Raw genomic sequence first — 62816 nt, forward strand, 5'->3', positions numbered from 1 at the left:
AAACCAAAGTTGTAGGGAGGATAGTCCCTTGTTTTGTTTAACATAATTTGCACAAAAAAGCCCCAAAACCTTTACAATCATTTCTGCTTAACAGATTCTGTCTTACTACATTAAGCAGTGCCTTTTTTTACTTTTAACTTCTGAATTTCAGTGATTTAAAATTTGGAATCAAATAAGAAAACATTTTGAAGTAAATCTTTCTGAAAGGAAAGCCTAGGACCAGTCAAGTGCTACTAGTCTGTTCACATTAGGTAACCAATACCCTGATTTACCACAAGCTACTCACCAAAAACTGCCTTACTTCTTGACAACTCTAGGTCAACCAGTTTGGCCCCATGTATTCAATGTCACATTTGCCAAACCCTTTAAAAGCTTGGAGTACAACTGCATGAATGCCCCACCCAAGGTGTGTCCCAGCCAAAAACTAAGACTCGAGGAAAGCAAAGATAACTTTCAAAGTCAAACTAACATTTCACCTCCTGTCACTACATAAACAAGCAGTTAATTAATAAATTTGATTGGCGCTATGGGAATATTTGTTTCCTAAAACCACCTATATCCTACGGCTGTGCGATTACATAAATCTTTGGTTTAGTTGTGGCTTTCAAGGCAATTAAAACTGCAGTATTTGCAAAAATTTTAAAACATGCATTGTAATAGATGAAGACCTGGAAACAAGTTACAAAAAATATACCCAAGGTTCTTTTAGGATATTCCAATTGACTGTTCAGTATCAAACTTACAGAACCTATGCTTCCTAATACCACTAGGCTACACTCAGGAGCAGATTTATATTAAAATTACCTTTACAAAACCTGCTGCTGCCTACACACCCATCATCAAATTCAAAGCCAGTTCGATTCTATGCTCTCTGACAGTGCCCCTTTAAGAGCTGCCTGATCAAAAGCAGGAATCCCAGGCAAGGAGACAGAAGTCTGCTGCTCTGATAAGGCTTCAGATAGCTACATTTTGCAGTAGAAAACCTAATTCCACTTCCAAATTAAATAATTTTAACCAAAAGTTTAAAAAAAGTCACCGAAATCAATTTTAAAAAATAATTAAAATATTCCACTCGGGGGAGGACGTGAAATATTTTCAGGATAATATCAAAGAAATAAAATGCAATTTTGTGCAAAAGATAGCCAGTTTGCAAATTGAAGGCTGCTGAAAAGGGACAACTCGAGCTGCAGCTGGAGGTGAGTGCTCTCCCACCAGTGATGAAGTTCAGCACTGGAAGTGATCTGAGGGGCTGCAGTGGCTGCCAGGACTAATATGTGCACAAAGGGTGTGGCCTCAGCTTCATCACACACAACTGGCACTGAAGACACTGAAACAGCTCTGCACAGTCCTTCAGAGACTGGGCCAGCCTTGCAGAAATCTCTACAACAGTAAAGATACTTCAGGCCAACAAAAACATCACTGTACACACTTAAAACTCCAGAACACATTGGCTGCTTGGCCAAAGGCCATGAGCCAGTTGTTAAGAATGGAGGAAACTGTAGTTTAGTAAAATACCCAATTCAACTCTACAAAGTCAGTTGCAAATAACAGGATTTGGACCTTCACTTGTCTTCATGAACAGACATTTAGTGAAGGTTTTTGGGGAGTGCCTGTTCTTCCCCTTATTTTCTTTATTTCTGCAAATACATACCCATGGTATTTCCAATTCCATCCTATGACCTCAAGCAGTGCAGTGACAGTTAACTATTGCACATTTTCAAATCACAGATAGGGTGATTGCAAAATTACCTGGTTTTGGTTTTCTATAACACAGAAGAAAAGCATGTGCTTCTGAGGAGCTAGTAACACTTACTTAAAATATGTATTAGCTACCTCCCAAGCTGCAAATTCAATTCTGAGTGAGAAGAGAGGTCCCATGCAGCTCACTGAACTGATTTGTGCTTTAAGCTGCACCTAAAGGCACAGGCTTGTCTAAGCAGACACTCAAGTGAGTCTCATTCCTAGGATATCTGCAGCACTGGACATATGTTCCCATATAACAGCAATAGTTTTGATGAAGAGTGAGAGAGAAATTCTGAAATCAACCTGAAAAAACCCCTAAGATTATTACCATCACATGCTTATCCTTATCCTGCCATGGACTGGTTTTACAACAACCAAATTTCTTAATTTTTCATAAATTCAGGAAAATATTGCATTGAACACTACATAAAGAACTCAAAGCGTGCATCAAAAATGGCCAAGTATCACTAACGTGGTGGTCACTAAGATACCTAAGTGCATAGTCAAAATTCCTGTAATAAATCTGTAAATACAACACCTTGCACTTCCTACTATTAAATTCTTATCCATTTCTAATATTTCCAGGTTTCTGCTTATCAACAGAGTGAGGAATTTTCTTGTCCCATCATAAGAGGAGACTCACTGCAGCTTTTCTTGAACAACACATTACATTCAAATCTTTCAGGTTTTACATTTCTAATAATATTTAAAAAAAAACCCTCAAACAAACCTAGGCAGATTCTCGAAGAACCCTAACTGTGATTCTACCACACACATCGATCACAGATCACTGTGCTTTTCCTGAAAAATCTTTAGATCACACTCTAATCTCTGTTCAGTTCAAAACAAGTGGTCTTTGAAGCTAACCATTTCTTATCTCAACAAAAAGCAGAGATGAAAAACCTAAAATTTTGATCCAAATTTGAACCAGACCTTATTTGCAGTTCAACACTGTCGAGCAAATTACTGCCTTCAATTTCTGTTCCTGTATGTGGCTAATTCTATGAGAAACAGTATCAGGACAGACTACAGAAAATTCCCAAGTTATTCTGGAAGATCAAAGATATTGATGTCTTCATCAAATCCTTTCAAAGAGGAATCCCAAATGTTTGTTCTCATACCTTTATATCAGATATTCACCTATCATTAGAGAAAAAATCCCAGTAGATGAACACCTTGCAAAAGATGACTCCTTTAAGCAAAGCCAAACCCTAATCCACTCCATGAGTGGCTTTGCAGATACATTTGTGATCTCATCATGGCTATTTAAGCTGAACCTTCAAATTACCAAGTCCTTAAATTTCGGAAGGAAATCAAGGAACAATAAAAATTGATTTAGTCATATAAATACTGGAAGTAATAAAGGCTTCATGAGATGTTTGACCTTCTGATAAACTATGCTGCTAAGTGATTCCTAGTTCAGAGCAGTGATAGTGGTTTGGTAACTAAGAGATTACTTCCATAATGTTTCCATGGGTAAAATATTTCACTCACTGCTGTGCAAAGTCAAACTTTTGGGAGAGGAGTCAGTAGACTTAAAGGGATCAGTCCCACACATGTTCTTTCAAGCCTGCATCTATCCAAAGGATGCAGTGATTCCTCTGATGTGACTCAAGTATACTAACTGATGAATCCAGCTGACTTTACTCCTTTAAAATTTAACTTAAAATCCCTATGGCTACTAGATTTTTTACAATACTCCTCTCTTATGCATAGTGGTAAAGTTTAGAGGAGCTTGCAAGACTGGTTCTATTATCTATTAGAGGCCCTGCATCATCTTCTTAACAACAGCAAAAAGAAAAATGTTGGAATTTTCTTCAGAGAGGGAAGGGGTTAGTATAAGAAAAAGAGAATAAAACAGAAAGGAAAAGAAACACTATCAAATACAAGTAAAGAAGCAACAGGAAAGGAGAAATTGGGAGTTCTATAATACCTGCCCAGAAGAAATAGAGCATAGGACTTAAGGGTTTCTTTTCTTCATATTTACAGGAGCAGCAGTTAGTATTTCACAGGAGGTCCAGAGCATTCCTTTAATGTATAAAGCAGCCCTTCCAAAAGAGAAGAGTTTTAGAACAAAACGCAGTCCTACTATTGAACTATAGGAACTATAACATTGGAACACAATGTGTGACCTCTCAAACGAGCTGGACCCAAGCTAGTTCTCCCATGCCCACAAACCCTGTCAATAATCCTGCTGTGGAACACAACTACTATACATGCAACCTCCAGTTAGGATGAATTTCTGGAGAGAAAATCCCCCACCAGCCAGAAGAAGCAAGATTGAAGCCAAACTTCTTCTTTGTTCCCAAATTATTTTGTAATCTATCTATTTCAACATTTTCTGCACATAGCTCCATGCTGCCACTTTCTCCAGCTGTATTTGAGAGCCAAACTCTAGTGCATTTCAACAAGGACTCTGAAAAGAAAGTGTATTTATCCCCAACAGAAGCAGCAGAAGCATCCTTAAAAATATCCCTTAAAGATTTCAAAATATTTTATTCTCTTCTGTAGGTGAATAAAATAAAACTAGAGGCAATAGGATCTTCAACCTCTTCAAACTTCTAGAACTTGACCAGATCTGCCAGTTTGATACTTATTTGAGAGTTTGTTAAATACTTTGAAATGCATCATTAGTGAAAGCCCTGGAGGATGTGCAAAGAAGAAAATTAGTTAATAGAGGAAAAAATGAAACCTGCACAGTTAACCTTCAATCAAGCTGAAAAAACTCAGCTTCATGATGTCAGTTGAGGGATTATAGCATTGACATGTGCGCACATCAAATTTTATTCCCAAAGTTGAATGACTAATATTGAATTTTACCAGTGTTGTGAAGACAAAGTTATGCTATGCTTTGATGTCTCTCTTTGTTATAATAAATTCCCTGAATTCATTTAGATGACCTTGATTTCTTTCATCATAAAAAAAAGGGCAAAGTTGCAGCCTTCCCTTGTCTTTTAGCCCTGGCACATCACAGTTTAGCATGATGTCATTTCAGTTGAGAAATCTCGGAATACCAAAAAAAATCTCATTTACTAATTCAAGGGTGCCCTGACCAGTCACTTTTTTATAGTAGGATTCAATTAGACAATGATCCACAGGAAGACCAACTTAAGAAATATTTTACAGCAGAGTTTTCTTCCCTCTTGAAAATGCTTCTCCCATGTGGACCCACAATTTTGAGAATTGGCAGGAAGCCATCTCCTTCCTTTTCCCTTCCCCTCAGGATAAAGCTGACTTGTCAAGCTCTAATGAAGCCTTCAGCACAGGTAATTAAGAATAAAGGAAGAGCCTGACAAAGAGAGGAAGGGGAGCTCAGCATTGACATCCTCCCTGTGCGTGGGATCAGCAAGCAGAGATGTTTGCCACAGCAGGATAAACACACCAAGAGCTCCACCAGACCTGTTAAGGGTTATGAGCTTGGCCATGTGGAGCCAACTCAATGTGAAGGAACATCTCCTCGTGGCACTTCTGCCCAAATGCACGAGTGTGGCAATGCTCCTTGACTGTCACTCAGCTTTAAATGTCCCTCTCTCCCCCCTCCTCACAGATGGATCCTCCAGAGCCACATGTCCATACAGAACCTCACAGGGAGCTCACAGTGCCATTGACATGGGGGATTTTGCTTGGCTGTTTTTTTCCTCATTTGAAGAATGAGACATTCACACTGCAAATCCTGATCCTGGTGAGAAGTGAAATCCCACAAACTTCTTTAGGACATGCAAGTCTAAGTACTCTTTTACATCATACCATGATACCTGACCACCCTCATACTTGAGATCAAAAGCCTTCCCAAAACCCTGCTGTTTTTCTAGTCAGGCTGTTCACAGTAATTGATGAAGCCTGAAGATAAGAGTAGGAGAGAGAGCAAGCTACTCATAGAAGGGTTTCCCTGCCATTTTTGGGGCTGGGATTGTGCCCACCAGCAGGGCCCGTTCCATCCTGCTGCCCTCCCAGCTGTAGATGCACCAGTGCCACTGTCTCAGTGAGTCCAAGTCTTACAGCCACTTACTAATCACAGAAATTATCAACCACCACTTAAAATGCCATGTCCAAACCAGCACTTAGTTCAAGATCCATGAACACTTCCACTGTCTGTACCCAGATGACAATCTGAAAACTAGGAGAGCTGCTCATAGCAGAGTTAATCCAGCCCCCAAAGCAATACTGCATCACAGTTACCAGGAGTTACAACTAACTGGAGCTACTAAGGCACTTCAAAAATGAGCTTTTGGTTTTTCACACTCATTCTTTCATGTTTGTGAATCATTCTGGAGTTGTCTGCAGATAGCTGACCTTAGGAAGGGCACTTCAGAGCATTTATGACGTGTTAAATAACACTGTACAGACCTGCCAAGCCATAGACTTTCTGTGCTGCACTAGCAGGAAACTCCACAGCAAATAGCAAAGCCTAACACCATTTCTTCCTCTCATTCAGCACTTACCTGCCTGCCTGAATTTGGTATCAAGAGGCTTTTGGAACAGAAATCAACCACCACAAGAGCAAAGCAGAAACTGCTGCCTTGCAGGGTTTCAAGCACATTTTACTTAGATTTTATTTTTTCATTTTAATACAAGTTCACACAAAAGCTTTTAGAGAGAAAATAAATACACAGAAAGGTTGTTTGAAGGTCACAGGAAAATTCCCCACAGAAAACAACTGTGGACCATACATATTTACTCAAACAAGGCTGTAGCTATATGAGCCCTTTCAGCCTGGGATTTCCAAGTCCTGCTCCCCATGGTGAGCACTGCACTCTGCAGTGTTTGTTCAAGAGCATCCCCATCTGAGCTGGCCAGTTTATGCCATGAAATACCATAAACTTAAAATGTCTTCATGTCTGCTTTAATAGTTTTTTGAAACAGAGGCACACAAGCTGCATCTACTGCTGGAAGTAATAACATAACATTCCAGCACAGAGCCCTCTAAATTTTGACTTCCATTACAATCACTATGACAAATATTTTCCTCTGTGTTGTAGTAAAATATTTAAAGATGGCCTGTCTTTAAAATCAGGGATACATATAAAATAATTCTGCAGATAAACTCAATCCCTCTATCCCACACTAGTTTTACCCCAGAAAAAAAAATCGCCTCTGACTTAATTTGTCTGCTGGGCTGAAATAAACTCCAGAAGCCCAAGAACAGATCTAAATCACAAGATTTGGACATTAAGCTGAGCCAAAGTTTAGGGTGCCCATTACAGGACACCATACGATCATACCTAAACTTCAGAAAGCAAAAAAAAAAGAGAGGAAAAAAAAAAAAAAAAAAAGAAAAAAAGGAGAATTGTGGTTTTAGTAGCCAGTTACTGAAAATTCAAAGGTATTATAAAACATCTCAATTCCTCTATCCCCATGAACAGCCATGGCAATGTGTCATTTAACTTCCCTCTCCTTTTTAAATTTTTTTTTGCTGCTGTCAATAACAGAAACTTTTTACACTTCTCCACTTTGCAGGGCACCCTATACTGCTCTGCAGCTTTGGCAACGTGGCCAGTTTATTCCACCAGACATTTGTCACACATTGTCCAAAGGCTGCTCCCCACCAGGACATTCCTTCTGAATGAAGTCCTCTCTTATGCCTCCCACCACAAACTGCAGGGCAGAGATGCTGTCACCTCAGTTTGCAGGTGGTGCAAGGCCAGGAACTGCTCCACAGGGATAGCCTGGATTAACCAGAGCCTGGAGGACACCTCCACGTTATCAGCTCAAAAGGGTTTAAATTTCTCATGGATTGTTAGGGTCAAATTTAATTATGGCTTTCCCTTCCTCTGATTGTGTATGTGGGCAGCTATATCTAGAGCTTGCTAAGAAGTATTCAGACTTCCTTAATAGATTTGGTCATTTGAGAAATTAACCTTTTTTCCCCACTCCCTATTTTTCCTTTTTGCTTTAAAAAAAAAAAAAAAAAAAAAAAAAACCCAAAAAAAAACAAAAAAAAAAAAAAAAAAAAAAAAAAAAAAAAAAAAAAAAAAAAAAAAAAAAAAAAAAAACAAACCTAAAAGACATGTCAGGGCATGTCTTGGCCACTTTAACTGCTCTGACATGCAACCAGCAATAAAACTGCAGTATAATGCACAACAACAGTGTGATTTATGTGAAATCTAAAGGGATTCACATGGTAAAAGCAAAAACTACTAAGGTACCATAAAGATAATAGAAATTGCACAGACTACTAGGTAAAATATGAATAAACAACCATTAGTGGCTCAGCAACAGCAATAAAGAAGATCCAAAAAAATCCCAGAGGTCGTGTCATGTGCTCTGATGTACTAAAAGTGGGTTAACTTTCCCAAACTGGGAAAAGGCCGCAATTAACCTTCTAAACCACATTTTTAGAAGTCTAAATATAGAAAAGCATCACAGGAGAGTTGGTTGGGGATTTTTCTTGCTTTTTTTCTTTCACGAAGAATGATTTGAAGCATTATTTCTCATGTGATTTCAGTGTACTTTTGATTTATACTGTCAGAAAAATAATGCAGAAATACAGTACATTTATGTTTCCAAGCTTGATAATTTTGTTTGAAGAATTGTACTCTATTTTTGATTGGCAAAAGGACCAATATATCCCAGAGAACCTGCACTATTTTTTTACTGAAAATAAATGAATCTGTAAATTTAACACAGGAAAACAGCAGTTCTCCAGCAGTTACCGAGTTTCAGATGAAGAGATCTGTAACCCCTCTGTGCTGGTGCACACCAGGTGTGCTCAGGTATAAAATAGAGGTGAACCACATAAGCTGTTTCTACTTCCAGGTACACTTCCAGCCCTGAATGACCTTGTACTGTGGGGAGGGGGATGACGTGATAACAATAACACACAACGGAAAAAAGTCACCAAACCATCAAATCTACTCACTGACTCCACAGCTACAAGACTGGATCTTTTATTGCCTTGATATAAAAGAATTTTATTTAGACACAGAAAATTGTTTGCAGCTGTTTGTCAACTTTCACGCCCTGAAAAACTCCCACTCCTGAATTCTCTCCCTCTTCACCAACTGAGTTTCATAACTTCTGGATTCAGGCAAAACAATTTTAAATGAACAAACAGCACATCACATTCTAATCCTCTTATTGTGAATTGCATCTACTACGAAACCACACAGAGAACACCCCTGAAGTCACTGACAGCTGAACTAAGCAAGCTTAGCAGAGATAAATACTCATTCACTGTAAACTGCAAATGCAATAGTAACACAATTATTTTCAATACTAGTTTTAAGACAATGCCAGAAGTACTCTCAAGACCTTCTGGTTTTCCAACTGAGCTGGCACAAAATATTAATTTCAGCTCCACAGCTATAGATATCCAGTTACTGACAGTGGTTGAGGCAAAGTTGGCTTTACAAGTGAGCATGTCTTCCCTTATGTGTACACAGAAAAACTGAAAATAGAGGCAGAAATTCTTTTTGTTTTGCTTGCTCAGCAACCTCCTAGCTTGCTCAGTTAGTTTTGGGAAGTTAGTCCCTTACAGTTATGGACAAATACACATTACATTTATGTTTTCCAAAATCCTGAAATAATTTATTACCTTCTCTCAACAGAAATTTGAGCCTGGAAAGTCAAATTGGCTCATAAAGGCACAACAGTCTGAAGGCAGAGGAGTATATGTTAAGGCTTGAAGCAGTTAGAAAAATAAATTTTAAAAGCCTTTTATCATAGTATTTTTTATATTGTCCACATAAGCAGCCTAGCACAGATACTCTTCATAATTAGAAGCAACCCAAATAAGCCACTTAGAGGAAATGAAAATCAAAACACATGGGCTGCTTTGACTAAAGTCTGAACTTCTTTATGTTAAGATTACATCAATCCCCACTACAAAATAACCATTCTTAAACAGGAACAAAATACTTGAGACAATATATTTTATTAGGAAACATTCCATCCCACACATTTGTTTTCTTTTCAAATGTTGAGAAGGCCAGATACACTGTCTGCAGTACCTCCAGGGTCTCCTGGCAGAACTGCAATACCTAAGAATAATAATCAACCCAGGCTCAATTATAAGTGCATTAAAAAAAAAAAAAAAAAAAAAGCCACAATCATGATTTATCCTTACCCAGACATACACACCTCAAAAGACTCAATTTACCTAATGAAAATGTTCTGCACATTTTTAAGCTGCCATGTCAGAAGCCTGGCTTTATTTTCTGAAGTTTGTTTAAGGTCACCAAATGGTCAGATCATTTTATCACCAAGAAAGCCCAAAAGTACATAGGCCCAGAATTGCATCGTTAATCCTCTCTTCTCATGTACTTCAGCTACATCTATGACATACAAGGTAAGAAAATGGTACAAAACACACACAAACCTGACCCATAAAATACTTGCTGCTTTTGAGAGAGACAGAAAATTACTATCAAGTTCCTTTGAGTCTCAAACACATTGTTATTCAATAGCCTGAAAGTATTAACTGTATTCTTGACCCATAAAACTTATCACATCTCATTTAATGAAAGATCTCTAGTTACTTAATTCCTGTGCTTCCTATACACGCTTAAAACTTTTAACTAATATAAACTAGTACAGGGCTTTTGATTTCAGTGAAGGTATGTTAAGGAGCTTCATTTTCATAAGTATTCATTAAATGATATTGACAATAATTATTCCCAAATATAAACAAACATTTATTCAATAAGCAACTGAACAGGCCTAACTACATATTTGAAGCAGAAAATTAGAATATTTTTATTCAAAATTAAATTTTATACTAAGAGTGGGGGGTTTTTTTGGAAGAAAGTAAAGAGTAAAGTCCCTCTGAAAAATTCTACATTACTTACATACTTTTTGAAACACACAGCAAGATACCCATTATGGAGCAGAACTTTGTAGCATATAATGCCTTAAACAAAGATGCAGATACACTCAAGCACTCAGACTAACTTCTCCTAAGTGAAAGCAACCTTCAGGGAGCAAGGGAAAAGAAACTTTTGATCCCTTTGAAAAACAGATTATCACTTAGATTTTCAGCTGCTGCAAATCTAGGTGGCACAAGTGATTCAATTCTCATTGACTTTAAAGAGTTCATTTGAATTACATCAGCTGAAGACATTCCTGTAGATGTATTTACCTATGGAGACCTCATGCAGCAATTCATTCAGGGAAAGAGGGCCTGCCTGAGAGGACTGCACAGTTCTAAGTCAGAAGCCTCTCAGCCACCACAGGGAAGGCCAGGAACTGGAGTCATTTGTGCAGTTCAGCTCCTGGCCACGTTTGCTTTGCACATGTCTTGCTTGCTTAAAATCAATGCTTTGTTACATTGTAAAAGAATTGTTCCGTTTCTCCAGAGAACTACATACCAAAAGAAGGCACGGAAATTTTATGTACATCTCACCCCCCACACTGAAGGCTAAGGATGCATTGCAGACACCACAACAGAATGTTCTAGGAGATATAAAGCCTCTATATTGTCTCCTGGTCTGGTTTCATGCACCTTGCCAAAATTCATTGCTAGGAATGCAGCTGCCCTAGGCTTTCTATGATAGAAGTGACTACAAAAGTGTTTGGTTTGCACCATCAGAAGGCCCTGCTGTCCCTTACTCTGAAAATAATTTTCTTGTTTTCTTAAATGACTTCAGTGAAGCTCAAAACACCTAGATGGTTTTAATGCCGTACAAATCAAACTAACACAAAAGGTGCTTTGTTACATTTCAATAAACAAGACATCTGAGGCTAAGTGATCCATTCTGCCTGCAATTATCCTCATGTAAGTGGAGGAGTTGGGGTAAATGCTAGCCTTGATCTGACCAGATGTAACTGAAGACAGAATTTGGCCTACAGCTACAAAGTGTTCAAGGTAAAACCCTAGCTTTATCCTCCCAGGCAGCCTGCACTGCACAAATGCAGTAACATGTAGATTTGGCAAACAATGTACTGCTGGAGAGGGAAACGTCCCAGAGCAGCCCACAATAACAAATTGTCACTGTTCAGGCTAATAAGAACGAGCACTTAACAAAGTTGACATGGAGAACTAGACTGATCTTTACATGGTAGCAGGTGACAGCAGTGACAGAGACATTCATGGAATTTGGAACAGTACATGGAACAAGGGGACTGCTGTTCCTCCCACTGTGAGAGTGCCTTAGGCTGTACACAGAAGCATCAGGCTTTAATCTCCTACATATTGCTCAGAACTGAGACCATAATCAGTACTAGATGAAGAGGTATTTTCATATTTAGTTATATTCTGGATGGCAGAGAAACACATGCCCTCATTTGAAGCCTTAGAAATCAGATGTACTGGGGGTTTTGTGCATGTGTCACCAAGCATTAAAGAAAAGTACCTCTCACTAATTTGCAAAAGCTATGCTAGGCAGTTATAAAACAAGTTTATAATCATCTGCTTTTGGTGACTGCTCCTTTTCTCTTTGATGCTGCATCCCAGATAGTACCCGACAGCACAATACCTAGTGGGATCCTCATTCTGCTGCATACCTAGAGTTCATCTGCTTTTATCTCATAAATAGCAAGCCAAGCCTTTGTTTCACTCATTTCTTACCCATGTTATCCATTAATTTTGCTGTCTTTTTACAGCTTATTACCACAGAAGACCTGAAAAGACCATCACTCAACATCTGAATGAGAAGTTGAAAAAGTCTAAGGATGAGAACTAGGGATGGGGGAGGAATGTTTTGTTCACAGTTAAACAAGTAGAAATGGAATGGCTAGAGGTTATAAGTGTTTGCATTTTTTAACAGGGTGCTTAAAGGCATTTTGAAGATAAATACAGACATAAAACACATGCTTTAAGGAGCGCAAAATCCAAACATTCAATTTTGGACAACTGTTCAGGACAATGTGGGACTGTTCTTTGCATTTCCCTAGAATAAAAAGATCCTTCTTAACAACTGTTAGCATGTCTAAAAATCAGGAGTTGATCTCTTGCATTGCCCCTCTGACCCAAATGCAGCAGAGTTGGATACAGACATTGTACAACGCTCTTCCTCAGCGTGCCTGAGGAAGCCACACAGACTGGAACCCTCAGAGTGCCCTCTCAATGCTGACCCTGTAAGCCAGCCTGAAGGGGCCTGCTGAGTGCAGAATGCTTCTCTTGCACCAATACCATGTGGGATACCTGTCCTCTCAGGTCTGCTTCCAAGTTACTGATTTGTACAACAGCAAACAATCTTAAGCTAAAAAAACGAGTGTTTCTGCTAAGTCAGAAAAGCTGAATTTCTCTCCAGAGTGGTGTCACTCCCAATTGCATTCTCTGGGACACACATTAAAAAGTTCCTAAATTTATGCCATAAATTTATTTCCTGTTTCTCATCCCTGGTATTCTCATTTCTTTTTGGACCAAAAGTTAAGTGTAGAGGGTGCCTTTAGCTTAAGAACATAAGAAAAGTCATAATAGTTCAAAGAAATACCACTGTTGGGGCAGACCCAGCAGGTCAGAATGCATGTCTAGGGAAGACCATGAGGCAACAAGCCCATATCACGGCTTTTCCATGTATAAATTTTACAAGCTTCTCAGAGTCAGTGGTTCAGGGGCCATCAGAGAGGGAGGGGATGCCTTTAGACTACTTTGACAGCAATGGATTGATCTCTGAACACAGTAAGTTTAGTATGAACTCAACAGGCTTAGTACTACAGTTAGGAACAGATCTGGCATTATTCACCATGACTGTATGCATAATAGTTGACATTTTCTACCTAATCTGTGGGCTGCAAACACCAACTGCAGAGGTTGTATTTCACTGCTTATTGCAAGAGAACAACAGTTAGTTACACCTTGACCTAGATTATGGGCAACCCTAAAATAACATTCTTGCTCAAGAGTTCACAGATCTGTAGCAGAGGAGTTTTCATCACCATATGCTCTTAACCAGCAACTCAAGCACCTGAGAAAACAGAGCCTACTTGGCAGCCCTAAAGAGCCATGGCTCTCAGATCTTCTCATGGCTCAGGTACTGAGCACACTCACCACGCAGGCTCAGAGGAAGCACAGAGTACCAATGTAGCACGTGGGTCACAAGAGAACTTGCAAAACTGAGGGATAGCACTAGCTGCCCTCCAGATGGGTTTCCTTCACTGTGCACAGCATCTGTACGGATTCCCATAAGTACTTCTACTGTCAGCTTAAGGGGAGTAAAGGTCACGTTTGCCTTGGATTAATTTTAAGTTTGGAACAAGGAGAATAAAATACTTTCACACTATTTCCCCATGTCACAATCCCATGCACACTTACCAAATCTGGCAACACTTAGCATGGTTCCTTTCTCCGGATACTTCACCCAGGGAACTTTTCAGAAGAAAGCCTGACACAGGTATCTCCAGAGTGGAATTAATCTACAGAGTGGAATTAACAGCATTAATGCTGTTCACTTACACACTGTCCAAGTGATGTCTTCTGCCTGAATGTCACTCACAACTGGCTGTAGCAAACTTTGATAGATCCTAGTGTCCCTTCAGACATTTGTGATGCCTTCATTAGCCCTTGCAGAGAGAAAACTGCCGGGCATTGTTGCAGCATGTCACAGTTGAGACAGCCACAAGATGCAGAGTAACACCACACCACTTCAGAAGGCTCTTTAGCCCAGCCTTTTAACCCCTCATGTCCATGCATTGCCCCTGTGTGCCCTCTGTTCCCTTTGTGGTTGGTCAGTGCCCCTGGGCACCCCATGGCTCATTGCTGTCAGTGCTGCTCACCAGCTTCTCACAGCTGTGCCCACTGGGGATGAGGCTCAGCCCAGCCCCATCCCAATCACCACAAACCGTGTGCCTGCGTGGCACTTGTTGATACTGAAGACCAAAACAGATGACAATACCAAATCTTTAGAATGCCTCTATTTCTGCCATTAGTTTGGATGATCCCTGAGTAAATACAAGCCTGGAAAATATATATTAACTGTAACTTCAGGCAAATTCTGTTGTAAGATAACAGAGATAACCTTTTTTACTTGCCAACTTTACCCATGTGTTGAAAGTATTTAGATGAATTTAACATTCTTGAATTATTTGGGCTCCTTATTCTTATAAATATACTCAGCAGGAATCCAAGAGAGTGTCTCCATGTAAAAATAGTGTTCTGATTTGTGGCTTTGCAAATATGAGATGTGACATCAGAGCATCAGAAACGAAATACAGCAAGTGTGTGTAATTATCCTCATTAAAACACTTGGAGTGGAAAATTTTCATTACCCTGGGATATAAGAGAAAGCAGGGCAGACATCTCTGGATCCTGGTCACAAGACACTTTTATGAAGGCCATGTAATCCCGTATTTCTAGTAATTTGCTCAGAGTTTCAGAGACTTGCTTCTAGCCCTGAAGCTACAACCTGTCCATGCAGAGCTGAGGCAGATGCATGGCCACTTCCTGAGTAAATCCCTGGAAAATTACTTCATAAATTTCTAGGAGGCTAGTGGAGAAACTCTGGTCTGAACTTCCAAGTGTCAGAGTTGGAATTTGAAAAATCTTATGCTAAAGCTCTAAGCAGAACATTTAAAGCTCTGGTGTTCCACTACTTCATTGTTTTAAAAGCATTTTGCTTGACTACAAGCTGTGTATTTGATGTTTCCACTCAGTGGACTCTGCCTACAAGTGGGATCTGGAAGCAGAAGTATAAATGAAAACATCACTATCCAATAATTGCAATCTGTCTGATACTTGTAGCTGCCTTCAGAAGAATGGACATTTTACTCTCATTCTCCTACCATCCAGTTCAGTTTTAAAGCCCAAATCCTCAGCACACATTTTCTCTCTTACCCATTGAGGCTTTTTCCTTTTCCCCTCCAAACACTTTCCCAATGTTTCCCAGTGAACCCAGGATGTTTCTGCCCTACTGAATGAGAGGGACCACAATCCTTTTCACTTCTGCTCTGAATGAAAGCACAGCAGGAAGAGCTCCTCTGGTAATGTTTATGCAGCTGTGAAAGTTTTCTAGCGGGAGTAGCAGAATTGCTAACACCCGAGTCATTTTATCACCATACCCAAAGTACTGCAGACTCCATGTCCTCCACTACCAGAGTAGAGCTGATCCTGTATTATAAAAAACTCCAAACTCATGCTCCCTTGTTTGAAGAATGTAAAATAAAATACAAAATTAAAAAAAAATAGAAGTTGTGCATCAATTCTTCTTATTAGGCAATAAATGCTTTGTTAAACTTCTTGTCCTTTTCCAATCCATATTGTATGGAAATGTACTCAGTTTGTCTTTCCTCTTGATAAGGTGACTGTGCAGTGGATGGACACTCTGGAGTACAGATACTTAAGGAATGACTCAGGATAATTGAGTGACTGCACTTACACTTCCCCCTCAAAGTACTGAGTTATAAACCTAATCTTGGAAAACTACTCTCTGTTCCATTTTCAGGATGTCAGACCAGCGTTTAACACTTTTAATCATTTCATTGGCATGTACTTGTATCCACAGGAAACAAAGCACACACAGTGGAAGCAATCATAGTCACACATTTACTGTAGTGCTTCAGCTCTACCACAGCTCTTTGGCTTGGAGCAAAAGTAGAGATAAAAGATGGCAGATAAGGAATCCAATTCACATGGCTCCACAATGCCCCTTGCCTAACATTTCCTCATGTTCTCACCCATTCTCCACACATGCATGACAGTAATCCAATGGAGGGTGCACTTACTGACTGCTCAACCTTTGAAAGTGTTACTGCTCCTATTCCTGGGTTGCTAACAATGTAGTGGAACACATTTTAATGACCTATACATTAAATCTTTTTAGTTAATTTCATGTTGGTGTGAATACATAAAGTTTAGATCGTGTCTATTTTTTTAGTTTGAATCTTCAGAGTAACAAACATCACCCCGTTCTGCACTTGCTGAACCAATTCAGCCTCCAAATGGTTAAACTCTTACCAAAAAAAAAAAAAAAAAAAAAAGAAAAAAAACCCCATTTTTTTCCTTCTGGGCTTCCTCACTGTAGTTGAAACTGAAAACAGAAGGGCCAGAATACCACAATAAAGGCTGCTCTTACCGTATTTTTGAACTGACTAGAAGAGACAGGAAGATCAAGAAATCCTGTGAGAGATAATAAAAGAGAAGCACTTGAAAACTGAATTGTGATGTGGCCACCAGAAATACCACTCTGAGAAACAAAAATACTTGCAAGCATGTCCCTAGAGGATGGATTGCCATGCCCTGGCTCAGCAGCTCTGCTGGATTTTTTAAGACAGATTATGCAAGAACCTTCTGTGAGCACAAGGAAGGGAAAAGCAGCAGTAGATTTTGTCAAGCTATCATGAAAATCTAGGAATTACCATATTAGATTAGGCTATGCCTCTTATCAAATTCCTCTTAGCAGTCATTAGCCCCAGATGCTCCAGAGGAAACTGAGACAGGTCTAGTATATCATATTCCCCAGGAGACCTTGCAGCCCTGTTTCTCATTGTCAGTGTTTGGATAAAGCACTGAAGCATCGAGAAGGACTGCCTTTCTGTGTGCTCCAAAGAGCTCCGAGGAAATGCATGTAACTTGGCCCCTAACTGGCAGTTCTCTGGATGTTTTCAGAGTAATTCAGGGTAAGCTCTAGTCCAAAGAACATTTCATTCGTAAATGTTTTCAATAAAGCAGTAGAAGCCACCCACATCCTGCTGGGACAGTATGGGTTTGTGCTTCTGAGCTCTTGAACCATTTCAGAAAAAAAATGATACACACCAGAGTACTTTTAAATGTCATATGAGGCAGTAAGTGATATTTGGCACAGTGAACTAATAAATTTTTTAATAAAAAGGAGTTATCCAACTTTTTCTATGAACACACAACAGTAGCCCCAACTCAAATGTTTATGCAAGATGAGTACACAGCCCAATTTTTTCCCCATTACCTTTTGAGAGGCAGCAAGGTGGCCTCAGGCAGGCCTCTGTTCTCCTTGGGAACATCACTAGGGAGCTGTACCACTTCAGACTCCATCAATAGGAAAGCATTTCAAAACCAACCACACACTTTAATTACTGGCAATTAGAAATTCCTGGGTTTGTGTGTTTACAGCTGAAAAATGTTAATGTGTGCCAGTTGTGTCAGAAAGTTTGATTAAGCTCTTTAAACTGAATTTGAAAAACTTAAAACACTGCAAAGACTCTGATCAGAGTATCTTGGGGGGCTTTCCAAAGTGACATGTAGAAGTCAGAACTGCTTTAATAGTCTCCTCACTGGTCCCAGTGGACCAGAGCTTCCCTTGCAAAGACACACACCCAACAAAGTTGGCAGGAGAGATTTCTATCTGGCAGTTTCACAAAGTCTAAGCAGCATCTTAATCTTATCTAGGATCATTATCTGAATGGCAAGCTGGAGTTACACCTGAGGTCCCAAGGACTATCCCTGATGGCAGTGGGGTTCATAGGAGCAGCTATGAAATGAGATAAAGGTGAATAAAATACACACACACTCCACTGTACACGTTAGCTGCTTTTTCAGCATACAGCAGAGCTGTGTTAGTCATTTTCTTAGAAATTTGAAGACTGCAAGAAACACCAACAATAAGAATGATGTTAGATCAAGCTCATAGGCAAAATACAAAGAGAGTAAAAGTACTTTTTCCTGGCCTAACAGAGATGATATTTCCATAGACATGTAAAGCTGATGATGAATGCTTGCTACAGAGCTCTCTATGTGTCATAAAATATGAGCAATAAAATAAAGTCAAAGAATTGAAAAGACAAATGACAAGCCTCTGTGCATCATTAATGAATGATGAGGGTAGAAAGGCAGAAGATAACCCTCCATGCATATAATAATGATGTCTTTGACTGGTGGTGCTTCTCTATGCCTGCACGTTTAATAAGATGTGTTAGAATTAAAAATTTAAAAATCAAGTCCGTGTGCTCCATAAAATATGAGGAAAGAAGCAACTCTAGCCTAAGTTAAGATCTTAGCATTGTACATCCTATTAAAGAAGGAGATGTGTTGATTTATGCAAATACTCATAAATGAAGCATGACAGTATTCTAATTCTGATAACAAACCAAGTCATACAGTCAGTAATCTCATGTCTCATCAAAGGAAGAATTTTGATACTTAGGAAAGAGTTGGAAGTCCACAGGAAACCATCTCTTATTGCATCAAGTGACCTTTCTTCAGCTGCTTTAAACCCAAAGCTACAGACCCCGGGCTGACTTGTGGGATTCTGTGTTTTTCCTTGAATAATGTGAATTAATTCTCTAATAATGAGCATAATGATAATTCCTAATAATTCCCGAATAATTAGCATTAGTGAGAAGACACTAAGAGTTCATGTTTTGTTTGTAACACTGTCCATTGCAAAGGAATTGAACACACTATTTAATGAGAGCAAGCCTACATTCTCCAGACCTCTCAGTAGGACAAGTACTTCCTAGTGGAGAAAGTTCTACATCACAACTTTTTTTTTTTTTTCCACATCTTTAGGAAGAGACTTTATGCTGTGCTCTCTATTTTACTGGAATATAACCTAATGCTATCCAATCCAACATTCCTTTACCGGGAGTCAAAGTTGCATATCAGACTTTTTCCAGGATTATTGACATAACAGGATTAATAACTGTTGAACTCAACAATCTTGGTGTTGGTCTATTCCTAAACAAATGAGTCCATGCTTCTGTGACCCATTATGTTCCCAAAGGCATCCTCAGCCAAACATACAGCTGAACTTTATGGCTAAATGGGACAATAGTTTTGCATTACCAAACACAAAAAAGCAAGCAAACAAACAAAACTCCACGAAACCCCCACATCATGCAGCTCTGACTCTGTATACTGAAGCTGTACTGAACAGCAAAGAGACAGCAGATATTTCCTGCCATGGTCAGAACATGGGAATGGCTCAGCTCCCTCAAAGTTCATTTGCTTATGTATTTTTAGACTTAGGTATTTTGCCAAGCCTGCAGGAGTGTCTGCTTCCCACAGGTTGCAGCCTCCAAGGAACATGTGTATTTGAGAAACATGGGAGAGAACTTTGGAAATGTCACATCAGAATGAAACAGTGACATGTTCTTTAGGAGCCTGGGATGTGGCTGGAGGGGCACAAAGAAGAGTGGGTGTGTGCAGCCACATGATGGGGTAGAGCTGAAGTCTTGGAGAAGAGGCACATGCATCATAAAACAGGCAACAGAGGAAGATCATATAACAGCCTTTAAAAAGAAAGACCCACAAGCCATCATGATATCTCTATGCCTTGATGCATTTTTTCCTACAAACACTGTTAACAACTCTCTTTGCTCCCCACCAACTTTATTTGAAGTTAAAAATAAGGAAAATGTACTTTAATAACCCATTAGTGTGCCTCAATATCTTCCAGGCTAAGTCTACTCAATTTATGAGGCAAGAGATTTTTTTTCCTCCCTTTTTTTCCCCTTTCTTTTTCCACGATGCCAGCTGTGCAAATGCAACCTGGAATCAGAAGTCTGATAATCAGAGCTCAAATATCATCACCAATAATAAAAATCAGTAACTGAGATTTACCTGAGAGTGATGCTGTTAATGTCCCAGACAGAGCAGAAAACCAGCTCACTTTCTCACAACTATATTTAATTGCTAGCAATAATAGAAGCTCCATTCTGTTAAGTAAGCAGATATGTCAGACATATGGAGAGTAGGTCTAGGGGGCAAGTGCCATTGTTTTGCAGTCATTTCCCTCACTGTAATGGCATTTAAGAAGTTATTTGCAGCATGTAAACTAGAAGGCATGCATGTGGGCATGGTGTGAAAAACAGATTGACTAAGAAAAGCATCTGGCTTCTATACAATAGAAATATTAAAACTTAAAGCAATCGAAGGTCTTTAAAATATAGAACCCTGTCTAGTTCCCCAGCAAAGTGAATGACCAACATTCCAATGTCTATAAGAGGAAGAATCCACCCTCACAACATGCAGGAGTAAAAGACCAGATATTTGGATTTTATTGCACTTGAAAAGTTCTTGGTCAAAACACATAAGCTGTAAAGAACTCATAATTTTAAGATACTTACACAATTTTCCTTAGGATCTAGAAATTCCAGTTTGCAACATAATGAGAAGACCACTACTTTTAGTGTTACATTCTATGCAAAATGACTGTAAATTATTCATTCTCATGATTCACAACTGGCAGAGGAGACCCCCAGGGGCTGGGAGAGAGAGAAAAACTCTGAGTTGTGTGGTTCTGCCCATGCTTCAGGAGAGTACATTACACATCTTCTAAATATACGTTGCTGCACAGCTCTCACAAGGAGAAGCAAATAACAGACTTCACATCTATGATATGCCTGTAGGTGGGAAATAACTTTTCCAAACAGTCCTGCCTGTTCTCACTTTTGTTATGGCTTTGTTCTAACACTGGGCAAGGTGACTTAGCCAGCCCAAACTTTTTGTTTGGTGGAAGTGAAAAGCAGAATGAATGCAGAATGAAACTTTAAATCCAAGGCTTGGTGTCATGGGAGACAAAAAAGGCAAACTTATAATAAAAGGATCTTGGAGAATGGCGAGCAAGAGCTGTGCTGAAATCATATTTTTAAATTATTTTTATCCAGTTGAATGACAGAGCTTGTCACTTCTATGTAGTATAAATGACTGAATAGCTCATATGAGCAATAATACCATGGCAGATTGAGGCAAGCCAAGATTTGATTCTTAGCTCTGCTACCAATTCATGCAGATAAATCATTCAAAGTCTTTGTGCTTTGACTTTCCCATCTGAGAAAGGAGATATTCAGCTTAGTTCACAGAAGTGTTAAAGTGTTGATCATTTTTATGCACACAGCAATGTGAACTCATTGGGTAAAAGGTGCTTTGGGAGTATTAAATATTCTCCTTGCTAATATGCCTGCTTTCCTCTTCGTATTGTTTATGAGTAGCACTATTCTTTTGAATGAACTTCACCTCATTAGAATTAGTATAGAATTTACATTCTTTGCAATAATAAATGCATTTAATTTTCTTCAACCAAATACATTCCAACCCAGCATTTAAGCATAAGACTAATCTCTTTTGTTTCACATGAATATTGAGTAAAAACAAGTGCTCAAGTGTTCTGTCAAATTGAGGCCATAAGAATTTTTACAAGAATAAGCAGCAATTCGCAGTTAAACTGTGATTTGAAAAAAATTTGCTTCCAAATCTTGGAGAAACTATCAATAGTTTAGTTGTTATCCCACCAAAATCGATGTGGTATCAATATACACAGGTTAAAAAGCTCAGTAAAAGCAGTATCCAGAATGAAACCACTGTTCTGGGTAAAACATCATCTCAGGTAACATGCGGACTGACATTCCCAAAGCTATTAAGGAGATCAAGCAAGAAAAAACAGTTAGCTGCAACTGCTGAGACTGTAAAGTTCCAAAAGCTCTAATGTGAAGAGCTGAAAGCAAGACAACTTGGTGCATTTTAAAGCCTCTCTCTTCCTGGAATAGGAAGGTGACTCCATCACAGATGGTAATGCTAAAAAAAATACAATAAGGTAAATTTAGTATTACAGTACAGGTGCTGCAGCTCCACAGAAGATGCCATGTTTTCAGTAATGCCTGTTAATCCATAATTTTACATGGAAGTTCCTCCTGCTTATCTTACTATCATCAGAAAAACATGTATTGATTTGCTTATGATCATAATTCCCAATTCAAATCTTTGTATTACATCACAGCAGATTGGTGAGGGAGCCTAGGAAGCACAGTAATAAAACCAGAATAAATCTTCATTTAAAATTCAGAGTAAAACCTTAAGCACTTTATTCTTTGAAAGAGAAAAAAAAATGCATGATCCAGATTTATTGTGCAGCAGCACTCATATTTTTTTAATATCATCTTGAAATCAGGAATAAAACCCAGTATAAATTGGGCCCTAGATTCCTGTCAGTCAGCAAATGGCCCTAGATTCCTGTCAGTCTTCCTGACAGGAAAATGTAGACCTGCTTTTTGGTCCATCAAGCTGCTTCTGGAAGTAGTTTAGCCATTTATTTGCCCTGTATTAATAATGGTCAAGTAAGAAAGAAATTAACGGCTCATAAAAAGCATAGGAAGAGTAATAAAAACATTGAAAGACAGAAAGTTGGAATTTAATCCCTTCAGAGGAACATTCTCCCTGCCCATTAAAGTGCTGCCTTTATTCAGTCATTCCCATTAACAAGGAATTCAGCCTGCTGGAGGACAGGCAGGTGGTGCCTCTCCTTTGCCTTTCCAGCTAATGGAAGTTTCCCTTTGAACTCGACACCAGCTCAGACGCTCTGTGGACCTGTAGGATTCCCTTACTTCTTCCCTGTGGGATTCCCATGGAGCCCTTAGATTTTTCTCCTTTTTGGCATCTTTGAGGTTGTGATTCTGTTCCTGCATGATGAAATGATGACCTGGTGTGACTCGTTAAAGGAAGAGAAGCTGACCTCGACACCCAGTTAAGCCAGCAGGGAGGTCAGGAGTCTGATTCCCTGAACAGCCTGCTCCAGCAGCTCCTGCCCCATGAGCACTGCCAGGAACAGGCTGATCAGGCTTGCTATGGACCCTGAGCATCCCTCTGCACACTGCAGATGGAAAATCAGTGTTTCCAGTGTGATGCCACAAAATACTGCTCAACCAGAGAGGAGCCTGCAGTTCTACAACATTCACTTTGGTTTAGCACTGTGAAAGCTGAGCCTCCGCTGCCCTAACGATGGTTAGATCTGCAGAAACAGCCCAGTGCTACTAAGACTCACATATAAATACATCTGCCAGACAAACAGCCTTAAATAATCCAATATGAGTAGCAATTTGCTGTAGCGAATTGACAATAAAAACAAAAGAAAAAAACTTCAAATAAATATGCCCCATGACTGTGCCCAGGAATTCCATTTTAACAGTTCACAAGTTGTAGTTTTAGCAGTTGGTTGAAGTACTTTATGAAAAGTTAGTAATATAAAACAAATGAACTTTTTGCAACATTACCAAGAGCAACCACTGAGGAAATCCTTTTCTCCTTTCCAGGAAAATTATTTTCTATTTATAAGTTATATTCCTATTTTTATGTTTATAACTAAGAAATTATTGCTACTGTAAAGGTAAAGATGGTAATTATAGATGGCTGAATGATGATCAATATTTAGCAAAGACATTTTTGAATCATATTTTGCTACTGTTAAACCATTTCTATAGCTACTAAATAAAATATTTCTGATTGTTTTAGCAGCTTCCAGTGACTAATTTATTTAAATGCATTTTTTCCATTATTCATCTCCCTCTCATGGCAATTTTTTTGAAATAGCTTGACATGATTATTGAAAAGTTTCCCTTAGCTCTTTTAAATTGTACATTTTGTTTAATTTATTAGCTTTTGTATATGTGGCAGATAGTTATTCTTGTTGGTTGGTTTTGTTTGGTTGTTTGTTGGTTTCTGATGGTAAGATCATAGATTGGCCTCCATACACACAGGAGGGGAAACTTGGCAACCTCAGACAATCAACTAATCCCACAGAAAAGAAGACTTATCCCTTAGTAGACCAAATGAGATTATAAAATTTAAAATACAACTCACAGTTGTAAAATCAAAGCCACAAATATCTTCTAAATATTTACTCTCAGTAGGCAGAGTAAGCAGAAAGACCATGAAATCCATTCAGAGAAGTCCATGGAAGTCACAGCAGTAGTGGGATAGCAGTATAAGTCTCCTAGATAAAAACTGCATTTTTTAAGAAATTGAGGTGAATCCAGTTAGGCAGTAAGTCCAAATAAAATGAAATAAATCCCAGTGTCATAAGGAAACCATGCTCCCTGGCACAACAGTTTTAACCCACAGCAGTAATTCTGCTACATATTTGTTGAAGTCCAGTTATCCCAACATAGGCCAGAAAGACATGTACTAAATCTGTGAAGCAGGCTGGACTCTTCAAAATTCCATGAACTTCTCCTGCATTGTCTAGTGAAAGCACTGCCTCAGTTTCCCTTTATGTGAAATAAGAACTCTCCTACTGCTTTGGCAAGAGTCCTGGAGTGAGTACCTGAACCAAGTACAGCAATTTTACACACCATCTCTGCAAATAATAAAGAAGTATATAAGCATCACACAGATCTGTGTCCTTTTCTTTTTTCTACCAATACAGACATTTAAAATACATGAGGATTCTAGAGGAGGAGATGGGGGTAGGAGAGGGAATCAAATGACTGCAGGCCCCTTGACCTTACCATTTTTCCAGTCCATAACAACAGGGACCTCTCTGTTTCCAAAAAAAAAAAAAAAAAAAAAAAAACCCATTCTGTTCTGAATCTGCTGTGATGAAATGGAATTTGCATTCTGTATCCATCACCAGTGGTCAGAGGGATTCACTGTCTCCATCAAAGATTGTGCACTTTAAATCCTCTGCTAGTTCAACTACCATATATTTGAGTTTAATTAAAGTTCTGTCATAAATTATAAAAGACTGTATCTTCAAAGTCATTAATTAAGGTCCCTTGGTGTCTGAATACCAACAGTATAATGACAAGTGAGGTGTAGAGTGACTAGCAACAAGCAGCTGCCCAGCAGCAGCAGCAAAGCAAGCAGAACCATTATTCTGACATGTTCAGGATGGCACTTGCCCATTGCTACAGCAAAGAGATCTCCCATGAATACAAACAGAACAGCAGTAGGGAATAGCCAGGCTTTGGTGTGGCACTGTTTGGGAATAAAGTGCCTCTTCACAGGATTTGAGAAATGTGTCACTCAGTGCAGCATTCCTTAGGGTGTGTCTCTGAAATCTGGAAAGCAGAAATGCCATAGCTGTGCACCATGGGCTGAGGAGCTGACCATGCAGTCACATCCATTTAGCTCTTGCTCTTACTATGGGGGTAGGGGTGGCTACCTGGCTAGCAAAGGGCTTGGCGCCATCATCTTTACTCACATTTTACACTGCAGGGTGCCTCATGGAGCTCCCCAGGCCCATTCACAGCACATGGCACAAGGCAACAACAATGTAGCAGGATCTGTTCCCAGTGCTCCTGAGGATCATGCTGAGTTTGCCAAGTTTAACCAAATACGGCATCATCAGGACTTCTTCTGAACCACCAGTATGTGGAAGCACCAGTAGGGAACCACCTGTATGTTTGAAGACAAATTAATTCTGTACATTGTATCCACAAAGTCCAGTTCATTATCAAATTTTAAAAATTCATTTCTAATTTAGTAGCAAACTAACAATTATATCCACATGTCAGAGGAGCTTTCACATCCTTAGGACCTAACTTACTAAAACAGAAAGGATGAGAGAAACAAAAGGCAAATATAATTGCTACCTTAAATGCTGAAAATCACATCTGGTACCAACGGTTGACCCTTTGTACATTGTTCCACTCTCACCCCTCCATGCACACAAACACACACACTGATTTCCAACAGGTTAAAGACTCCCTCATGTGGTGGTCAGATATGGTGAATTGATCACTAAGGCCTGAGCCAGCTGCTGAGCAGACAGAGAGCACATCCAGATAATAAAAGATGTGGATTTTTAAAGCTTACATTCTGTTAGGATCAACCCTTCAACATGCAGGGCTTAGGTGAGCTCACTTGCCTGCAATATAAACGAGTTCTTGCTGAAGTTATTAATCCTTTTAAACTCAGTGGGGACTGCTGTGACTAACCATTGCTTCCTAGAGACAACCTTACTAAAGCAGATAAACTGCTAATATCACACCTTCCTCTGTTCCTACAGGGGCACACATCTCCTTCAGCCCGCTGCAGCAGGCACCCACTATTTCTGTCACAGGCACTGAAAGGCAGCTGCTTGCAGCTTAGTGAGTTGCCAGTGTCAAACCCCAGAAAGAATGTAGTCCCTTGGTGTGTCACTACTGCTATTTGTGTACATGGTCCACCTTCAGGACTGGTACCACTAAGAGCGAGCAGTGAGTAGATACATGATTCCTACACACCTCAGGCTCTGGGGAGTCTCAGTCTGGCACCACACTCATGGCCTTGCTACTTCTACCACAGTGCCCTACAAGTCAGACATGTGGTGAAAGGCATCAAAATCCCTTTTTCAGCATAGTCCAGTCCTGTGCTTGCTTCTGTGAGCTCTTTGCTTTCTTGGTACTTATAAACTTTTCTTTCCCAGACAATAAGAAAGGCTCTGGAATGCTGATCCAGGAGAAATTGCAAAATGGGATTTCTGAAAAGAGAATGAGTCACAAGGCAACCCTGGAAAACCAAAAAGTAGCCAAAGGTCTGGCTAAACTGGACCTTGGGATATTTTCATTGGCATCTTTCCTGAAGTTCAGGCAAACTTTTCCATCACCTGAGCTTTGGGTTTTCCAGTTCCTTAGAAGTTCTGATTGCAAAACTCTGAGAACACTACAGTAGCTCTGACAACTTTAATGAGCTATTTCTTTTCCACAAATCCTGCTAAAATCAATGCAAGTCCATCTACATTAATAACTTGGTTTGCTTCCTAAACTAGAAGCCATAAACTCACAGCACATGACCTAGAAAACACACAAGAAGAGGTTTTATACACATACTGCAATAGTTTACTTGCAGACACACATCCCACTGCACCCAGTTAGAACCAGCTGAGTTGGTAATCAGAGGATCAGCTGTTTTCTTAAGACCGTAATTGTCCCGATGATTATTTATTTCTTCAGCCTAGCAACAGGTTTCAATTTAAAACATGAAACCCCACCAGGAATAAATCCACCATCCTCCCATGGCCTGTGCTCATGACACTCTGCCTAACATACTCTTCTGAAACCATGAGGAAATCATCAGCTTCTTATAAAATTTTGGAATTAGTGACAGTAGGAATTGCTACAGTGTGTTTCTGAAGGGATGACTACTCTGTAAGCAAATTATCTAGGACACCATCTGAAGTCTAATCTTGAAACCACCGAGTGCTTCTGAATCATTTCAAAAATCATTTTCTGCTATAGAAAAATCCTTTGATAAAAACAGCATGTTAATGCATGCTCATGTTTTTCTTAGCACAGTCAGATCTACCTAGATATGTAGCTTCCAGCTCAAAAGACATCATGATTCCCTTTTTACTGGTATTATTGAAATATGTCATCAAAGAGGTATTTGCTTTCTCTGTGTCTGCCATACAGTAACTATTAATGGACAAAAGTAGACATTTAAAGGGTACATTTGGCATCTTACTCACAAAGTAGATGACTCAGGAGAGATACCTCTATGTGTGTATCAGACAAATACCTAATATAGAAATTATATGCAACAGAGAATTTTTTTTTTCCCACAAATACATAAAGGCAGTAATAGGAGATACAACTCTGTTCATCTTCTGTAGCTAACCCAGAGGTAGCATCTCTCTACGTATACAAAATATCTTACAGAGGATTAAGGTAAAAGGAAGGAGATCTAGATTATTGTGTCAGCTCTTCCAAAAAGCTGGTAGATGGCCTTAGGTTTTCTTCTCAGCAGGGCTTTTTCTTCTTTCCCTGTGTTTTGTATTGCCTCTTTCTTTAATGTTTAACTTCTAGGAAGTCTACCCAGAAGTCATTAATTACTGTCAGAGGTAATCTCTTCAGAATATGGAGGGCTGAGGAATGTCTATACAGCAAACACTAACAGCAGTTATCCTGTCAATCTGTCAGTGTCAGAACACATCCCTTCAGATCCTTCAGTCTGTCTCCCTGATTTTGGGCTTATCTAGTCTGAGATAAGAAAACACATCATACCATGTCTTCAAATTCAGCAAGAGTGGTAGGGTGAGGGGTAATTTGGGCTGCAACAGACCTCAGGAGTCATTTAGCCCAACCTCAAATCTCAACTCAAAGCAGAGGCCAGCCAGCAGCAGAATGTCCCCCCTGCAAGTACTGAGCACCACTGCGCTCCCAGCCTGTAAAAGCAGCACCTCTGTAGCACACTAAGAACAGGATGATAGCATAGAGCTTAAAGACAAATACAAGGAGATTAGAAGCCTTTTACCCCAAATATAGTCTCAATACAATAGGGCTTCTATTCTAACAAAGTGTGACCAGAATTTATTTTGCTTTGCCAATCTGAGAGAGGGCAGCTCAGACAGTATCTCTGATGTCATGTGCTAATGAAAGAGAATGTTTTCACTGACTGCTCAGAAGCTCAATCTGTTGGTTCATCCAATACCCATAAATCAAATATCCTATTATGTATTATGTTTCCTAATTGAACATAACTTGCTTAACTGCTCACACACTGAAGTAGTACCAGCAAAGCAATTTACCAGCAAAAATACAAAGGTGAGAAACAATGCTTCACTGCAGGTCTGCATGGTTTCTGTTGCTTTGCCAATTTCTTTTACAAAGTGTATTTAAAAAGTGACCTCAACCTACCCTCCCTGACAGCAAGGATAAGAAACAAAATACAGTGAGATTTTCACACTGCACAGACCTCACAGTCTATTCAAAGTTTCCTCATCCATTTCTGATCCGATATTCATTAGGACAGACAGAGAACAGAGCATTCATTAGTTTTCAATGAGGCTTATGAGTGCAACTGGAATGTTCCAGGACACATTTGGCTTCAAACGGCTTCACCACAGTACCCTTCTAAATGAAAGCTGCTAAGCTGTCATAAATTACATTAAAATTCTTATGAAAATGACGTGGTTCTCATGCCTTAAGATTTACATCAGTCTTTGACCTAACATGGAGCACAGAGATAACTGCAGAATTTGCAACATGATCCATAATATTTGTACTTGCTTAATTAAGGAGACCTAAGAGTAACTTGGCACATATAGTGAAGGCTTCCTTGGCCTTTGTTCTCTTACAGTGTCACATGGCCAGATACAAATATGAGCTGTCATCACAAACAAAGCAGAAGAGTCATTCCCCACAACCAAGTACCAGGCTCTGGAAAAACTGGATCATATTTTCAGAACTGCTCTTTATTAAGGCAACACTTTAAATGACCGTGGATTTTTGCTGATGGGGAAAAGCTAAAAAAGAATGTGTCATTTCAAAGCTGAACCATTAGGGGAAAGTTGTTCACTGTAACTCAAGTCAGGTTGGATTTGTTCCTGAAAGGATGAGTGGGGATAAGTACAAAGCCACTTGCTGACAAAGACAGCTCCATTCACACACAAGTTCCCGTAAGTCCTCATTCTCTCCTGAGCCTCAAGTGTTGTTTCCCATGGCTGATTCACCCAGCAGCCCTGCATACAGCTGCTGTGTTGGGCTCACAGTGCAAGGGTATGGGCAGCAAAATCCCCTGCAAATGCTTTCTCCTGGAGCCTCTCAGCCCTCTCCTTGAAACCTTTGCCTTTGTGAAAGACTATTCACATCATGGATGATGGGGTGCAGTTAGCAAAATAGCTTGATATTAGCATAAATCTAACTACTGCCAATATTAACTATTTACAACCAATTCTCAAATATCAGTGAACACCAAACACCTGCATATTAGCAGCCCTATTTGTTAACAGGTCATACGTGGAAAACTCTCATTTAGCACTGATTGGAATCTTTATGGTTACATACAGGTCAGAGGAACGTTCATAGCTGGACTTGTGTTCAGTAGAAACAGTAGACCCTTGGCTGGCCAGAACACAGTTTGCAATCATGCAGATTTGCCAGCCTCCCATCTTGAAAAATCATGAGCCAAATCCCTAGATTAGGGAAATTCAGCTAAAATAATATTCCACTAGTAATAGCACCTCAAAGACATCAATATTATGAATGACACAATAGACAACTGTCCATGACAATGGCCATATTTACACCAAAATTTCAGATTAAGGCAGTTGCACCAGGAGCTCAAACCCCCATTACAAGCAAACACTGAATTTTGTACAATTTCCCTGACATCCTTTATTGAAGTTCATTTCTGTTGCCGAATCTGCCTAATTATCTTTTACTCTGTAGGGGTAAGGTGATATCTATTGGTGGCAAAGCCTAAAGCTGGTTCTGAACCCAGCAAGCCACAATGATCTTACTGAGAGCTCTGCACATTGTGCAGAGAGCAGGGAGGGAGCGAGGCTCACACGGAGCAGGGTGAGCCCTGAGTACAGACCCACACTCTGTGTAGCCTCAGCAGGAGGGAGACAAGAAGTGCTCAGCTGCACTGCCCTGTGTAGAGTCTGTCTCAAAATCCATAATCAAAATGTTTGCTGCAAGGCACTGTGTGGGAGCATATTATGACTAAATGCATGTCATGACATACATGACTAGAGCATATCATTATATCTGTGCCATAAAAATAGGCTAAAAAATAGTAAAAAATGCTTAGGCAGGAAAAGAATGCTTAGTAATTTCTTTCTGTTTTTCTTTTTTTTTTTTTTTTTAATTTAAAATATATGTGAGATACCTTGTCTTCAGGATTAAGTCAGGTTTTGATTTTTTTCCACTTCTATGGCATAAATAAATGCTTTCATATATGCAAATGAGGAGAAAATGTGGCCTCTTTCAGCAATAGTAACTATCTGCCTGTTGCTACCTTAAAATCACAGCAATCACATCTGGTAACTGCCCTTTTCTCATGTTTCCACTAGTTTTCAGACTTCCTCTTGTGGTAGCTTGAGACTGCGCATCTGGATGTTTTAAACATACAAAGGAACTGCTAGAGCAAGCAAAAGGGAAAACGGTGCTGGGAGTTAAGATGTGCAGATAAGCAATTGGTGCACTTTGCAGCTAAAGTAACGGAGAGGCAGTGGGGAAAAGCTTTTTCCAAAGAGGAGAGCACAAGTTTAGGCAGAATGAAGACTCACATTGGCCGTGGCTTTGTTTTTAAAGTACTATTCATCCAAGTTTATCTTTTTAACAAAACTTTAGCCGCACCGTCACCAATCATTAAGTTTCCTGGAGACAGCACTCCCAAAACAGACAAAGAGCTAGCAGTGGTAAGTGTTGGTTTCATCTTTGCTTCGGATTTATATTGTTGTTTCATAAGCAGATGTTTCTTTCTTGATTCAGCTGAGGCTAAGGAATGACTGTAGCATTCTTTCCCTGAGTCTCTGGAAGTGTTAGCTAGCTAGCAAAGGTATCAGCTTTCAAAAGTTAAAACTGGAGCCAAGTAATGTTTCCTCTCTTAAAAATTTTAAAGCCAGCAAAGAAAAGTCGGTTTTTTGGTTTTTTGGGTTTTTTTTTTGTTTCCCTTAAGTCTCAAGATACAAAATATTTTCATTAAATCATCATGACTATAATCAAAAAAATTGCAATGGTAAGAGGGGAGAAAGGCACATAAGCGACATCTAATTTTTTTACTTAAGTAGAAGTGAGGGCAGTTGAGACTCCCTTAATGCATGTATCACAGCTTTCAGAAGTGTGTTTTCCAGATTGTTTACTGTGCATTGCATAAACACTGCTTTAAGGGACACTACAACTGAAAGCTGGCTCGAATTTCAGAAGCCATTGTGACTAGTTTTGACTTTGGAAAACAATCTCACCGAGGTTTAAAGAATTTTTTCTCACATCCAATCTGGAACAAAAAAAGGAGTTTGTATTTCTGTATATTAGCAAATTATAGCTCTAACTCTACAGCATTTTATTCTAACCTTTTTTTAACCCTGTGGATGTTCATAAAAGTGATATTATGGGGAAGTCCATTTAAAGGGAGATTGAGATGGATTATCCTTATTTTAGCATGTAAATTATAGACTAAATTAAAGACTAATTATTTCTCTTCTTCAGCAGTAAATCCATTTTAAGTAGAATTGAGATAAATTATTCTTATTTTAGGACACAGAGACTTGAAAGTTGGTCACTTTCCTTTAGGAGTTTGTGTGCATCTTGGGAAAGTTTGCCAGGTTAAAGGAGGTCTGAGTGAGGGTACAGAGAGAATTTCCAGTTGGGAGCTGTGTCAGAAAGTTTCAGAAAAACAGACAAACTGACCCAAATAGGACATTCCTCTGCCGTTAACAAAACAAATTCACCCAAGGTTTTGCCTTAGCAGCACAGTAGCCAAGAGCTGGGGGCGGGGGCAGTGCATTGGGAGAGGAGAGTGGGGTCCCACGTGTCTAACAGCAATTTATCCACTCTAAGAGAATCTGTTTTCTTAGACACAGACAGGCTTTTATCCAATAACTGCAATCCACATATCCCCTCATCTGTGTTTCTTTCAAACAACCTATTTATTATGTGTACTCAGAGGAAAATTACAAGCTGGTTTAACACTGCAGTCCTTCTTTGTCTTTCTTGGGGTATTCTTGGGCAATGCTAACTGGCTGCCTTTCCTCACACCCTCCGTCAGAACAGCCCCAACCCTCAGCATCAGAACACAAATTGCTATGTTGCAGCTGGACCCTGTTTCATTAATGAGCTGGATCAAAATTCCAGATCACCACAGCTCCCTGCTGACTCTGGGGAAACTGCATTTCACAGCCTAGGCCAAGATGTGGTTTGCATAGACATTACATTTTGTTCAAGATTCTCTCCTCATAGAACAGCTGATCATGGTCACTTCTCATCTTCAATAAAATCTCCATTTTAGGAAAAACTGAAAGGGGCTAGCTTTTTATTTAGAATCCTAGCAAGTAAAATTCTTCACCATGCCTCAGTTTATAGTTTTGATTGTATAGCCTGCTCCCAAACCTAAAATGGCAAGAGCAGCAGCCTGGTTCTTCAGTAAATGTCAGTCCTGACATGCAGTCAGTATTACACCATGGTACGTCATTGGGGGATGCAAGCAAAGGCATAGGAAAACCCATCAAATTACATGAAATGAAAACGAGGATAAGAACCAAACTGGCTTGTTTGATTACATTCTCAATGCATTTCACATAATTTCCACCAGGCCCCATTAACTACATGTGGAGAGCAGCTCAGTGGAAGCAAAGATGAAGCCACTGTGTGTCCTTCATTTGCCAGTACCACAGTCCCCACTGGAGAAATACCACATCAGGGGTTACAAAAATCACAAAAACTAGCCATAGTCTGTGCTCAATCATGATGGATGGAGGACCTTCTGAAGGAAATGGTGTAACATCTTGATTAAATCCTTTTCTGAGTAATCCCTGAACCATTTCCTATGCTGGGCAGATGAGGTTAGCCTGGACTTTGTGAGGAAGGTGGTGAAAGCTAGACTTGACCAACTGCAGTTATCAAATATCCTCTGCTTTATTTTGCTGGTGTTGTGGTTTTATCCCGTCTCCTGGGTGAACTTAAGTAATTAATTAGACACATGAAAAAGGTTTCTCTTGGGAATACTTGGTGGTGCAAGAACTTAAATGTACAGTCATTTTGTCAGGCTTCTTGTAATCCTGTTTGAAATAGTTCTCCCCGATATTCCTCATATATTTTTGGCAAATATACCTTTACCTTATTCAGGTGTCTTCCTCCCTTGGACTTGTAGTTAATACTGGGATACCATACCTGAAGGGTGTTTCTTCCTCAGCTGCAGACTGTTTTTTACTGGAAAGATCAGTAACTTGCAACCTTCCTGTCTCACAGCACTTGGCAAGGGCACCTCTCAGCTCTGTGCAGTGCCAAGCACCCATTTGGGTGCAGTTTGGGAATACCTGCCATTTCACATGGCTTCTCTTTCACAGAAGGGCATAAAACACTGTAAACCCATCCTTAAGAGAATGAGAGGAGACTTTCGTGGGTATTATTTTAGGAGATGAAAATAATGTGATTTGTGCCATCTTTTTGGTCCCTTATGACCACTCTTTTTTAATGAGAAAGAACTTTGTGAACTGCCACCACAGCTGTATCAGAAACATCAGTCTGGCCATAATGTGCTGGAACTTTCAATGGAGTTTTAAGTATGCAAATATTGATTGGCTGCAGTGTCCAAGCAACTGAGATGTTACCAAATACTTTCTTCCTCAAGTCTTTGCAATGTTTGACTCAAAAGCAAACACATCCAACATTCAAACAACTCTTGGTTTGAGTAAAGAATGGGGTTTTTCTTTGCAATCAATGTGGTCTCATTTGTGGGGTTGCTTTGATTTCTTGAGAAGTTTCTCAATAATGCAGCTTCTTCCAACAAAACATTGCACAAAATCTAAACCTGTAAGCAGATTTATGCACAATAAAGAAACAAAAAAAAGGTAAACCCATTTTTACTTTGTAGTTCTACATTAAAGCTCTATGCTCTAATAACTGAAAGCAATTTATTAAGTAAAGGTGATAGCTAATAATGGAAATGATTATTTAATTAGCAACATCATGTGATCAAGGATGCTTTGTATCAATTAAGAAGATTCTGCTGGTCCCTCACTTACTAGTAATTGTAATTTTTAAAAGAAAACTTGCAAATTACAGAAGGAAAGCTAACATGGAATTATAGTATTTATTTATTTATAATGATTAACTATTTAGTTTATTAATTTTAAAGTCTTTGTTCTGTGCTTTTTTTCCCCAAGCAATACCTGAATAAATACTATGGCTGCCCAAAAGACAATTGCAATTTATTTGTCCTGAAAGATACTCTGAAGAAAATGCAGAAATTTTTTGGGCTGCCTGAAACAGGAGATCTGGATCAAAATACTATTGAGACAATGAAGAAACCCCGCTGTGGTAACCCTGACGTAGCCAATTACAACTTCTTTGCGAGAAAGCCAAAATGGGAAAAGAATCATATAACATACAGGTACAGACTGGTAATGGTGGGCTCTGTTCACATACACCCATAGCACTTCCAAGAGCTAAAGAAGGCACTTAGAAATGCAGCAGCTGTTTAGAGGACTAGACAAGATTCCTTGAATTAGAACCCCCGGTGTTTGGATAACTACCAAATGCTCTAACAAACACCTCTGTCATTTCAAATTGTAATACATCAGAAGGAAACATATCAATGTCAACTTTCTGGTTCTGGTTGAAACTGAAGAGATTTTGGGTTTACTCTTTGCTCTGCATCCCAAGGGAGCTGGAGCAGGAGTATCTCACCTGCCCATCTGCTCCAGGAGGACCAAAGTACTTATTAATTGCAGAGGCCAAACTCCTCTGTCCTAAATCATCTCCTTTTTGCAGTCCAAAAAAGGAGATGATTAAATAAATTTTAAAATCAAACAGATGTATTTTAGATACATACAAACATGAGTTACAACAAGCCAATTGCAATAAGTTTGGCACATTCTAATTTCATCTTCTTCTGAAGAGTTAGGGACCGATACAGCTCTCATTGTGGTAAAAAACTCATTACCTTAGGTGGTCCATGAACAGACATTTACCACCAATGAGAAAAACCAGCAGATTTGTCGTAGCTGCTTGACCTAATCTTCTGTTCCCACACAAGTTTGCACTCAAAGCATCCTTTGGGCTGCAACTAACCTAATAACAACTGAAAAAAACCTGTGGCAGCTCACAGCCCCTACTTGCTGGTGTGTCTCCTCTAAATCTTCCTCATCCTCCTTAGGCATAAAGTCGTCTCTCTCACTATGCACAGCCCCAGCTGCAAAGAATTGGAAACTTGTCTTTACAAGGAATATAGCAGGTTATAATATAAGGTACTAAGAGGTCTGATTAAAGCATTTGAAGAAGAAGAAAGCAGCACACTTTTTTTTCAGTTTGTCCCTTTCTCAGGTCAGGCCTACAGCTTTATCTTACATGCTTTTCCCTCCTATCCCCCCATGTATCTTATTTCCAATGTATCCCACACACAGTTAAAGGATTAGCATTCCACAGGGATTAAACAATATACAGATAGCAACACAGGTGAGGGAGAAGGGCTGCTTTTCTTTCTTATTAAAGAGCAAAACAATGCACACTTGAAACTTTCAGAATGTTACTGAGCTCCTTTTCTGCTCTCAGTGCTGATGCAGAACCCAGAAAGTTTTGTGCAAGGCCCACTGCCATCCAGGCATTACAGCATCTGGATTTACAATTTTCTTCTTGCTGCTGAGTCAATTCCAAAAGAAAATAAACAGTAAATGCCACATCTAAACTCATCTCTGAACCAAAGGGAGGTGTTTGGGTCTCATGTGCAGCAGTGTTACCTCTTAGATGGTTTCACTGCTGAGCCTACTCAGTGTGTTGAGCAGTAAACAGCTAATACAGGGAGGATGTTTGTGTGTTACTTAACTGTTGCTTTTACCTCTAAGGATTATAGGCTATACCCCGGATTTGGATCCTGAGACAGTAGATGATGCCTTTGCTCGAGCCTTTCAAGTCTGGAGTGATGTCACACCACTGAGATTTAACCGAATAAATGATGGAGAAGCAGACATTATGATTAATTTTGGTCGATGGGGTATATCTTTCTATTTTTACTTATACTTTTGATTTTGTTCCTGTCATTAATCCTCAGTTTAGAATGATCCACCTCAATAAGTAGCACCCACGAGCCTTTCTGGCAAACCTTGTCCTAGCTCACACTTGGCTCATACAAGCTAAGATCTAATTTCGCTAAGATGTTTTCTTATACATGAGAGAGAAAGAGAGAGAGAGAAGTATTTATACAATATCCTTACTCTATATTTATCTTTCCAAAAGAGAATTGCTAGGGGCAACATTTTATTTTTAAATTTACAAATCAGAAATATGACTGAGACATATTGATACAGATCTTCAGATGGTGTGAGCTGGCTTCCTGCCACAGAAGAGAATGGAATGCCATCACACCATTTATTTATAGCTCTGTATGCTGTCTTCCAGTGATAGTGGTGAGGGTTCTAACATATTAGAGCTTAAAAATGGATTTGTGACTTCAAATTTTGACTCCATAGCTGGTTTTCATTCTTTTAGCATGGCAGAAGGCAAGCTTTCAATGCATTCTTTGATCTTGAAGTATTTAAAAATATGGATCATGAGCTGAACTGTGGTTTGAGTACAGCTGATAATGGGTGACTTGATTCATTTTCATTGTGCATGTCTTCTCAATTAATTTTGGTTTCCTCTGAAAGAATGTTTATGGCTTTTCAGTGTAAACATGGGGCATTTAGCTACTTCTGGATAGTCACAGAATTTTTAATACTAATGAAGATACTTGTGCAGCCAATTACTTGGGAGGTTGACTTTGGAAGTTAAGTGAACAGTTCAAAGAATAACTGAGCTCTTTGTAAAAGCTTTAATTTCAAGCTGGTTTTCTTTGCTTTAGCTACTGATGAGTTGACCTCAAAAGCTGTAGAGATTCTGTACACTCAGGACTTCAGATCCTCATCCAGACTGGCTCGGTTTAAAAAAAAAAAAAAAAAAAAAAAAAAAGTCCACAAAAGCAGAAGTGTTTCTGCTGGTTTTAGTACTTGGCTATAGCCAGCTAAAAATCTATGGGCAAAGAGCTCCTTCCAAATTCAGTCATTGCTATCACTTTACTGCAGGTCATATTCACAGGGGCTGAGACATGCACAAGGTTTCTTAATTTTTAACCTTTCTCTTAAGGGTCTAGTTTGAAAAAAATGGGATTGCAGTACCTAACATAGGTCAGAATCTTGTCCTTCACAACTGACACGCTAGTCTCCTGAAGGGAATTAACTGAACTGGTATTAGGAGTGACACCAGCCTGAAATCAGTGTAACAGAGGAGAGAATCAGGCCTGTGTATTTAGGGCTTCTGTTAAATGCCAAGACATCAGACCAAAAGACCAGAAATGATGCAACTGGAGATGCTGGCAGCCAGCTTTGATGCACAGGTCAGTGTGGTGGGAGAGCTATGAATACCAGGGCTATGCCCGTGCCAGCCTGCCTTACCCACAAGTGGTGTACTTCCAAGAAAAGCCTACAGTGTAATAACAGCAGAGCTGCTTAACCTGCTGCTGCCCTGTGAGCTGCCTGAGTGCTTGAAGTGAAGGAGAAATAGGCTCCTTCAGGGCTCAGAGCAGCAAGAGCAAGCTGGCTTTCCAGAGCTCACTGCTGAGACAGCCAGCTATGCCTTCCTGCTGTCTCTATCCTGCACAGAGGAAAGAGCACAACAATCTCAGGTGCAGCAGAAAAGAGCAGCCTGCAAAGTGAAATCTGCCTTTACTTTCCAATCTGTGTTGGAGAGTGGTAGGAACCACCTGAAAATATCACTCATCTACAGTATTTAAGTTACATCCCCCTGTCAGCCTCCATCAAGAAACAGCACTGTGTGTGCAGTTGTACATCTCAGGTACAATAGTTCACTATTCTTCACGATTTTTGATTTCTTTCCACCACACTTAGGAGATATAAAATACCATGCTGTGACAACTGCAGTACTGACACTTCATGTTCTTTGTTAGAACTGGCTGCTTCTCTTCCGGATCAGTCTTGCTAGCACAACCCAAACCAGTAAATTCCCTCACTAAAGTATTCTGCTGCTGTCTTGGATGGGAAAGTATGCATTCATGTATAGACTCTGCCTGAGGGCATTAGAAACTGCTCATTTTTGTCTGCTCACTCCTGCAGAACATGGTGATGGCTATCCCTTTGATGGCAAAGATGGTCTCCTGGCCCATGCCTTTGCACCAGGACCAGGAATTGGAGGAGACTCCCATTTTGATGATGATGAACTGTGGACTCTCGGGGAGGGACAAGGTACGTGACTTTTTCATGTTTCAGAACATACAGCCTGCTGGCTGCTCTATTTTAATGCTGCATTACATATTTTCATTGACTGTCAGTAAGTATTAGGAGGTGAAAATTCATTTATACAATTTTAAATTTCTGCCATTAAAACAATGCTATGCAAAAGTGATTTATCTATGCATTAGTATATATTCCAGCACCAATACTGTATTCTTAAGACTCCATGTGACAAACTGAAATAAACCCCAAGATCTGGGTGTGTCTGTGTTTCCACCCTGTCCCCCCTGCTACAGCAAATGTCATGCAAGGCCCATTGGAAATACCAAAGTGGTTTATGAGGCACAAGGCATGTTCAGCTCATGTTCAGCTGTTGCCTGGAACCTTTGAAACTATACTGAACATTTTAGACCATATTACTTAAGAAACTAAATTACTAAATGTATTAACAGCACATTTTTAAAATTTGCCTTGCCATAGTAACAACATATATATTTTTCTGGGCTGATTCTAACACTCCACTGTGAGTAATATCCATGTAATTATTTTTAAATTACCAGTTTATATTTCAGCTATGATCATCTTGCCAATAGAGAGACCAGCAGCATATTGAATTTCAAAGTGGAAATTCAGACTGCATTTCTATATCAGTATCTTCCAGGAAAAGATGTCCAGAAACTGTATTTTTTGTATCAGTGGGTGGCTAACTTCAGCACTGCATTTGTTCTCCCTATAGTGGTCAGAGTGAAGTATGGAAATGCAGATGGTGAATATTGCAAATTTCCCTTCTGGTTCAATGGCAAGGAATACAACAGCTGCACAGATGCAGGACGCAGCGATGGATTCCTCTGGTGTTCCACAACCAAAGACTTCGATGCAGATGGGAAATATGGCTTTTGTCCCCATGAGTGTGAGTAGACCAATGTTTCTACTGTTTTTTTTCTAGCAGACTGTTCCCTTCTTCTTTGCTCATCCACTTCTTCTTGTGCTTTTCTCACTTCCTTCCCTTTCAGATAAAGGAATGCATGTCTTTCAGAAATCATAACATACCAGTACCTGTACAAAATTATTAGAAATCCATGAAAACTAAGACTGTAGTTCATTTCTACCTGCTTGGAATATGAACAGAACTCTCTTTCACAAGAATTTGATTTCATATTTGGAAACATTAATTTGCAGATTAGAGAAAGTGTATAATGTCTTCATGTAGTCATAACTTTTTAAAATTAAACACAAGATTGTCATTATTATCTTTCAAATGTATTTATGGCAATATGTTTCCTGTAAAAACAACAGGAACACATATTTCTGTACTTGAAAATCTTAATGAGCCTTTACAGCTTGAGGATATAACATTTCAGACAATTTATTGGTATGAGTGTTAATTTCATCTCCTGTACATCACACAGCAGGAAACCTTTAGAGAAGCAATTAAGTATAATTGGCTGTAGCCTACTGAGATAATTTGTCAGCAGTGAGAAGAGTAGAGAAGGTAAGGTGCGTTCAGCCACTCGTTCCACCTCCTGTTTGCTAGTTCCTGGCACATATATTAACAGCCATTCCCAGTACTGCAGTTTCCCACATTAATTTTTTTCCATTTGTACGTAACCAGCTATTAGCTTTGGGGAGTGTTTCATCACTCTTTACGTTTCATATCAAGCCCCGGGTCACTAAAATTCCTGTCTATTACTCCGGGGTCTTAACAAATGAGGAGAGTTTTAAAGAGAACAAACCAGAAAGCAATGGTGCTTTTTTTCAGATTCATGCTAATCCTGGTTGAAACAATATTACTAAATTTACAGTATTATGGCTACATGCAGTCAGTACCAGGAAAGAGAATGCAGATTGCTGAAAGAAAGTTAGTGATGCCTTAAGCTAATAACACATGTTCAGGGGTTTGCCAGCCCAAGAGTGCACAAGTAGAGCCCAACATGTCCCAGCATACAAGTATTGCCACACATGTACATGTATTAATATGTACCTGTCTGAAAAGAAACACATTTTCCAAAAGTTTGCAGATATGTGCACATAGAAAAAGTTCAAAACAGGATTCTCTGGAATCCTGTTGTAGCTAAACACTAAATGGAGTCCTGCTTGACAAATTGTTGGGCTTTTTCAAGCAAGACCATACAGTTTCAAATACAAAGTTACATATTTTCTGCATCAGGATGGTGGTGATTTCCAAAGACAATCTGTTGTAGAACATATCAGTCTTCTAGCCCTAATGTGGTAAAAAGTTATTCTTTAATTTCCAAACCCCTAATTGCCTGTTAAAGATCACATTTAGAGCTAGGATCTACCCTGGTGACAGCTATTTATACAGCTACAGAGGATGAACAAGCAGGAGTAGGAACTTTATACAGACTACAATTCATTTTTTTAAAGTTATTGTTAGTGGTATGGCTTCCAGAGTATTTACTTCAGCATGCTATAAGTGTGCACATGCATATAACTGCACAATCTTTCTTTTTTCTTTTTTTTTGGGGGGGAAACTTTGCCATCTACTTCATTTCCCACCTTTGCCCAAATCTCCTCTTCCATGGGTTAATTCTTTCAGCCAGAAAAGATAAAAATTTGGCTCATTTCTTTAAAATACTGCAAGCACCCAGATAGTCAGAAGGAAGCCCAGATTATAGGCAGCTGGAGAAATGGAGATCCACATACCCTGACTGATACACTTCTGTAACATCCTAAGGTCATGCAAGGCTGAAAATATAAGCAGTGAAGCACTGTCAGGGAGAGCTGATTCTGAAAGTGAAGTTCCTGGAAATGCCAGTGTCAACGTTTCTGAAATGGAACAGAAGGGTTTCAGCCTTTTGTTTCTGATGTAATTGTTTTGCAAGATCCATGAACAGTTATGCACAGATGTTTCTAATTAAATGCAGAGTGGCATTGTTCACTCATTATTCCAAGGCAGCATTTGCTAAACCCCAGCTAATACATTCAGATAGGGGAGGATTTACATCAGAGACTCTGTGCTAGGGGCAACATTCCTTCTTGTTGGCCTTTGTTTCTCACTGAAATTATTTTCAATTCTTCTCATTATAGAGCCACAGTGCATATATGGAAACATCTTTACTGCTATGGTGCTGCACCAGGCTTTTCTAAAGTTAATCCCAGATCTGTACCTCAAGTTTGTAAACTGATTGAACTATAGTTTGTCAAAGCAAAAGGCAAAGCAGAGAGTTATCTACCTACTACACAAACCTTACACAGGTGTGCTGAACTTCTCCTTTGCCATATGGAATATGGATCTTGCCATATGGATTTTGATTATCTCTCATTTGCAAACTCCACTGACACTACAGGCAGTTTAGGCTCCTAACTTTGGTCCTCCAAGATCTAACAATGAGCCCTCTGCCTGTACCTCCCTCACACTCACCACAGCTCCTACAGGCTGCTGCCCGACCTCTCTCCCAGGCAGAGCCCTCCTGAAGCTGCAGCCACCTCCGCCTTGGATCTGTGCCACGGGGGTTTTAGCAGCCTTCCAGCATGAGGTTTCCTGACATCACAACTGGCTGATTTTTCTAGGAAGAGCTAAAAGTGAAGTTCACATATTAGTAATGTCCAGTCTGAATCTGCTCTCACTTCAGTGTTATCTTCACCAGTTTTTCAATTGCTGAGCTTACCAAGATGCAGAACTAGGCCCTTTAAGGTCCCCTTACAAGTAAATTGCCCTTTTGTTTTGGGGAAACTGCCCTAGTCTCCAACTTTCATTTACATTAAAGCAATTTTATAGTAAGGAGGGGAGCATTGAAAACTTAATAAACCATTGTTGTTACCATCACATGATGTAGCCTCAAGCAAAATGAAAAACTGCATTCTGACTGTGACTCAGAAAGGCTGCATGCAAAGAGACTGGCTTTCCATATGGTTTTTGCAACTCAGCCACATGTAAACCAATATAAAAAAGGCTATTAAAATGCAGCATTTGCCAGACCTAGAGCTGGAAGCAGCTCATGGTAAGTGAGTCATCTAAACAACTCAGTTTAACTTTGCTCTCCAATTCTATCATTACTTTAAAAAAAAAAAAAAATTTAAAATAAAGTTCTTCTCCAATCACAATAGTCCTACTTAATGCATCTTTCCTATCTTAGTACAGCATCTGAGACAAAACCCAACATTTGCAGCTTGCCCTTTTGGGGAGGCACAGTATGTGTTGCAGACAGGACCCCATCCATGCCCAGGATGAAGAAGGATAGAATCACTGCTGTAGGCAGAGCAGAGGTTCAGCAAATGTGTGTGTGAGCCAGGCCTGCAAAGCTCCAAGTCCTCTCATTAGTGGCACTGGAACTTCTATAACTTACCAGTTCATGTCCTTAATGCTGTGGCCAATTACTGGTTTAAATGTAAAAGGCAAAATGGACCATCTGTGTCACAATAGCCCATTGTCAGAACCCTTTCCCAATCACCCTGAAGCCAGAAGAGGTCTGGGGGGTTTATTTAGTGCCACTCTAAAGAAGCACACACATAAACAATGCCTCTCCCACTGATGCATCAGACTAAGCAAAGGCAAACCCCCTCCAACCCTACACGAACACTGAGGCTGTAATGGCTGTTGGCTCATCAAAAACAACAGCAAAATTAGAACTAACCTGCCAAGCTTCTCACACACACATTTGGGTTTTAGCTGCAGCTTTAAACTGGATGAGAGAGGGGGGGGAAGGTACCCTTGGACACCTTAAAAAGGCCAAATAGTGCATGCTTTACACTGGGAATTCAAACAGATAAGTCATTCTGCAGTGCTGTTGTTAAAATTCCTGGGGAATTAGCATATGAATGCATGAAGGATTTTGATCTCTGTTCAAGGCAAGGCCTAGAGGAGTTTGTTGCCTTCACAGTCTCTTCTCACCAGCACATGGCACAGCACATTGTCCTACCACAGAGGATTCCCACTGATAGAGCAGCCAGGAGAAGACACAGTCTTCTGATTCACAAGATGTCTGATACTCCAAGCCACCTGCATTTTCATAGAAATCAATTTGAACTCACATTTTTTTAAATATCAGCATATATCAGAATATCAGAAAGTTTAGTAAAATCCTAAAACCAATCCCAGAACTCAAGTAATTTAATCTGAACTGTTTTCATTTCTCATTTATGAGAAAGATTTCTGGTTCTCAGGGTTGAGCCATGGGGCCTTGTTTGTGCATATAGACTGACAATGAACACTCTTCATCCCCTCCCCTCCCCCAGAAGACCAATACAAAACCTTCAGGAACACTGACCAAGCAAAGGACAGGAGAAGCCTCCAGTGTTCAGCTTTCTTGGACCAGTCATACTTGTCCTCTCCTGCTTCTCTATTGAGAGGCTGAGCAGAGATTCTCAGAAATGGGAAGCAAACATAGAGGAAGAACCTACAGATTATTATTCAATTTTACTGTACACCAGGATTTTAGAGAAACTCTGCCCAAAGTCTGCCATTCTAGCTAACATCTCTGACAGAAGGTAAATGAATCAGCACAGAGCTAAGGAACATGAGTGACTTGCTCAGAACCTTCTTTCTAAATGCTGTTTTAAGAAGGAATATCAAGTTCGTGTCATGAGTTTGTGCTAAGATCAATCAGCCATTCCCTCCTATACACTTGTGAGACTGTGACAGCCCTGGTCTCTCTTGCCAAGGCATTTCAATGCTGGTTAATACAGAGGTTCTGACTGTGAAGTGCGTCACACCTGCTGGGTGTCCATTGTCTGTCCAGACCTGGGCACATTCCCACAGGCACTCTGGGATTCCTTGCTGGTACTGAGCTTTGTGTATTGACATTTTCCTCTCTCATTCTCCCTACAGCACTTTTTACAATGGGTGGCAATGGTGATGGGCAGCCATGCAAATTTCCCTTCAAATTCCAAGGCCAGTCCTATGACCAGTGCACGACAGAAGGCAGGACAGATGGATATCGATGGTGTGGGACCACTGAAGACTACGACAGAGATAAGAAATACGGATTCTGTCCAGAGACTGGTACGAGGAATGTTGCTTGCATAACACAGTCTAATTGGCCATTGTTTTGACAAGTCTCCTTTGGCACACTTTCACCAGAGCACACAAAAGTTGGTGAGTTAAACACAATTTCAACAGAGGTGGCCAAGGATGTAACTGGAACAGGAGCAATCTGTTGGTGTGTCACAGCACAGGTTTGTCAGGAATACAAATGGCAATGGACCTACAGATGCATCGCTACCACTGCAGGATAATTACAAGCAGATTACAATTTGTTAATGGCCCTGGAAGAGAAGTCTCATGAGACAGAAGAAAGTATGAATAATATTTTAACTTAATACTTACCATGTACACTTGTAAAAAGGAATCCTGTTTAGCACATTAAGCTTGTGTTATAGATCTTTTCAGCAATTCAAAAAGCTAAGTGAAATGGTTTAGCCATGAAAAGAAATTTCAGCTTTCTTCACACTTTTTTTATACTTTCTAACGTGAGTTTTACTATATAAAGGAACAAAAATTAATTTATAGTGTTGAATAGATTGGCAGGTGTTCATTTTGTGACACTAGAGCCATAAGCATAGAGACGAAGTGAACCATGGCAGTTCTAAAATCTCTTGCTTTTAACAGAGCCAATGGGAAGCTACAATCAAACCTACATGCATCCTGCTTTTTGATTTTTTTGGGTCTCTTGAAAATGGCCTAACCATTTGCAATACAGCTTTGATGTACGGGTATTCGGCTTTCTGTTACTTTTAATAACCAGGTGTAACCCTTCCATTTTACAGTACAGATGTTAAAAAAAAAAAAAAAAAAAAAGAAAGAAAAGAAAGGATCAAATTCATTATAACTTGCTACATGGTTAGGAAGAGAAAATTCTAAAGGATCATTCAACAGAAAAAAGAACCAGTATATCTGAATCAATGTATTCAAAGTCCTAGGTAACAGTCGCTATCACTGGAAGTAAGAAATACACTTAGTTTAAGCTTTTTAATTTCAGCATAAAAGGTTATTAATAAATAATAATGAATGAGAAAGAAATACTAATAAATAATTAGGGACACAACCAGCTTTGCCTCTGTATTGCTGTCATGTACCTTCCCAGAAGACAGACCATAATTGGAAAGGAACTGTAACTTCCAGGTAGCAGTGTAAATGAATTTAAATGAGTTTTATATTCTTTTCATATTCTGTTCATGGTACCACTTTAAACTGTTATTTTAAATGCAGTTACATCCTCTTCCCTCTAGAAATACTTGTACCTGCACATACAAGTATTATTTCTTATATATCACTGCCATATACTACATAGATGAGAACACAGGAAAATTTCTCAAGTTTTTGCAAAAATAATTGTTAAAAAAAAGTTATCCCCATTTAATACATCCTTTTCTTTAGAAAATGTTTAAAATCACATGATTTTCAATGGTATCCTGCTGCTTATTATAGTATATTAACTATTATATTTATATTACAAATTATATTAAAATTTATATTATAATAAAATGTTATATTTATTAGGATATATAAAGCTTATTCTTCAGTGGGACATCCACCAGCCAGGTGGATATTCAACAGTTCTTTAACCTTCCTGATACTAAACTTAACTTCCACCTAAACACTTTAAAACACTTTAAAATAACACCAGGAATAAGAATTAAAATATACTTGCAATCACCTTCCAAAAAATCACTGTTAAACTGCTGCTTTCCCAGAGCTGTGAACATGAGTCCAGGGCTCCTTTTCACCCCCACCAAAACTATTGGCAAGTCCACTGCAATGGCAATGGGTAGACTTTTTCCTTTTTAATTCTCTCTGACAACTTTCAAATATTACTTTTAATCTTACTCTTCATATTCCTAGAAGGATTGCAGCATTTCTGCTTCCTTCCTGCTCTTAGTGTAGTTAAGAAGATGCAAAAGGGACCCCCTTCTCACTGTGTTTCCCTGTCATTTTGCACAGCCATGTCAACAGTTGGAGGGAATTCCGAGGGAGCTCCCTGTGTATTCCCCTTCATCTTCCTTGGGAACAAATACGAGTCGTGCACGAGCGCGGGGCGCAGCGACGGCAAGCTCTGGTGCGCCTCCACCAGCAGCTACGACGACGACCGCAAGTGGGGCTTCTGTCCAGATCAAGGTGACGCCTCTGCTCGGGGCAGCACAGGGGCGACTGAGCAGCGCCCACACCCGCGGCAGCACACTGCAATGGTGTCACACTCCTCACTCCAGCACTTCTCCCCAGCCTGAAATCTCAGCAAAATCCCTGTACTGAAGCGTGAGACAACAGCTAGAGAGCCACACCCAGAGCTCCTCTGAAATATTCAGATTTTCTGAAGCCATAGTGATGCAGGATCCTTCCAAAATACAAAATCATGAAATAAATTAATGAATAAATAGATGGTTTTTCCCCCACCAGTTTTTCCTTCCAAGGCTAAAAGCCACAAGTACTATAGTATTTCACTAGTATGCAATAACTTATACACTGATACAAATTAGGAAAAAACACTAAGTGTAAAAAATTAATACATTTGTGACTGATATTAGGAAGGATGAAAAACATGTTTAAAAAGTGAGACAGTATAAAGTTTATGTGGTGAATGTCACTATTTAAAATTATTTTGGTTAATATTTGCCATAATTTAACAAGGGCAAAAGGCTTTTTACATATTTACAAAAAAAATTCTAGATTTGGGGGGATATTCTAGGAAGAAAGAAACCTGCCAGATTTCAGAGACTGGGCATAATTAATAAAATGTCATCCTATGATAGAAGGCTATTTCTAACCTAACAATATTGGGTACACCAGTACCGATTCGGAGTCTGTTCTCAGAGACACATATTTACAGACCTGTTTATCACTTACAAGCCATTTCATGGTGAAAAGGAAGATTTTATATTTAGATTGCAAGTACAATTCTTCTGTACCTAAAAGGGATGTCCAATGTCATTTGCTACACTTCCTTTTCTCACACAAGTATTAAGGCTGTGCTCAGAGTCACTTGCATGGGAGACAGCAGCAAAGATCACCCACAAGGAAGGTTTTAGAATCTCTCCAGTGAAATGGCATTATTGGTAACAGGTTTGATGTTCACCATGGGAGGCTGTAAATATTAATCATGATTATTTATTGTGAATAACCTGTGTGGTGTAATTCTGAAATGCAAGCAGCTAACACTGTCTTACTGTATTATTCAGGGTACAGTCTCTTCTTGGTTGCTGCCCATGAATTTGGCCATGCTATGGGATTAGAGCACTCTGAGGACCCGGGAGCTCTCATGGCCCCTATCTACACCTACACCAAGAACTTCCGACTTTCTCAGGATGACATTAAAGGGATCCAGGAGCTATATGGTAAAGTCCTCCCCCATCAGCAGAACTCAGCAGAAAATCAGGCAGCACAGGCTGAATTCTGGGACTCAGAATTTGCAGTAAATTACAAACGTCACAATCCCACCAGTGCCAGAAACATCTTCTGCTCCTTTCCCCCTGCTTTCTTCATATTGCCAGGCCACCTACCTCAATCAAATATCACAACTTAAGGATGACGGGTCACTAAATTTACTGGATGAAAAGGAGCATCAAAACACCCCAAAAACAAAATTTTAAATGAAAATTTCTAGTGCCTTTACTGGGACAATGAAATGCCATGTTTGTCTCTAGCTTGAAATACCTGATGTGGGTGGGTTTGGATGTTACTTTCTGCAACACTCTGAGCTTCCCAGATTGTGACCCTCTGCAAGAGGGGAAAGACATTGTTTCCTGTGTCCCAGCTTGGAAACAGTTCACGTTGCCTTCCCACAATTCAAGCTGTACCATCACAATAACATTTGCAGAAAGTGTGTGGGAGCTGAAATTTAGGCAGTCTCCAAAAGAAAAAGTGAATTTAAGTATTTTTATGTAGCTACATCTTTAACATTTGTTGTTTTCTCCACAAATAGTCTTAGTAAAATGCAAAAGTAGTATCATGATTAAGATTCCTTCCATGTATACATTTTCTACCTTGCAGAGGCACCAGTATCCTACAGTCAATTAAGCAGTCATTCCCATATTCCATTTCTCTTTCTGTGCCTTTCACTTTCCTACTGAGAGATCTTTTTAACTATGACTATATTCTACAGTATTCCCCACCTCAGAAATTTTAATAAGAATATGACAAAAATATTATCACGAGACAAAAATCTGATTTGAATCTTCATTGTTCCTTGTTCTTAGCTGCTTTAATTAAGAATGGGAATTGAGACATGGTCAAGATTAAGTGAGTTTTCTGAGCCCATACTGTGTATCTTTGATAATAGTTCAGAACTTAACCCAGGTGTCTTAAAGCATGCTTCAAGATCCATGATGAAACTATCTTTCTTCATCTTTTTAACTCATATAACCCTTTACAAACTGCTTTCTATGTAAAACAAGTATTCAAAAAACCCCTTCTTTTCTTGCTTTGTTATTATCACAAATCAGCTACACTCCATTTTTGTCTCATACAGTAAATTAACCCAATGTCTGAGAAAAAGAGGCAAATGCCTCAAGCCAAATAATAATGCCAGATGAAATAAACCAGATGGCAAAATGCATGTTCTGAAAAGCACATTCTGACTCTCAGTGAGGGCAGAAAGATCATACAAATGGCTCAAAATGCAGCTTTGTAATTTGCCAAATATTGGCACTTCTTTAAAAAAGAGAAATCCACTTTGACATCTTTCTCAGCAGAGCTGCACATAATTCTGAGTACAAGGACTTTGAAATCTTTATCTTCTTTTTAGAAGCCAGCAAAATAAAAATTGTAATGTTCACTTCTGAACCCAGTGTAGTCACTTCTAATTATCTCTCAGGTTAAACAGGCAGCTCAGCCCAGACAGACAGACACACACAGGCACCATGTCTCAAATGAGGCCACACAGAGGATTAAAGCAGGAGTGGAAGTCAAGGCTTCCTCAGCTCTGCTCAACCACCCTTCTTCTGAAGAGATTTTATGATAGATTTTCCTCCTTCAAGAACTCTCCCCAAATGATTGCCTTTCAGAAGCCATGGCATCTCTTGTTCCCCATGTAACCTGTGCAGCCCTTCAGTGTAACAGAATGTCTCTGTTCACCATCACAGAGGTGTCACCTGATGTGGGGCCAGGACCAGGACCAGGACCAGGACCACAGCCAACCCTTGGACCTGTCACTCCAGAGCTCTGCAAGCATGAAATTGTGTTTGATGGAGTCGCACAAATTAGAGGAGAAACGTTTTTCTTCAAAGATAGGTAAGTGAGATAAATTGCTTACCAAGAGAACCTCAAGTGAAGGAATCTCTGAGACCTATTCACCAAAACCTAGAAATTTATTATCAGGCACGACATGCACCCTTTGTTTTGTGTGTTCAGAGATGGGAAAGTGTTCTACTTAACTCCTAAGGGAAATGGAAATGGTTTAATTCAGGCTGAGTCCAAAGTCATTAAATATCAGCATTAGGTGACTCATGGCTGCTGTAACAACACGTCAAGGACACTGGTGATTGGGATGTGTGCAAAGCCTCCAAGACAGAAGGCTCCAAAGGCATTTTGGATGCAAAAGCAGAGACACTTCTCATAAAATGAGGTGGCAGCTCAGCTGCAGCTCCCCCTGCCTTTGCCAGGGCCTGTATTACCCAACTGCTCAGCAATGAAGAGCATCTCCTAAGGAGTATGAACTTGGCAGCAGCATTGTGAGAGACACTAAACCTCCTTTCTTCCCTGTCATAAATCAATGCCAAGTTTGGAATCATTTATCCTCAGCTACCCTGAACATTCTCCCAACACTACTGAAGATCTGGGTCCACACACATTTAATGTGTGCCAAAATCAAACACTGTCTCCTAACATATAAAAACATATGCAAGCATCTCAAGCTAAGGGAAGTGTTGCAACTCACCTGTTCATTCCTCCTTGCCAGCTGTCAGTTGAAATTTAAAAGGAAACAGGAACTAACAAACAAGTTCCCCTCACAAAATAGCAGTTTAAAAACTATTTGTATCTCCTGGTGATATACCTGTGTCCAGCCATCTACTCCAGATTCAAATTTTCAGCTAGATACATGAAGCATTTATTACTATGCTGCATGGTTTAACTCTACTCACCAGCTTTTAGTAACAAAAAACAGTGTTTGTTAGTTGATTTTTAAGGGTAAACACCATGATTCCATGTATTTCCTTCTAGTTCAAATCAATATGATACCCAGCATAATGGTGCTTTAGGTTTGAAGTTGGATTTAATCTTTATCACAGGCTTTGTGTTTTAGCAATGCAGAAATGGAATTTAAACCTTCTGCTTGTAAGAAGCTCCAGTCTGGTCTGTGGGGATCACCTTGATGCCTTTTGTATTCTTTCTCTTGGGCCTGTCAGCAGCAGGCTAAGACTCCAGTGATCCCTACTGGCAAGGACCATTCTTCCTTTGGCCACCAAATGGCCCCATAATAGTGGCAGATCAGCCTCACACAAAGCCTCACAGGGCTGGCCCCACGAACCCATACCAAGTTTGCCAAAAACAGTGCCCACTTTTGCTAATTTAGTCATCTGAGTGCTGAAGTATTCACTTGAGCTCAGCACCTTCAAAGGAAAACATTCTCACAGCAGTAAAAGCCCTACCAAGTTCCACACCATTCCCAGCTCCTGCTCCTCTTCTGTTCACTCGTGGCCCTGAGTTTTCAGCCAGACCTCCACCTTGCTTCTGCTCTTGCAAACCCACAGTCAGGCACAGGAACAATGTAAAATGTATTCTTAAACCAGCAGAGCGATCCAACATTCTATATGATCCCAACAAAATAGAAATATTTTGCATTTAGGTACAGTTGGTCTAAGAACTATGAAAATACCAAAACAATCTGTTCAGACTGGCTCAGCCTTTATCCAGCATGCAGCAAAAGCAGACAACTGTTGAATTGTTTTGCTCTGGAATGGTTTTGCCTGTGTCTTGCAGCTTTCCAAGTATCAGGCAAACAGCATTGTGACTCACTTTTGGAATTCAAGAAACAACTGTCTATCATGTGTCGTGTGACTTTTATGATTCATGAAAATTACCATGGAATCCGTCACATGGCAAAGAGAGTAAATAGCAAAAAGGAGGACAGACATGATTAATTCTTTTCCGTCCCCACCTCAAATCAAGGAAAGGAAATTACCAGGAAATGGGAATTACAGGAATTATGGCTGTTAGCCATAGAGAACAGTTGAGCTTTTCTGTTGGGCACAGAATGCCCAAGAACAGCATTTCCAGAGATGGTTTTATTCTGAGAGTGAACAGAAGTTCACACTTTGAGATTTATCAGGACACTAAAAAAGACCCACTTTCAATAACTGCATATAAAAATCATCGTCATCATTGCAAATATAAATTATGTTAAAATATGATGTAAAATACCTACTGTAAGTAAATTATTAAATCTGTCTATAAATGTAATATTAAGATTTAATATGGATGAGTTAAAACATTTTATCGTATTCAAACTGAAATGAGAAAGCCAAATAATTAATTTCACCATTTCCTCAGTAAGATGTGTAGAAATAGAAATACCTTCTACCCAATTCAAAAACAAAATAAAATTCATCTTTGACAAAGTTTCCCTTTCCAAAAGAAAACCTCACCAATTTAACAAGTCCCTTGAAATGTGTGGTTTATTAAAAACCTGGTGTTAAGTCTCCATTGGCCCTGGAAAGTTTGAAATTCATGCAGATAGCAATTACTGGAGCTGATTCAGCCATAAATCAGGTCCAAACTTGACTGAGAATCCTGTAACTTGGATTTTTAAAGGAACTACTTTTATGAATGCTGTGTTATAAAGATTTTCTATATTATTTTCTGTTCCATATCATATTGGATCTTCTTTTCTGTCTAAAAAGACATGCATGAAATGAACATTATTACCTATTACAACGTGTTCCATGTGTTTTAACACTTTCAAGAAGAGTAATTAGCCAGATGGATTATTCTTTACCTCTTTTTTGTAAATGAAAATTATGAGTCATGCTCAGAGATGTTTTTGTACATGTTAAAAATGCAACTATGTATGCAAAACATGGATAGGATAACATACATTATTGATAAAAATACAGCAATTTGTTAAATTAATTTAGGACTGCTCCTCCAAATTTTAGACAAAAAAAATGCAGTTTAATATCCTGGGCTTCTCAAAGGTATAATTATTCTAGGCAGGAATGGGTAATAACAATTTATACTCTGCAAAAAATTAAAATGCCAGCAGCACCTTGAGGTTCAGAAACATATTAATGGTAAAAGCAGTTTGACCTCAAAATTTAATGACTACAGCTTGGTGCAAGAGCAATTCCACCAGCCTGCTGATTTTTCATTTTATGACCAAGTCAAAACTTTTATTCTGTTGGGGAAAAAAGTTCTTCATTCTATGGAGGATGAAATAGCAGTGCCATTTTAAATACCAAAAGCCCTCAGCACAAAGCTTTGCCATTTAAAGATAATTAGAGCTTTTCAAAGCTTAAATCAAATGATCATCCTACTTATACGTAAAATAACCAATAAATTACCCTTTGCATTTCTCTAATGAATGTTTTTAGTGCTAGCAGTTTCTTTTACAGCCAAACTCACTTCCAAGCACTATGATATACTGCTATTAAATTTGAACTTTTAGTCACTACAGTAGTAATTGCAAAAGCAGTTCATGGAATACAAAACTCTGCTTTTGTTAAATGCTCATCCATCTGCTCCATACACAGCACAAGGAGGGCTCTAACAGTTTAAACACTGTGTAAATGAGTTTATTTGTATGCTCAAAGCACTTTATTTGTGTACTCAAAGCATAGATAAATTTTGCCCAGATGCAAATAAGCAACGGGAGCAATCAGCACAGCAATTTCACCTGCAGTCCAGCCTGCAGCTTTTGGTGCAGGTCTCTAGCAGCATAAACTCCAAATAAATGAGTTTGCTTTTCAGTCAGTGGAGAGAAGAGTTACAAGTGCGTGCTGCGAACACGGCTGTGCGCATGTGTGTGTGTGTGCGCTCACGTGGCTGTGCCAGAAGTGATGAGAAACAGATGTGCTGCTGAATTAGTTCATTGTAAATCTTGTACAATTTTCTGTTCTGCTCAGATTCATGTGGAGGACTATAAACCCCCGAGGAAAACCCACAGGTCCTCTTCTCGTTGCTACATTCTGGCCTGATCTGCCAGAGAAAATTGATGCTGTCTATGAGGCCCCTCAGGATGAGAAGGCTGTGTTTTTCTCAGGTATTGGTTTTAAAGGCTATATTTTTTTTACAGGTATGGGTTTTAAGTTTCAAAATGTAAGTAGCCATTTGCATAATGTACCTGGGACAGGTAACAGCCTGTCTAAGAGCCAGCAGAGCTGACAGGTAGGGTGACAGATCTCCCTATTCACAAGTTGAGGATTTTAGGACAAAAGCTGGATCTGAAAGACTCAAAACAACATTCAGCCTCCAGTACAACACAAGGACCTAAAAAGACCTAAAAAGCACCTAAAAAGAGACATTCAACCATAAGCAAAACCAAACAAGAATCATTATTTAAAATGCAAAGCAACAACAACAGTGGGAGCTCTCTTTCCTCAGTCCCTGCTCTGTTTTTCTTGTTTCCTTCCATTTTAAGCTATTATCTCAGCACGTGTTGCTTGAGAAGACTACATTTTCTTTTTTCTCCTCATGCCTTTCCCTGTCTCCTTGTCTTTTGCCAAAGACTGACTTCCACTTTGGCTTCCAAGCATCTTCCTTGGTGGCTCATCAGGCAGAGGATACAAGCAGCTCTGCAAGCTGCCTCCATGGGAGAGGAGGAGGACAGGAAGCTCTGCTCTGTCTGTCACATATGGTTCAGCTGTAGTGGCCAAATGAGCAGAGTTGTGAGACTGTTTTCAACATGAAGAACTGAGCCAGCAAAACCTAGGCTCCAGTATCTACTAAAAACATGACTAAACATCTCCAGTCATGTAAAAACCACATGGCAAAAGCTGCTGTACATTTTCTGTACAGGAGAGAAAAAATTAATGATAATCTATTCCACATGGCTCAGAGGCCATTTGCTTTAGTTTACATAGATGGGGGAAAAATCCCTAAAATTAGTCGGGCGAACCAAAAAACTTCAAATATTGCATATATTATATATAATCCTATCACAGCTATACCTCTCCTTTTATTTATAAATTCCAGGAAAATGTAGCTAATGTGCTTTTTTTAAAAAAAAATATAAGAACTATCAAAAAACAAAGATTGGTTTGAAAATAACACAACTGTCTTAAAATACTTACTAGTTAGTCCTACCCTTTGCTCCTGAATAGTGAATCAATAACTTCCAAGAATTTCAAATGCTACACTTTAGATTTTTCTCACATCAATACTTTACTTATTTATTTTCCCATTAGCACAGAATCAAAGAAATGTCCTTGCATGAATAAATCTTTCCATGGCTTTCAGAGAATCCAGTGAGGCTATTTGCTAAGCAAATTATAATTCCATGTAAAGAACATGGAACACTACTACTTAGTCCACTAGTGCATATCTGGAGAGACACTAGATAATGTTGTGTGACAAAGGACAACAGGAACTCTGAGCAAAACCTTCCTATTAATCACTCAATAAAACTGGGCAACAAAACAAATAACGGGTGAAAGTGAGTTGCTGCATTTGAACACCAGGTGCCCCTGCCTGGTTTCAGACAATTTCAGACAAAAAAAATTTCCTGTATAAACTACTTGTTTTAGAATATAACTCCAATGCACCAAGGCAGTGTCTGTCTCAAAGGTGCATCAGCTAAAAAAGGAGGAAGCAAGAGAAACGAGGGGATGTCTTTTCCTGAGGCAAGGAGCACTTCAGTAACAAAAGCAGTGGGAATCACAGTCCATTTGGAATGTAATCACAGATGGTAAAATACTGGAAAGACGTGGTACAGCTAGTGCAATAAAAAGTAACATGGCAAAGCAAAAAAGAAGAAATACTGATATTTTGTTACTGATTAATAAACAGTTTTTGTTTGCTTTTCCCCCTTCCCTTCTTAGGAAACGAGTACTGGGTTTATTCAGCCAGCAACTTGGACAGGGGCTATCCAAAGAAACTCAGCAGCCTGGGACTGCCCCCTGATGTGCAGCGTGTCGATGCAGCTTTTAACTGGGGCAGGAACAAGAGGACGTACATTTTTGCTGGAGACAGATACTGGAAGTAAGATGCATTGAGTGGTGGTGGGATGCTGTTAGCCGAGCTGTCTCTAGGGCTAAATGCACCCTGAGCTTCGGGAGGCAGGGACCAAACACAGAGCACATCCTCTGGGAATGCAAAACAAGGGCTGCCAGGACAGTGCTGACAGCAGGAAAGTGCTTCAGTACAGCAACAGGAAACCAGCACGTATCTGAAAAAAAACCAGCCTCAAAAACAGCAATGGAAGAGGGTATCTGGGAGTGTTTGCTAGGCTGCTCACCACTAACAACTCATCCATGTGCCCCCATGTGCCAGCAACTGCCCCACATCAGTCCCTGGCTCTTAAGAGGGGCAAGTTGTCCTTACTGTCACCTCACAAAAGCTGGGAGAAAATTCTACAAAGAATTCCTTAAAAATACACTGAGCTCGAATCACTTGAATCCAAAGACTGACCAGGTTGCCTAAGAAATTCTTTTACTAAGCCATAAAGTTTAGAGGCACAGGGTTTAAAGGAAACAGCAGTGTGACTACCAAAACATGCTGGGGATGACTGTAAATCCTTTCAGGAGCTGATCTACCATCACTTACACCTTTGCTCTACTAATATAGTTGGCACTGAGGAAATCTGAACAAACCACAAGTGTATCTGTAAGTACTTTGAGAAAAATCTTAGCTTCAATTCATTTTGACAGTCTCTCAATCCTTTTCATGCTTCCAGTGAAACTCAGGTGACTTGTTACCATGCTCTTATCATTTTAGATTAAGAAAGAATGTCCTTAAAAAGTCTCATGGCTATGACTGTGGTAGAAATAAATATCCTACACCTGAAGAGTCTACTAAAGGTATAATTGTATTGAATAGAATTTCATTACCATAATTACCAGGAAGATCAGGTACAAAAGACCATATTAAAAAGCAGAGGAGGATCTTTGTGAGTTACCTCTGTGCTATCAAAATGGCATCAGAACAAAACAGAGGCCCTGACTCCTGCAGTCACTGTCAGAGGCCCGTTCCAGGAACAGGACTTCACTTCAGGAATGCAGACATTGCACAACAGGCTGAAAGTGGATCCATTCATTAGCTGACAATTTAGAGGAAAGTTAAACATCAGAAATAACCACCAGAAATCTAAAAGATTCTCCAACCTTTAAGGGCTCATTCTGAGAGATGTTCTATATAAGATATCAAAGGAGGTCTCAGTATAATTGAGTCCATTTTATGTAAACAATAATTTCATGTTAGAATTAAACGGAATTATTTTATTTTATCCTAATGGCTGTGGATTCCTGTAAGCAAATAAAATACTTCTATACTTATAATATACTTTCCATACACTTGCACTTGATCATAATTTTCAATTACTTTAAGGACAGTAATCTGCTCCATTATCTAAAGAAAAGAAAAAAGAACTAAATACTTAAAAATGTTATTCATTCTTTAATGTCATATTGTAGAGACCATTTAAACACTAATACAGCCATTTGCAACACTTCAGACTCCTACTAAAACCTACAGCCTTTGAGTTAAAAAGCTGCTGGTTTCCTCTGTACCAACTATTGTTTTGATTAACTGTACTGCAGGGCCTCCAAGTAATTCATCACTCCAATCACAGACAGTATTTCTATCAAAGTACCTTATCAAGTGCAGTCACTGCAGAATGCATAATTTATTGTTAAGGAAACAAAATAGGATTAAGTGATTTCTATCTGCATGAAGTAGAAAGCAAGCAGTTGAAAAATATTTCAGAAAAAAATGCATCTCTGTTGAATAGACGCTATAACCCTTAAGTATGTGGCTGTTACATTTTATACAAGGACTTTGTCAATGGAATCAAAATAGTTACATACCATAGTCCTTCCTGTGTCATTATCACACTTACTTTAAATGGATTTTTTGGAAGCCTTCTCTCTCCTTCATTCCAGCCACAAGCTATTTTAGTGTTATTATAACAAGACTGTTGAGCATAGCAAAGTTTTGTGAGGGAGGGGGAAAGGAGCTGGCTCAGATTCCACAGCTGAAGTTTTAAAGCTACCCAGCAAAGTATTAGATTTTCTTTAAATAGCCCAGGGGGAAAAAAAAAAAAGAGTAAGGAGTTTAAATGAAAATTTTAAATTGATTTTGACCAACCTACTGCTCATTAGTACTGATGTAACGTTGGATATATTCCAAGTAGTTCCATAGAGCAATGAGGGAAAAGTAACCTGAGATACCTACAGACATGGATAAATAGAAATTAGGAACATAAATGGTTTTCTCCCTCCAGTACTGTCAAGGATGACCTCTCTGAAGTCTTCTGCTCCTGAAGAGGTGCTTGAGCACCTGAGGGGTCACTGAGGCCTCACATGCTGTACTTGAAGCCTGCTTCAAATGATATTGCACATCACTGTGCTCAGGACACCTCCATGCCTCCTGCTCAGCACTGACCCCATCCAAATTACTCTTCTGGAAAGAACTTTCCTTGGAAAGAGTATTTTCAATTCAGTATTGCATTTTTGAAGGAAAGATGTAAAATTTCACAGGGTTTTAAAGGAATCAGCAATAATTATAATGAAATAGAAACTATGTACAATCTCAGTTATTATATTTCTATTTGTTTTATATAGTCACATTTGCTGAGGACACCCTGAAAAATTATATTACAATTTGACATTAAGTGCAGATTTGTAATGTAAAGATATGATTTCCTTCAGGTACAATGAAGAAAAGAAGAAAATGGAGCTTGCATCCCCAAAATTCATTGCTGATGCTTGGAATGGTGTTCCAGATAACCTCGATGCTGTCTTGGGCCTTGGGGACAGTGGTAAGCTGTAATTCTGATTTAAGTCACTAACAAACTCTCTTATTTGTTTGCTGCAAAACTTATTAGAGACTTTAATTTCTTGTGGCCCACGAGCAGGACCCAATGCCTGATGCACAGGATGTCCTAACACCAGGGTGCATGACCGAGCCAGTCCTTGTGGCTTGGACATTTCCCAGCTCCTTGACACTCCCCAGGTTCCTCCACACCAGCACACAGTCCCAGCACCATTTCAGCACCATCCTGCCCTAGCACAACCAGAACTCAAGTATGATAATCTCCCTGATCACAGGCATGAATGGGTCTCATGCTGCAATTTTTTCTTAATTTCCTATGCACTCCAGCTGAGATCCTGGCCTGTGGTTTTAAGGGGCCCCAAATTTTGCACGCATATGCACTAAAGTCTGAAAGCAACACTGATGTCACATGAGTCTTGACTCAGTCACATTTTCAACATCTATTTTGCCAGTAAACATTTCATCCCAGAAAATTCTGGCTCACAAAGTAGTGACCTTATTTAAGCTCCATTTAACAACAAGCTCTCTTCTACAGGATGAGAATTTTAATGTAGTTTTAAAATATATCTTTTTAATAATACAAATGAATATTTTGGGAAATAAGTCATTCAGTTCATTAAGCTTCATGAAATCACAAAGACAAAAATATCTTTGACCAAGAATTATGTGCTCCATAATCTGAGCATGTTTATTTATTTATTTTAACAGGATATACCTACTTTTTCAAAGATCAGTACTATCTACAAATGGAAGACAAGAGTTTGAAGATTGTTAAAATTGGCAAGATAAGCTCTGACTGGTTGGGTTGCTGAACCATATGAGATATCAATAACCAAATATTTACTTTTTTGTTATATGCCTTATCTGTAATTAGAAATAGATCTGAATGCTAATTACTGGACCAGTCTGGTACTGGCACCAAAACACTGAGTACCAGTACTGTACACATCAGATAATTTAAGAGTGTTTGCCTCCTCAGTATACAAAAGATGTTTACGTATATATTCTGGTACAATTTTTCCGTTGTCATGCTAGTCATAGTAGTGCTATGAACAGAACAGCCATCATTCGTTATTGCCTTGGTGCTTAAACAAAGCCTTGGAACCTTTGGAGACTGGATCATGCCCCTCTGTTATTCACATACCAGATAGGCTCAAATGAGATGTACCAGCAGTGCACTTTGATTTTTATTTTTTTTTAAATACAACTCTGTTATAAATGGATGGTTTGTCTTGATGTTTTTCACCCTCTTATGAGTTTGATCATTACTTCCATTTATTTACATAATAATACAGAAAGACTGTCAAAGGCACAGGTTGCCTCAGGATCTGCTTTGTGTTGATGCATGATAGAATCATGGCAAAAAAAACTGTGTTAAAGTATTGTTTTAAAGTACTTTTTATTTTAATACCTTAGTTAAATTTAGCAATTTGCTTCATGCACTTTTTTACTACTATACAACTTGTTTATATGGATGGAAACGACTCAGATTTTTGAAGACAATGCGTTATACATAAAAGTCAAGTATTGTTTAACGTGTTTTATTTTTCTGTTCTTTATAATATTGGGGGGGTTGTTCAATTAGGCTTTGTTCTTTTCACAATCTGATAGAATGTTTCTCATTAAAAAATAAACCAGAAAAGAATGTCCCACACATGAAGTGCCAACAATACCAATAAAATCAAATTACACTGTCAACACTACTCATGGCCAGGCTTCCTTGTATCACTTGAAATTATAAATCCAGTAGGATGTTTCAGTGCATTACCTGTCAAAGGCAAAAATATTACCCCAGTATATGAGCACATAGGGGGTTTATTTAGAAATCTAGGTTGTTTTCTCTGTTGGTTCCAAGGTGCAACTGCAGCAATTAAAGAGATTATATGGCCCCATGTCTGTGCAAAGCCCGCTACACTCCCTGAACAGTTTCCATTCCTGTCTATCATCCACACTCTGTGACAGGCTACCTCTCCACAGCCCAGGCAGGAAGAGAGGGTGTATGTATCCTACAGGGATGCAAGCTTGAGAAACAGGGATACCCATAAGATCAGACACCATCTGGCCAAGGATCTTATCCAGCTCCGCACACATGAAACACTTCAAAATCCTCTGTGGATCAGGCAAGAGGTCAACCTAGTTCCTTCTAAAAACATCTTTAAGTCTATGATTCACAGAACTGAACAGTAACTAAGACTTGAGCCCATGATCTGTTTTTTTCTCATGTCCTCTATAACTTCATGTGCTCAGTGCTTTTCTGTTCTAAGCAGAGTTTTTTTACTATGATATTTGGAAAAGATACTTTTTCTAAAATGGCTGCATTTGCCAAATCATCTTTTAATTGCACTCATCCAGATATAACTCCACTTTAAGAAGCTGTCAATTACTATAGACAATCCTCACTGAGCCAGCACTATTTTTACTTATGCCAAAAGGAAAGATGCCTTATCTCTTCCTCAGAATACTCATTCTCATTAGAAATCATTAATTGCGTTCACAATTAGTCTTGCACCAGAGCCAACAAAATAAAACAAAAAACAAAGTGGCTCTAATTGCAAAATGTTACTGTTTCAGTTTTTACAAACACCTGATAACCCTCTCATGATAGCAGGATCTATTTCAGGGATGTATGATCTATCCTGATCATAAACATCTTCCTGCACTAGTGCTGAACATATTCTCTAGCCTTAATGACTGCCAGGCATTCCTTTTGAGCACTGCAATAATTTAAGCTCTGTTTTAAGAATCCTCAATAACCATCCCCTTAAGATTTTTATATTCTTATGTCAATACAGCCCCAGCGTGCCTACTCTAGCATCTGTATTTAATATGGAAAGGGTTTCAAACATAGATATAGTAGAACATTTGCAATGGGCCTTCCAGCTCTGAACTTGGTAAATCACATTTCTACTGATTACTGAAATAGTTTCCTTTTCGTCTACAGCTTAGGCATGTCTTGCAATATTGGCAAATCTACCATCTTATGTTCTGTAGTAATAGCACCATAATCCTACAAAACTCTGCACATCTGGTGGGTGTAAGGAGTTCTGCTCAGCGTCTCCTTTTGTTCCTGCCCATGTAAACCCATTCTCCAATGACTAAATCACTGGCAGAAAACCAGAAATAAATTTTCGATCCTTAACCCGATGCACACTTCTTTGGGTTCAGTTTCAGACTGGCGACTTTAAGATTAACATAGGTCATTTATAAACACATCTGTTTCTGTTCATCAGCTGTAACATTTGCCAGGTTATCACTTACGTATGTCAGACAAGCTGGGGGAGTATACTGACCTTCTCATTAGCCTTTCACATCTGACCTGGGAAACACTAAGTCACAAAATGTGTCCTGAAAAAGTCTTTTGAGTCTAATTTCACTTATTGAGAGCCACTTCTAAAACCTCCCTCTCCTCTCCTGTTTGCAATGAGTTAACCATGAGATGGAAAGTCCTTACCTGAGAAGCACCTCAGCTCAGCCTGTACCCATGACCCATGCAAATCCATCCCACTCATTTGCTTCCCTGTTTAACTCCAGGTCTGTCCCAACACTATGGACGTTCTTGATGATCCCTAGACCCTTGGCTGAACCAGATTACCCTTCCTAAGCCTCTTTTTTCACCTCTCTTGTGCACTTTGAGACTGTGCCCTTGTCAAGGATGTCGCTGCCCTTGCCTCTCCTGCCCTCAACACATTTCTGCCAAGACATTTTCAGAACAGAACCAAAAGTTTTTACCTACCTTCTCCAAAGAGGAAGAAACAAAGAGAAAAAGCATAAGTGTTTACCTCAAAGCCATACAAAATCCAGCACAAACATTTATTGAACTTGTTCTACTTCTAGAGTTTTATTAAATTGAAGTTGGGTTCACTTAGGACTTTTTGGTGTCAGGGTAGAGTTGCACATGTGTTGCACCGAAGCTTGTTGCAACACGGGGAGAGTTCAGACACTTTGGCTCCTTGAGCTGAAGGAAATCTTCTCCCACTTATGAGCAGGATGGG

At 39.3% G+C, this 62816-nt stretch overlaps 1 protein-coding gene across 1 annotated transcript; it reads left to right on the forward strand.

The window, feature by feature from the left end:
• The first annotated feature begins 31142 nt into the window (after positions 1-31142).
• On the forward strand, positions 31143-60527 carry MMP2 (matrix metallopeptidase 2). The gene is made up of 13 exons (XM_053953078.1): positions 31143-31427; positions 34893-35119; positions 36570-36718; positions 38832-38960; positions 39685-39858; positions 44737-44910; positions 46849-47022; positions 48081-48236; positions 49983-50130; positions 53961-54097; positions 55875-56034; positions 58701-58810; positions 59533-60527. Exons 1-13 carry the CDS (start codon positions 31284-31286, stop codon positions 59634-59636), a joined length of 1986 nt encoding a protein of 661 aa, XP_053809053.1. The 5' UTR covers positions 31143-31283; the 3' UTR covers positions 59637-60527.
• The last annotated feature ends 2289 nt before the right edge of the window (positions 60528-62816 follow it).

This window comes from Vidua chalybeata, chromosome 11 (assembly GCF_026979565.1).
Source record: "Vidua chalybeata isolate OUT-0048 chromosome 11, bVidCha1 merged haplotype, whole genome shotgun sequence".
Lineage (NCBI taxonomy): Eukaryota > Metazoa > Chordata > Aves > Passeriformes > Viduidae > Vidua > Vidua chalybeata.

Coding starts and splice junctions, on each gene's coding strand:
- MMP2 (XM_053953078.1), top strand. CDS start 31,284: ATGAAGACTCACATTGGCCGTGGCTTTGTTTTTAAAGTACTATTCATC. Junction 47,023..48,080: donor GGGCTTCTGTCCAGATCAAG/GTGACGCCTCTG, acceptor TGTATTATTCAG/GGTACAGTCTCTTCTTGGTT. Junction 56,035..58,700: donor GCTGGAGACAGATACTGGAA/GTAAGATGCATT, acceptor GATTTCCTTCAG/GTACAATGAAGAAAAGAAGA.